This window comes from Triticum aestivum, chromosome 1D, assembly GCF_018294505.1.
Source record: "Triticum aestivum cultivar Chinese Spring chromosome 1D, IWGSC CS RefSeq v2.1, whole genome shotgun sequence".
NCBI lineage: Eukaryota > Viridiplantae > Streptophyta > Magnoliopsida > Poales > Poaceae > Triticum > Triticum aestivum.
Genome location: NC_057796.1, coordinates 81,280,607 through 81,352,695, shown reverse-complemented (window position 1 = coordinate 81,352,695; position 72,089 = coordinate 81,280,607). Strand labels below are relative to the sequence as shown.

Below are 72,089 nucleotides of genomic sequence, written 5' to 3'. Positions count from 1 at the left end.
TTGGCTTGTATATTGCAATGATGGGCTTCCTCAAATGCCCTAGGTCTTCGTGAGCAAGCAAGTTGGATGCACACCCACTTAGTTTCTTTTGTTGAGCTTTCATACATTTATACCTCTAGTGCATCTGTTGCATGACAATCCCTACTCCTTGCATTGACATCAATTGATGGGCATCTCCCTAGCCCGTTGATTAGCTGCGTCAATGTGAGACTTTCTCCTTTTTTGTCTTCTCCACACAACCCCCATCATCATATTCTATTCCACCCATAGTGCTATATCCATGGCTCACGCTCATGTATTGCGTGAAAGTTGAAAAAGTTTGAGATTACTAAAGTATGAAGCAATTGCTTGGCTTGTCATCGGGGTTGTGCAAGATGAGAGCATCTTGTGTGACGAAAATGAAGAATGACCAAACTATATGATTTTGTAAGGATGAGCTTTCTTTGGCTATGTTATTTTGAGAAGACATAATTGCTTTGTTAGTATGCTTGAAGTATTATTATTTTTATGTCAATATTAAACTTTTATCTTGAATCTTTCGGATCTGAACATTCATGCCACAATAAAGAGAAATACATTGAAGAATATGCTAAGTAGCATTCCACATCAAAAATTCTGTTTTTATCATTTACGTACTCGAGGACGAGCAGGAATTAAGCTTGGGGATGCTTGATACGTCTCCAACGTATCTATAATTTTTGATTGCTCCATGCTATTATATATTCTGTTTTGGATGTTTAATGGGCTTATTTATACACTTTTATATTATTTTTGGGACTAACCTATTAACCCAAGGCCCAGTGCAAATTGCTGTTTTTTGCCTATTTTAGTGTTTCGCAGAAAAGGAATATCAAACGGAGTCCAAACGGAATGAAACCTTCGGGGGCATGATTTTTGGAACAAACGTGATCCAAGGACTTGGAGTGGACGTCAATCAACGAGGAGGCCACGAGGCAAGGGGCGCGCCTACCCCCCCCCCCCCCTGGGCGCGCCCTCCACCGTCGTGGGCCCCTCGTGGCTCCACCGACCTACTTCTTCCTCCTATATATACCTACGTACCCCGAAACCATCGAGGAGCACCCTGCTACCACTTGAGCACTTCGTTGGTTTTCCCTTGAAGAGGAAAGGGTGATGCAGTAAAGTAGCGTAAGTATTTCCCTCAGTTTTTGAGAACCATGGTATCAATCCAGTAGGAGACCACGCTCGAGTCCCACGCACCTACACAAACAAATAAGAACCTCGCAACCAACATGATAAAGGGGTTGTCAATCCCTTCACGGTCACTTACGAGAGTGAGATCTGATAGATATGATAAGATAATATTTTTGGTATTTTTATGATAAAGAGTAAAAGTAAAGAAAGCAAAATAAACGGCACCAGAAATAGCTTGTTGACGGGAGATTAATATGATGGAAAATAGATCCGGGGGCCATAGGTTTCACTAGTGGCTTCTCTCAAGAGCATAAGTATTACGGTGGGTGAACGAATTACTGTCCAGCAATTGATAAAATTGAGCATAGTTATGAGAATATCTAGGTATGATCATGTATATAGGCATCACGTCCGTGACAAGTAGACCGCAACGATTCTGCATCTACAACTATTACTCCACACATCGACCGCTATCCAGCATGCATCTAGAGTATTAAGTTCATAAGAACAGAGTAATGCTTTAAGCAAGATGACATGAGGTAGAGGGATAAACTCATGCAATATGATATAAACCCCATCTTTTTATCCTCGATGGCAACAATACAATACGTGCCTTGCTGCCCCTGCTGTCACTGGGAAAGGACACCGCAAGATTGAACCCAAAGCCAAGCGCTTCCCCCATTGCAAGAAAGATCAATCTAGTAGGCCAAACCAAACTGATAATTCGAAGAGACTTGCAAAGATAACCAATCATACATAAAATAATTCAGAGGAGATTCAAATATTGTTCATAGATAAACTTGATCATAAACCCACAATTCACCGGTCTCGACAAACACAGCGCAAAAGAAGAGTTACATCAAATAGATCTCCAAGAAGATCGAGGAGAACTTTGTATTGAGATCCAAAGAGAGAGAAGAAGCCATCTAGCTAATAACTATGGACCCAAAGGTCTGAGGTAAACTACTCACACATCATCGAAGAGGCTATGGTGTTGATGTAGAAGCCCTCCGTGATCAATGCCCCCTCCGGCGGAGTGCCGAAAAAGGTCCCAAGATGGGATCTCACAGGTATAGAAGGTTGCGGGCGGAATTAGGGTTTTGGCTCCGTATATGATGTTTCCAGGGTATATGGGTATATATAGGAGGAAGAAGTATGTCGGTGGAGCAACGTGGGCCCCATGAGGGTGGAGGGCGCGCTTGGGGGAGGTGGGCGTGCCCCCCTACCTCGTGCTCTCCTCGTTGATTGCTTTACGTAGACTCCAAGTCCTCTGGATCACGTTTGTTCCGAAAATCACGTTCCTGAAGGTTTCATTCCGTTTGGACTCCGTTTGATATCCTTTTCCTTTGAAACACTGAAATAGGCAAAAAACAACAATTTGGGCTGGGCCTCCGGTTAATAGGTTAGTCCCAAAATAATATAAATGTGTATAATAAAGCCCTTAAACATCCAAAACAGAATATAATATAGCATGGAACAATCAAAAATTATAGATACGTTGGAGACGTATCAAGCATCCCCAAGCTTAATTCATGCTCGTCCTCGAGTAGGTAAATGATAAAAACAGATTTTTTGATGTGAAATGCTACTTAGCATAATTTTCAATGTAACCCTCTTAATTGTGGTATGAATATTCAGATCCGAAAGATTCAAGATAAAAGTTTAATATTGACATAAAAGTAATAATACTTCAAGCATACTAACTAAGCAATTATGTCTTCTCAAAATAACATGGCCAAAGAAAGTTCATCCCTACAAAAGCATATAGTTTGGTCATGCTCCATTTTCGTCACACAAGAATGCTCTCATCATGCACAACCCGATGACAAGCCAAGCAATTGTTTCATACTTTAGTAATCTCAAACTTTTTTCAACTTTCACGCAATACATGAGCATGAGCCATGGATATAGCACTATGGGTGGAATAGAATATAATGATGGGGGTTAAGTGGAGAAGACAAAAAATGAGAAAGTCTCACATCAATGCGGCTAATCAACGGGCTATGGAGATGCCCATCAATTGATGTTAATGTGAGGAGTAGGGATTGCCATGCAACGGATGCACTAGAGCTATAAATGTATGAAAGCTCAACAAAAGAAACAAAGTGGGTGTGCGTCCAACTTGCTTGCTCACGAAGACCTAGGGCATTTGAGGAAGTCCATTGTTGGAATAAACAAGCCAAGTTCTATAACGAAAAATTCCCACTAGTATATGAAAGTGACAAAACAAGAGACTATCTATCATAAGGATCATGGTGCTACTTTGAAGCACAAGTATGGAAAAAGATAGTAGCATTGCCCCTTTTTATTTTCTTTTTTTGGGCCTTTCTTTTTTTTCTTTTGGCCTTTCTCTTCTCTTTTTTTTGGGACAATGCTCTATGAATGATGATCATCACACTTCTATTTATTTACAACTCAATGATTACAACTCGATACTAGAACAAAGTATGACTCTATATGAATGCCTCCGGCGGTGTACCGGGAAGGGCAATGAATCAAGAGTGACATGTATGAAATAATATGCATGGTGGCTTTGCCAAAAATACGATGTCAACTACATGATCATGCAAGGCAATATGACAATGATGAACGTGTCATGATAAACGAAACGGTGGAAAGTTGCATGGCAATATATCTCGGAATGGCTATGGAAATGCCATAATAGGTAGGTATGGTGGCTGTTTTGAGGAAGATATAAGGAGGGTTATGTGTGATAGAGCGTATCGTATCACGGGGTTTGGATGCACCGGCGAAGTATGCACCAACTCTCAAGGTGAGAAAGGGCAATGCACGGTACCGAAGAGGCTAGCAATGATGGAAGGGTAAGAGTGCGTATAATCCATGGACTCAACATTAGTCATAAAGAACTCACATACTTATTGCAAAAATCTACAAGTCATCAAAAACCAAGCATTACGCGCATGCTCCTAGGGGGATAGATTGGTAGGAAAAGACCATCGCTCGTCCCCGACCGCCACTCATAAGGAGGACAATCAAAGAACACCTCATGTTTCAAATTTGTTACACAATGTTTACCATACGTGCATGCTATGGGACTTGAAAACTTCAACACAAGTATTTCTCAAATTCACAACTACTCAACTAGCACAACTTTAATATCACTACCTCCATATCTCAAAACAATCATCAAGCATCAAACTTCTCTTAGTATTCAACACACTCATAAGAAAGTTTTTACTAATCTTGAATACCTAGCATATTAGGACTAATTTCCCAATTTAAGCAAATTACCATGCTGTTTTGTAGGACTCTCAAAATAATATAAGTGAAGCATGAGAGAACAATAGTTTCTATAAAACAAATCCACCACCATGCTCTAAAAGATATAAGTGAAGCACTAGAGCAAAACTATATAGCTCAAAAGATATAAGTGAAGCACATAGAGTATCCTAATAAATTCCCAATCATGTGTGTCTCTCTCAAAAGGTGTGTACAGCAAAGATGATTGTGGTAAACTAAAAACAAAGACTCAAATCATACAAGACGCTCCAAGCAAAACACATATCATGTGGTGAATAAAAATATAGCTCCAAGTAAAGTTACCGATGGACGAAGACGAAAGAGGGGATGCCTTCCGGGGCATCCCCAAGCTTTGGCTTTTTTGTGTCCTTAGATTATCTTGGGGTGACATGGGCATCCCCAAGCTTAGGCTATTGCCACTCCTTGTTCCATAATCCATCAAATCTTTACCCAAAACTTGAAAACTTCACAACACAAAACTCAACAGAAAATCTCGTGAGCTCCGTTAGCGAAAGAAAACAAAACACCACTTGAAGGTACTGTATTGAACTCATTATTTATTTATATTGGTGTTAAACTTACTGTATTCCAACTTCTCTATGGTTTATAAACTATTTTACTAGTCATAGATTCATCAAAATAAGCAAACAACACATAAAAAACAGAATCTGTCAAAAACAGAACAGTTTGTAGTAATCTGTAACTAACGCAAACTTCTGGAACTCTAAAAATTCTGCCAAAATAGGAAGATCTAAATAATTTGTTTATTGATCTTCTGCAATCGGAATCAGTATTATATCACGTTCTGATAATTTTTAACAATTGTTTTCGTGAACAGAAATTTTCTGGAATTTTCAGCAAGATCAAATAACTATCATCCAAGAAGATCCTATAGGTTTAACTTGGCACAAACACTAACTAAAACACAAAAACAAATCTAACCAGAGGCTAGATCAAAGATTTATTCCTAAACAGAAGCAAAAAGCAAAAAACTAAAATAAAATTGGGTTGCCTCCCAACAAGCGCTATCGTTTAACGCCCTTATTTAGGCATAAAAGCAAAGATAGATCTAGGTATTGCCATAATAATATGATAGATTACGAAAACTCATTTCATATTCTCTACGTTCAGCAGCAAGTTTTCTTTGAGGCAAGCAAAAGTAATCAAAAGGGCTAAATTTAATGGGCCAGAAGTCCCCAAGATCAATTTTGGGAGGTATAGGTTCCTCCTTCGGCCCTTCATATTGCACAACCAATTCATCATTATAAGCATTCTTTTGACAGAACTTCGGGAGCCTATACTCAAGAGAATATCCTAGCTCATTATTTCGAATAGCAAAATCATTATTAAGTTCGGAAATTCTATCAACTAGAACATTGGTAGGAACCTTTTTTCTAAGGTTTTCATTAAAAGCAACATAGTCTAAAGATTGAAAACGCATTATTTCCTCTTGATCAAAGAGGATAGCCTCTATGGGAGGACGGCCAGCGTCCACCCTATAGTGTGCAAAGATTTCTTTGGCCTCTTTTATTATAAATCTGAATTCATGTGCCAAAAAGATAGTAGCGGCGCGCTTTACAGAAGAAGGCTCAATATTAGAAAATTCTAGGGAAATCCTTTGTATGCAAGGATGCATGTGCATAAATTGCCTTTCAAGTTCAACTATAAGCATGGCAATAGGGTCCTCAAGACTACTAGTTCTATGGAGAATAGAACTACCCATAGAAGGCAAAGCACCAACGCAAGTAAAGAAATCTTGAATAACCCCTTTTCCAATAATATTACCACTACCGATTCGGATTTTTTTTGTATGTAAGATAGGGGGTTCTTCAGCAGGAGCATCAGAATTTTTCAAGTTATTATTATTGTCCATATCGACAATAATTTCCCCAATTTCAGACATAACAGCAGAAAAATGCGAGGAGCAAGTGAAAGAGGGAGGCGAACAGAAAAGAGGGCGAATAAAACGGCAAGGGTGAAGTGGGGGAGAGGAAAACAAGAGGCAAATGGCAAATAATGTAATGCGAGGGATAAGAGTTTGTGATGGGTACTTGGTATGTCTTGACTTGTGCGTAGACTCCCCGGCAACGGTGACAGAAATCCTTCTTGCTACCTCTTGAGCACTGCGTTGGTTTTCCCTTGAAGAGGAAAGGGTGATGCAGTAAAGTAGCATAAGTATTTCCCTCAGTTTTTGAGAACCAAGGTATCAATCCAGTAGGAGACCATGCTCGAGTCCCACGCACCTACACAAACAAATAAGAACCTCGCAACCAACGCGATAAAGGGGTTGTCAATCCCTTCACGGTCACTTACGAGAGTGAGATCTGATAGATATGATAAGATAATATTTTTGGTATTTTTATGATAAAGGGTAAAAGTAAAGAAAGCAAAATAAACGGCACCATAAATAGCTTGTTGATGGGAGATTAATATGATGGAAAATAGACCCGGGGGCCATAGGTTTCACTAGTGGCTTCTCTCAAGAGCATAAGTATTACGGTGGGTGAACGAATTACTATCGAGCAATTGATAGAATTGAGCATAGTTATGAGAATATCTAGGTATGATCATGTATATAGGCATCACGTCCGTGACAAGTAGGCCGAAACGATTCTGCATCTACTACTATTACTCCACACATCGACCGCTATCCAGCATGCATCTAGAGTATTAAGTTCATAAGAACAGAGTAATGCTTTAAGCAAGATGACATGAGGTAGAGGGATAAACTCATGAAATATGATATAAACCCCATCTTTTTATCCTCGATGGCAACAATACAATACATGCCTTGCTGCCCCTGCTGTCACTGGGAAAGGACACCGCAAGATTGAACCCAAAGCTAAGCACTTCTCCCATTGCAAAAAAGATCAATCTAGTAGGCCAAACCAAACTGATAATTCGAAGAGACTTGCAAAGATAACCAATCATACATAAAAAAATTCAGAGGAGATTCAAATATTGTTCATAGAGAAACTTGATCATAAACCCACAATTCATCGGTCTCGACAAACACGCCGTCAAAGAAGAGTTACATCAAATAGATCTCCAAGAAGATCGAGGAGAACTTTGTATTGAGATCCAAAGAGAGAGAAGAAGCCATCTAGCTAATAACTATGGACCCGAAGGTCTGAGGTAAACTACTCACACATCATCGGAGAGGCTATGGTCTTGATGTAGAATCCCTCCGTAATCAATGCCCCCTCCGGCGGAGCGCCGGAAAAGTCCCCAAGATGGGATCTCACGGGTACAGAAGGTTGCGGCGGTGGAATTAGGGTTTTGGCTCCGTATATAATGTTTCCAGGGTATAGGGGTATATATAGGAGGAAGAAGTACGTCGGTGGAGCAACATGGGCCCCACGAGGGTGGAGGGCGCGCCTGGGGGAGGTGGGCGCGCCCCCTACCTCGTGCTCTCCTCGTTGATTGCTTTACGTAGACTCCAAGTCCTCTGGATCACGTTTGTTCCGAAAATCATGTTCCTGACGGTTTCATTTCGTTTGGACTCCGTTTGATATCCTTTTCCTTCGAAACACTGAAATAAGCAAAAAAACAGCAATTTGGGCTGGGCCTCCGGTTAATAGGTTAGTCCCAAAAATAATATAAAAGTGTATAATAAAGCCCATTAAAACATCCAAAACAGAATATAATATAGCATGGAACAATAAAAAATTATAGATACGTTGGAGACGTATCACACCACGAAAACCTAATTCCACCGCCGCAACCTTCTGTACCCGTCAGATCCCATCTTGGGGCCTTTTCCGGCGCTCTGCCGGAGGGGGCATCGATCACGGAGGGCTTCTACATCAACACCATAGCCTCTCCGATGATGTGTGAGTAGTTTACCATAGACCTTCGGGTCCATAGTTATTAGCTAGATGGCTTCTTCTTCTCTCTCTTTGGATCTCAATACAAAGTTCTCCTCGATCTTCTTGGAGATCTATTTGATGTAACTCTTTTTGCGGTGTGTTTGTTGAGATCCGATGAATTGTGGGTTTATGATCAAGATTATCTATGATCAATATTTGAATCTTCTCTGAATTCTTTTATGTATGATTGGTTATCTTTGCAAGTCTCTTCGAATTATAAGTTTGGTTTGGCCTACTAGATTGATCTTTCTTGCAATGGGAGAAGTGCTTAGCTTTGGGTTCAATCATGCAGTGCTCGTCCCAGTGACAGTAGGGGAAACGACACGTATTGTATTGTTGCCGTCGAGGATAAAAAGATGGGGTTTATATCACATTGCATGAGTTTATCCCTCTACATCATGTCATCTTACCTAATGCATTACTCTGTTCTTATAAACTTAATACTCTAGATGCATGCTGGATAGCGGTCGATGTGTGGAGTAATAGTAGTAGATGCAGGCAGGAGTCGGTCTACTTGTCGCGGACGTGATGCCTATATACATGATCATGCCTAGATATTCTCATAACTATGCTCAATTATATCAATTGCTCGACAGTAATTTGTTCACCCACCGTAATACTTATGCTATCTTGAGAGAAGCCACTAGTGAAACCTATGGCCCCTGGGTCTATTTTCCATCATATTAATCTTCCGTCAACTAGCTATTTCTTTCACCGTTTGTTTTGCAATCTTTACTTTTAATCTTTATCATAAAAATACCAAAAATATTATCTTATCATCTCTATCAGATCTCACTTTTGCAAGCGGCCGTGAAGGGATTGACAACCCTTTATCGCGTTGGTTGCAAGGTTCTTATTTGTTTGTGTAGGTACGAGGGACTTGCGTGTGGCCTCCTACTGGATTGATACCTTGGTTCTCAAAAACTGAGGGAAATACTTACGCTACTTTGCTGCATCACCCTTTCCTTTTCAAGGGAAAACCAACGCAGTGCTCAAGAGGTAGCAGGCACCGAGCGAAATTTTTTTGCCATCACGGAAATATCTATCTCCCCGCCCCTCCCTCCTACCAAAAGCCACATTTCCACTGTTCCTCCTTGCTTTCCAAGTTCAAACCTTCACTGCTGCTTACTGGTAGCTCAGCCTCCTCGCCGGCGACCCTTCTTCTTGCAGCGCCGCCTCCTCGCCGGCTACCCTTCTTCTTGCAGTGCCGCCTCCTCGCCGCCGACCCTTCTTCTTGCAGTGCCGCCTCCTCGCCGGCGACCCTTCTTCTTGCTGCGCGGCCTCCTCGCCGCCAACCCTTCTTCTTGTTGCGCGGCCTCATCGATATGGTCAGGTAATCCACACCCCACCCACACCATCCTCCTCCTTTCCCGTCCCACATGCCCCGACTGACGGAGCGACACCTTCCACCGAAATCACTGCCCCCTCCTCCAATTAAGTGCCGCCCACAGCCATTTTACACGCAGTATAACGTGGAGCTGAGTAGCACGCAGCCGCACACGCGAACGAGGTCACTATGGCTGACATGCGTTTCGACCGCCAGATCTTGGAGGAGCACCTCGTCTTTGAGGCCACCGTCGACACCGCCGCGCGGTTGTCTACTTTAAAATACAGTTCGTGATGTTTTCTCGAGGCCACCGCCAGTGCCTTCTAGTGATTTGTCCTCTGTAATGTTAATATGCAATCTGATGTTTAGTTAACAGTTTGGTCCTCTGAAATGTAATGTTCAGTTAACACTTTGGTCCAACAATTGCTACATTTCGTAGTATTGTTCTCAAGCATTCTTTGTTTTGTTAACTGTCTTATCTTCTAGTACATGTTTCTATTCTGCAATGTCGTGCTCAGTTAACTATTTTGGTTCATTTGGTCTGCTGTCCATTTAACTGTTTGGTTCAGTTCTGCAATTTGATTTTCATTTGTTGTGGGTACAATTTTGTATTGTTATGCATGTGACACCAATCAAATTTGGCTGTACTCAATACATATTCTACTGATAGTATGGCAACTCTCAGTTAACCTGATCAAGATCTTCCTTATGTGTGTTGCAGGAAAACAATGGGAGACACTGCGATTTACTATCGAGGTTTGGTCAAGCAGGGTCCTTTGGCTAATAGCACATTATTGTGCAGTTGCAGGAATCATTTTAATATTTAGGTTTCTTACAATTTGGTCTTGCACATGTAGGTCCTGCTGTCAGAGGCTTAGACCCACTGTTCGACCCATTTTGCATATGGGGAAATGAGATGTCCATGAATATCAGTCAAGTCAAGAAACTCAGAGAGATTGTTAGGATGAAGAAACTTGCGACGAATAACAGCAAGATCTTTGTTTGCACAATGAAGAAGACATCAATCAACTATAGGATGGTACCAACTCTTTTACCTTGTTTTTACCCCTTACGCCATTTCAAAATTTACAACAGCGATTTATGCATAGCTTTGTTTTCAGTACTTTTCAAAGTACTTCACCGATGATTACCTCTCAAACCACCTGCATGGTCAAGAGGCGAGGAAGGTATTCATTCAACACCCACGGTACAATATTGAAGTCTTGCTAAAGAGGACGAAGGTTGGGCGGGCAATTATCCATAGCCACTGGCCTAAAGTTGCAAGGACATTCAATATCACTGAAGGCTCAATATTTGCCTTCCGCTTCTGCAGTTTCCCAGATGAGATTCATTTGTCTATTTACCGTGTATGATGCTACTTTCCAAAGGTTTTTGATGCTGCATATGAAGCTTGGTGCTGTTGTGTAATAGCGTAACTGAGTGCCGAAGCTATCTGATGTAATTCGATTATGAAATCCTGGTTGCTTTTATACGGATATGAAATATCTGGCGTGTTTTATAAGAAATATCAGTTTGATTAGTACATGGATTATCAATAATAGGCTAATTACCCTGCTTATTGGGGTTTTCTATTGCAAACGGTTACTCAGACAACACCGTGGGCGATGAACTCAAACAACCCGCACGGTTTCTAGAAAGTAGGCGTGTTCGATCAACTAACAATCACACACGGCTTCCGGCAGCGAACTGTTTGCGTTAGGCCACCTTGCACACACGTTTCCACATAAAGAACTGTGTGGGATGTACATACCTATGGAAATGATTTTCTGGGATTCACCATGTGGGATGTACATACCTACATAAATGATTTCTGGGATTCACCGTGTGGGATGAACATACCTACGGAAATGATTTCTGGGATTCACCGTGTGGGATGTACATACCTACGAAAATGATTTCTGGGATTCACCGTGTGGGTTGTACGTAACATCCCAAATTTCCAATTTGGAATGTTATACATTAGATCATCATGCATAACATATTTTATTGCATTTTGTTTTACGATCCTAGAAATTCTACGCAACTCAAGGACCCACAGAGAGAGTTGGGGATTTCGTTATTTTCATATTTGGGTTTTCTCAAATTTTGAAAATAGGATCATTTGTTTTAATTATTTTTCTCTCCAAAAACTGTTTCATATTTAAAATATATGAGAGGGGATAATATGACTTCTCCAAAAATAATGAAATATTGGAGGAAAAATATTAAAAACAAATATTTGATTTTATTTGGATTTTATTTGATTTAGGAAAAATACGCGTTTTCCAAAATTGCATTTTAGGCACAAATAAATGTTCATCTTGTCCGGCTTATTTTTAGAGGACGGGGAAAATTTATTTCGGGATTTTTGGAGTCCGTTTAGTATTTCTTTTCTTCCTTTTTCTGCATGTCCGAATTATTTAAAAAAAAGGAAACCGACCTTGGGCCGTACCCGAGCGGGACTCCGCCCGGGGGCTTTATAAGCCGGGCCACCACCTGCCCCGAGCCCACACCGCCGCCTGAGCCCACCCCGCCGCCAAACCCTAGCCGCCGCCACCGCCGCCCCGCGCCCCCGCCGCCGGAGCCGCCGCCGCCCGTAGTCGCCGTCGCCGGAGCTCCGCCGCCCCTCGCCGGACCTCGCCGCCGCCGGAGGTAGCCACCCGCGCCGCCGCCGGTTTTCTTCGGAAAACCGTGGGTTTTTTCTAGGAAACCACGGTTTTTTTATAGATCGGTTTAGTTTTTTCCCGGTTTATTTTATTTTGCGGACGTTCGTCCGTACGTTCGTTTTAACGAACGGTTTTCGTCGTTTAACCGCAGACAGCGAAAGTTCGTTCGTTAGCCTGTTTGTCAGTTTTTCTTTTTCTCGGATTTTCCGCGATTATTTTCGATCGTGATTTCCCATCTGGTTTTCGTTTTAGTATAACTTTTCGCTCGTTTATCGGAATCAGGCGATTCAACCGCCTAGAGTTTCGTCTCGAAACCCTCTTTCTGTTTAACCAACTTAAACAAGTTTTTGCTACTATAAAATTTGACTTAGGTCCAGATTAGTAAATGAAGCTTGTTTCTTTCGCCGTTTGAGTTTCGTTGCTTCGTTTGATTTGATTCTTTTTGCAAACCGGAGTTCTTAAGTTGAACTTTCTGGTTGGATCTCTTATTTCGAGTTTTACCCGTGCACCCTTTCTTGATTGCTTATGTATGTATTGTTTGTTTGCGATAGAGTACCCGGAGTGCGAAGCGTGCTACTATGAGTCTCTTGGTTTCACGGATCATCAGCAAGGCAAGTAACACTTTGATCATACCTCTTTACCACCCAGTTTTATTGCATTAGATCGACCCTCAAACTATTGCATGGTTAGGAACTGTTTAATATGTGGGTTTTGGGAAGTAGATTAGGTAGTACCTATTGCCCTGTTTATTATCAAACCTTTGGGAGTTACTTCTACGTTGCTTATATTGCTATGCTATGCTCGTAGACGTGGATTGGGTGAGTGTATTCCATGACAGATGTGAGATTGTTAATTAATGGTTCAACTTAAGGTGGTTACTTTAATTCACATCTGGGTGGATTGAGGCACCTGGGGAACCCAGTGTTGCTTGTATTTTTGGATATCCCGCAGTACCCGTGTGATCATCCTATGGACCGCCACCCAGGCTCAAAGGGATCATGAGATTATTCATACTAGAAACTTCCGTGTGCAGCCACAAGCTATTATGGGCTCTAGCATAGTTGAGTATGTTGCATGACCTCTTTCAGTGGTGGGCTAGCAGATGTAGGGGAAAGTAGGTGTAACTGTTCACCCGGAGTAAAGAGTTATTGTTTCTGAAAGACTGTGTCTCGGTCATCCGTTTCTCAAACACCATGTAGTGCGAGAAATCAAACGGAGGAGATCGAGTCTTGTGGGGAAAAGTGCACAAACCTCTGCAGAGTGTACAATCTAATCATGGTTAGCCGTGTCCCCGGTTATGGACATCTTGAGTATCTAGTTCTTGGATTATCATGTGAATCTCATCATCATGTTACTTAATTTAATTTGATTGGGTTAATCATGTTCTTAATTGGGATTGAGTTGGAGGTACCTTCTCAATGTTTAACAACCACCATGATAGTTAAATAAAATTTATTCCTTTGTTGTAGGGAAAAATTGGCTTTTCGCAAAACTGTAACCATAGAGCTTTCCATCAGCCAAATATGCATGTAGTGATAGCATTATTCTGTTCTTTACACTCTATGTGTTACTTTGCTAGCATATTCCATGTGCTGACCCGTTTTCAGGCTGCAACGTTCATGTTGCAGACTTTTCAGACGACGAGTAAGGTGTCATAGGTCGTGGTCTTATACTCAGTGATGCCGTTGGAGTTGATGGACTCGCTTTATCTTCCAAGACTTCCGTTGTTATCATTTTTAGATGGCCTTAAGCCTTATTTATTGTAATAAGTTCTCTCTTGAGACTATTCGATGTAATAAGTGTGTGATTGCTACTCTGTTATAAATCCTTCAAGTACTGTGCGTGTCAGCATTACCGATCCAGGGATGACACTGATGCATAGAGACTAGACTGTTTGAGGTCTGGTCGCTACAAAGATGGTATCAGAGCATACATTGACTGTAGGACACGACCACTAAGCTAAAGCCCTAGATCACTACTCTCTTCTCATTTCTGACTCCTCTCCTTTCTTCCACTCTTTTAGGATGGCGGATGCAAGGAACAAGTTCGTGCAACCGGATGAGGATACACCTTTTGGACGACACTTGAAGGAAGTTACTAGGTACCTGAACATCGGAATACCAAGCTTCACCGGGACCTACAACGCCACACTACCAGAAGAGGAGCGCTGGATGATTCAAGTTCAAGCACCAGGAAGGACGTTCATGCCAGTCACTGAGCCCATAGAGTTTTCCTTTGATGCACCAACCTGGAGTCTAGGAAAGAGCATGGTAGCCCACATCACCATGAGACGCATTGGAGAAGTGTACCGCAATGATCTCAAGGATACTATCTATCAGATTTGTGGGCGCTGAGACGAGCAATGGGAGATGATCAGCACCAGGAAGGATAGATCTATTGCAGCTTTCATTCAGGAGTTAAACTAGCACATTCGTCGCCAGGAGAACCAGATGTGCACAGACATGATAGATCTGAAGAAAGCAAAGACTAGGATCATGGAACTGGAGGAAGAACTCAAGGCTACACGCGAGGATTATATGGAGGAAATCGTCGCACTAGTGGAGAAGAATGGCGACCTGACAAAGAAGCTAGGAGTTTTCATGGGAGACCCAGCCCCAGGAGGAGAAGATGGCGATTCTACTTGCCCGGAGAACTACATCATCATCGACAACACCGACTCGGACCCCAGTGATGATGATTTGGAGGATGAAGCCGGAACAGATATCATGGAGTCTTCGACCGACCAATTTTTCTAGTAGACCACCAAATCAGTAGTAGTATTCCACCATGTATATAGTATAGTCCAAGCACTTTGTAACGATAGTTAGATCGATTGTATGCCTTGTTTATTGATTGGAGTGATATGATTGTGTTTGTCTCATGTGCATATGGGTAGTGTTTTCCCTCTAGACCTCATTCTATCCTATTTTCTCATCTTTTCTAAACCCATCAGATGCCTCCGAGACGCGACACCGTATTTGTTTTCCCACCGGAGATCACTCAGTTGATTCAGCAGTAGAATGCCTTGATGCAAGTGCTAGTTCAGAACCAAGGCAACAACAACAACAACAACAACAACAACAACAACAACAACAACAACAACAACAACAACAACAACCCACCACCACCACCACCTGTTGATCACTTAGCCCGTTTTCTTAGGCTGAATCCGCCGGTGTTCTCCAGTAGCACCGAGCCGATTGTTGCAGATGATTGGCTCCACAAGGTTGGAAGGGAGCTGACCACTGCAGGATGCACAGATGCGGAGAGAGTGCGTTTTGCCGCACATCAGCATGATGGACCCGCAGCATCATGGTGGGATAATTACACAGCCACTCACCCCATTGACACCGTCACATGGGACCAGTTTCAGCAAGCTTTCCGTACTGCCCATGTTTCAGCAGGAGCTATGGCCATGAAGAAACGTGAGTTTCGCAACTTACGCCAAGGAGGACGTACCGTTGGCCAATACGTGGAGGATGCCCCAGATGACGTTGCTACGGATGCAGCTAAGCAGGAGAAGTTTCTGGAAGGACTGAATGATGAGCTGAGCATGCAGTTGATGGTGGCAATTTTTAACAACTACCAGGAGTTGGTAGACAGAGCTCTCATGATTGAAGGGAAGCAGCAGCAGATTGAGAGCCGTAAGAGGAAGTATGGAGAAGGAAAGTACAGTACAGGAGCTCATCAGAAGCCTCGTTTTACCCCGAACTCGGGAGGACACCTTCAGCATAACCACGGAGGTCACAATCACAATGGAGGGAGCTCGCACAATCATAGTGGCCCCAAGAATGGCAATGGGAACGGAGGAAGCAACGGACAGAACCGTTCCAACCCATCAACCCCAGCCAAGAGGGATCTGAGCCACATTACTTGTTTCAAGCGCCAGAAGACTGGACATTATGCAACTGAATGTCCGGAAGCTAAGAATGGAAATGGCAATGGAAGCTCGGGGAAGAAGTCGAACCCATTCAACAGGGGACAGGTGAACCACGTTAACGTGGAGGAGGTTGAAGCACAGCCTGATGCAGTAATAGGTAAGTTTTTGGTTAAGTCATTTACTGCAATCGTTCTTTTTGATACTGGTGCATCACATTCATACATATCAAGGGGATTTGTGGATAAGTATAAGTTACCCACCAAAGTTCTTAGAACACCTATGTTAGTAACCTCGCCAGGAGCAGAGTATATGGAAGCCAAGGATGTTTTCAGATGCCATTGGCCATAGGTAGGCATGTTTTCCCCTCAGACCTAGTAGTTTTGGAGTCGCAAGGTTTGGATGTGATTTTGGGAATGGATTGGCTATCGACGTATGGAGGAAACATCGATTGCGCCAGTAAGACGATCTTGCTTACTACCCTAGAAGGAAGAATGATTAAGTATGTATCCCGGCATGTGCCGAAGAGGACTCAAGTGAATTCCTTATCACGAGTTGTACAGGAGGAAGTGCCAGTGGTGAAGGATTTCCCTGACGTATTTCCAGAGGAGTTGCCAGGCATGCCACCGGATAGAGACATTGAGTTTTTGATTGAGCTTTTGCCAGGCACGGGGCCGATATCTAAGAGACCGTACAGGATGCCCGCTAAGGATTTGGAAGAAATTAAGAAGCAGATTAAGGAGTTACTGGATAAAGGATATATTCGCCCAAGTTCGTCACCTTGGGGATCACGAGTACTTCTAGTGGAGAAGAAAGATGGGTCGTTGAGGATGGTTGTTGATTATCGTGGATTGAATGAAGTAACAATCAAGAACAAGTACCCACTGCCGATGATCAATGATCTGTTTGACAGACTACAAGGAGCTAAAGTATTTTCCAAGATTGATTTGTGATCAGGATACCACCAGTTGAAGATTCGAGAGCAGGATATACCCAAGACAGCTTTTACCACAAGGTATGGGCTATATGAGTACACCGTTATGTCATTTGGCCAGACTAATGCACCTGCCTATTTCATGAACATGATGAACAAAGTGTTTATGGAGTTTTTGGACAAGTTCGTCGTAGTGTTCATTGATGATATTCTGGTCTATTCGAAGAATGAAGAAGAGCATAAGGAGCATTTGCGTTTGGTACTTGGAAAGCTCAGAGAACATCAGTTATATGCCAAGTTCAGCAAGTGCGAGTTTTGGTTAAAGGAAGTTGGATTCCTTGGACATGTTATATCCGGAGAAGGAATAGCAGTAGATCCCACCAAGGTTAACACTGTGACTAATTGGGAAGCACCCACGTCAGTTGGAGAAATCTGGAGTTTTCTTGGACTCGCAGGATACTACCGGAGATTCATTGAGAATTTCTCGAAGATTGCAAATCCTATGACGGAGTTGTTGAAGAAAGACACCAAGTTCAATTGGACTGAGGAATGTGAGGCTAGTTTCTAGGAGTTGAAGAAACGTTTAGTTACAACGCCAGTGTTGATTCTGCCAGATCAACGCAAGGATTATGAAGTATATTGCGACGCTTCTCATCAAGGACTTGGAGCAGTGCTAATGCAGGAGGGAAGAGTTGTTTCATATGCCTCACGACAGCTTAAAACCCATGAGTTGAATTATGCTACACATGATTTTGAGTTAGCAGCCGTATTGCATGCATTGAAGACATGAAGGCATTTTCTCATCGGAAACCATTGTGAGGTGTACACGGATCACAAGAGTTTGAAGTACATTTTCACGCAGAAGGAGTTGAATCTCAGGCAAAAGAAATGGTTGGAGCTCATTAAGGATTATGATATGAGATTGCATTATCACCCAGGGAAGGCTAACGTAGTAGCTGATGCATTGAGCCGCAAGAGCCATGTCAACACACTCATGACCGGAGAGTTACCCAAGGAGTTAGCCGAAGATCTTCGTGAACTATGTTTGGAAATAGTTCCAAGAGGCTTTGTAGCAGCATTGGAGATTCAGTCTACTTTGATGGATAAGATCAGAGAAGCTCAGAAGACAGACAAGGAGATTGCTGAGATAAAGGAAAGGATGAGTAAAGGAAAAGCCAAGGGATTTCGTGAGGATGAGGACCGCGTTTATGTGCCCAATGATCCGGAGATCAGGAAGTTGATTCTGCAAGAGGCCCATGATTCGCCGTATTCGATTCACCCAGGAAATACCAAGATGTACCTGGATTTAAAGGACAGTTTCTGGTGGACCGGAATGAAGAAGGATATTGCGGAGTATGTAGTAGTTTGTGATGTATGTCAGAGAGTGAAGGCAGAGCATCAGAAGCCAGCAGGATTGCTACAACCATTGCTGATACCCGAATGGAAGTGGGATAAGCTAGGCATGGATTTTATCATGGGATTGCCCAGGACTCGTTCAGGCTATGACTCGATATGGGTTGTAGTCGATCGTTTGACGAAGGTAGCTCATTTCATCCCAGTAAAGACCACTTATACCAGTGCTAAGTTGGCAAAGATATACATGACCAGAATCGTATGTCTGCATGGAGTTCCGAGGACCATTGTATCAGATAGAGGAACCCAGTTTACCTCAAAGTTCTGGCATCAGTTGCACGAGACCTTGGGTACCAGACTAGAGTTCAGTACAGCTTTTCACCCGCAAACAGATGGACAGACCGAGAGAGTCAATCAGATTTTGGAGGACATGCTGAGAGCTTGTGCGCTAGATTATGGATCTAGTTGGGACGACAATTTGCCGTATGCAGAGTTCTCTTACAACAACAGTTATCAATCCAGTTTGAAGATGGCCCCTTTCAAAGCTCTGTACGGAAGGAGGTGCAGGACACCGTTGTTGTGGGATGAAGTTGGAGACCGCCAGTTGTTTGGACCAGATTTGATTAAAGAGTCTGAACAGAAGGTGAAGTTGATTCGCGATAAGCTCAAGGTAGCCCAGTCCAGGCAGAAGAGCTATGCGGATTCTAAACGCAAGGAGACAGTTTATGAAGTCGGAGACAGAGTGTATCTTCGAGTATCACCACTTCGAGGAGTTAAGCGTTTTGGAGTTAAGGGAAAGTTAGCACCATGTTTCGTAGGACCATACAAAGTTTTGGAGCGTATGGGAGAAGTTGCTTACAAGTTGAAATTGCCCGAAGGATTGTCGGGAGTTCACGATGTGTTCCACGTATCCCAGCTGAAGAAGTGCCACGCGGAGATGGCTGAGATACCACTGAGAGATACAATGCCACTAGAAGCGATTCAGCTGGATAGTGATTTGACCTATGAGGAGAAACCAGTCAAGATTCTCGAATATGCCAGCCGAGTCACCCGCAGCAAGGTTATCAAGTTTTGCAAAGTTCAGTAGAGCCACCATACCGAGGAGGAAGCCACCTGGGAGCGAGAGGAAGATCTACAGAAGGACCACTCTCACCTATTTTCTAGCCAACCCGAATCTTGAGGGCGAGATTCATCTTAAGGGGGGTAGGTTTGTAACATCCCAAATTTCCAATTTGGAATGTTATACATTAGATCATCATGCATAACATATTTTATTGCATTTTGTTTTGCGATCCTAGAAATTCTACGCAACTCAAGGACCCACGGAGAGAGTTGGGGATTTCGTTATTTTCATATTTGGGTTTTCTCAAATTTTAAAAATAGGATCATTTGTTTTAATTATTTTTCTCTCTGAAAAATGTTTCATATTTAAAATATATGAGAGGGGATAATATGACTTCTCCAAAAATAATGAAATATTGGAGGAAAATATTAAAAACAAATATTTGATTTTATTTAGATTTTATTTGATTTTATTTGAATTAGGAAAAATACACGTTTTTCAAAATTGCATTTTAGACCCAAATAAATGTTCATCTTGTCCGGCTTATTTTTTTAGGACGGGGAAAATTTATTTCGGGATTTTTGGAGTCCGTTTAGTATTTCTTTTCTTTCTTTTTCTGCACGTCTGAATTATTTTAAAAAAAGGAAACCGACCTTGGGCCGTACCCGAGCGGGACTCCGCCCGGGGGGGCTTTATAAGCTAGGCCACCCCCTGCCCCGAGCCCACACCGCCGCCCGAGCCCACCCAGCCGCCAAACCCTAGCCGCCGCCGCCGCCGCCCGTAGCCGCCGTCGCCGGAGCTCCGCCGCCCCTCGCCGGACCTCGCCGCCGCCGGAGGTAGCCACCGCGCCGCCGCCGGTTTTTTCTAGGAAATCGCGGTTTGTTTTTTTATAGATCGGTTTAGTTTTTTTCCGGTTTATTTTATTTTGTGGACGTTCGTCCGTACGTTCGTTTTAACGAACGGTTTTCGTCGTTTAACCGCAGACAGCGAACGTTCGTTCGTTAGCCTGTTCGTCAGTTTTTCTTTTTCTCGGATTTTCCGCGATTATTTTCGATCACGATTTCTGATCTGGTTTTCGTTTTAGTATAACTTTTCGCTCGTTTATCGGAATCAGGCGATTCAAGCGCCTAGAGTTTCGTCTCGAAACCCTCTTTTTGTTTAACCAACTTAAACAAGTTTTTGCTACTGTAAAATTTGACTTAGCTCTAGATTAGTAAACTAAGCTTGTTTCTTTCGCCGTTTGAGTTTTGTTGCTTCGCTCGATTTGATTCATTTTGCAAACCGGAGTTCTTAAGTTGAACTTTCTGGTTGGATATCTTATTTCGAGTTTTACGTGTGCACCCTTGCTTGATTGCTTATGTATGTATTGTTTGTTTGCGATAGAGTACCCGGAGTGCGAAGCGTGCTACTACGAGTCTCTAGGTTTCACGGATCATCAGCAAGGCAAGTAACACTTTGATCATACCTCTTTGCCACCCAGTTTTATTGCATTAGATCAACCTCAAACTATTGCATGGTTAGGAACTGTTTAATATGTGGGTTTTGGGAAGTAGATTAGGTAGTACCTATTGCCCTGTTTATTATCAAACCTTTGGGAGTTACTTCTACGTTGCTTATATTGCTATGTTATGCTCGTAGAGGTGGATTGGGTGAGTGTATTCCATGATAGATGTGAGATTGTTAATTAATGGTTCAACTTAAGGTGGTTACTTTAGTTCACATCTGGGTGGATTGAGGCACCTGGGGAACCAAGTGTTGCCTGTATTTTTGGATATCCCGGAGTACCCGTGTGATCATCCTATGGACTGCCACCCAGGCTCAAAGGGATCATGAGATTATTCATACTAGAAACTTCCATGTCCAGCCACAAGCTATTATGGGCTCTAGCATAGTTGAGTATGTTGCATGACCTCTTTCAGTGGTGGGCTCGCAGATGTACGGGAAAGTAGGTGTAACTGTCCACCCGGAGTAAAGAGTTATTGTTTCTGAAAGACTGTGTCTCGGTCATCCGTTTCTCAAACACCATGTAGTGCGAGAAATCAAACGGAGGAGATCGAGTCTTGTGGGGAAAAGTGCACAAACCTCTGCAGAGTGTACAATCTAATCATGGTTAGCCGTATCCCCGGTTATGGACATCTTGAGTATCTTGTTCTTGGATTATCATGTGAATCTCATCATCATGTTACTTAATTTAATTTGATTGGGTTAATCATGTTCTTAATTGGGATTGAGTTGGAGGTACCTTCTCAATGTTTAACAACCACCATGATAGTTAAATAAAATTTATTCCTTTGTTGTAGGGAAAAATTGGCTTTTCGCAAAACTGTAACCATAGAGCTTTCCACCAGCCAAATATGCATGTAGTGATAGCATTATTCTGTTCTTTACACTCTATGTGTTACTTTGCCAGCATATTCCATGTGCTGACCCGTTTTCGGGCTGCAAAGTTCATGTTGCAGACTTTTCAGACGACGAGTAAGGTGTCATAGGTCGTGGTCTTATACTCAGTGATGCCGTTGGAGTTGATGGACTCGCTTTATCTTCCAAGCCTTCCGCTGTTATCGTTTTTAGATGGCCTTAAGACATATTTATTGTAATAAGTTCTCACTTGAGACTATTCGATGTAATAACTGTGTGATTGCTACTCTGTTATAAATCCTTCAAGTACTGTGTGTGTCAACATTACCGATCCAGGGATGACACTGATGCACAGAGACTAGACTGTTTGAGGTCTGGTCGCTACAATGTACATACCTACGGAAATTATTTCTGGGATTCACCGTGTGGGATGTACATACCTACGGAAATGATTTCTGGGATTCACCGTGTGGGATGTACATATCTACGGAAATGATTGGGTTTCCATGCCTCGCCCGATCGCACACGGCCCCAGCCTGGGTCCCACGAGGGCCTATCCCCGACGATTTCTGGGTCGTGTGGGAAGGACCCCCCTATCGCCCACACTCACTTGGTGACGGTTCCAAATGCCGTCGCGGAAAGGGGTTTTAAACTGTTTGTTTAGGACCGACGCGCACCAGTGCCAATCTCGCGTAAGCGTACGCGTAATGTCGGTCTGAGCCACTTCATCCAACAATACCACCGAATCAAAATATGACATGCTGGTAAGCAGTATGACTATTATCGCCCACAACTCTTTGTGTTCTACTCGTGCATATAACATCTACGCATAGACCTGGCTCGGATGCCACTGTTGGGGAACGCAGTATTTCAAATTTTTAACCTATGATCACGCAAGATCTATCTATGTGATGCATAGCAACGAGCGGGAGAGTGTGTCCACGTACCCTCGTAGACCGAAAGCGGAAGCGTTTGAAGGTAATATGCCCTAGAGGCAATAATAAAGTTATTATTTATTTCCTCATATCATGATAAATGTTTATTATTCATGCTAGAATTGTATCAACCGGAAACATGATACATGTGTGAATACATAGACAAACAGAGTGTCACTAGTATGCCTCTACTTGACTAGCTCGTTGATCAAAGATGGTTATGTTTCCTAGCCATTGACATGAGTTGTCATTTGATTAACGGGATCACATCATTAGGAGAATGATGTAATTGACTTGACCTAGTCCGTTAGCTTAGCACACGATCGTTTAGTATGTTGCTAATGCTTTCTTCATGACTTATACATGTTCCTATGACTATGAGATTATGCAACTCCCGTTTACCGGAGGAACACTTTGTGTGCCACCAAACGTCACAACGTAATTGGGTGATTATAAAGGTGCTCTACAGGTGTCTCCGAAGGTACTTGTTGGGTTGGCGTATTTCGAGATTAGGATTTGTCACTCCGATTGTCGGAGAGGTATCTCTGGGCCCACTTGGTAATGCACATCACTTAAAGCCTTGCAAGCATAGCAACTAATGAGTTAGTTGCGGGATGATGTATTACGGAACGAGTAAAGAGACTTGCCGGTAACGAGATTGAACTAGGTATTGAGATACCGACGATCGAATCTCGGACAAGTAACATACCGATGACAAAGGGAACAAAGTATGTTGTTATGCGGTTTGACCGATAAAGATCTTCGTAGAATATGTGGGAGCCAATATGAGCATCCAGGTTCCGCTATTGGTTATTGACCGGAGATGTGTCTCGGTCATGTCTACATAGTTCTCGAACCCGTAGGGTCCGCACGCTTAAAATTAGATGACGGTTATATTATGAGTTTATGTATTTTGATGTACCGAAGGAGTTCGGAGTCCCGGATGAGATCAGGGACTTGACGAGGAGTCTCGAAATGGTCGAGACATAAAGATCGATATATTGGACGACTATATTCGGACATCGGAAAGGTTCCGAATGATTCGGATATTTTTTGAAGTACCGGAGAGTTACGGGAATTCGTATTGGGCCTTAATGGGCCATACGGGAAAGGAGAGAAAGGCCCCAAAGGGTGGCCGCACCCCTCCCCATGGACTAGTCCGAATTGGACTAGGGAGGGGGGGCGCCCCCTTCCTTCCTTCTCCTTCTCCCTTCCCTTCTCCTACTCCAACAAGGAAAGGAGGAGTCCTACTCCCGGTGGGAGTAGGACTCCCCCCTTGGTGCGCCCTCCTCCTAGGCCGGCCGCCTCCCCCTTGCTCCTTTATATACGAGGGCAGGGGGCACCCCAAAGACACAACAATTGATCGATTGATCTCTTAGCCGTGTGCGGTGCCCCCCTCCACCATAATCCACCTCGATAATATCGTAGCGGTGCTTAGGCGAAGCCCTGCGTCGGTAGAACATCATCATCGTCACCACGCTGTCGTGCTGACGGAACTCTCCCTCAAAGCTCGGCTGGATCGGAGTTCGAGGGACGTCATCGAGCTGAACGTGTGCTGAACTCGGAGGTGCTGTACGTTCGGTACTTGGATCGGTCGGATCGTGAAGACGTACGACTACATCAACCGCATTGTGCTAATGCTTCCGCTTTCGGTCTACGAGGGTACGTGGACAATACTCTCCCCTCTCGTTGCTATGCATCACCATGATCTTGTGTGTGCGTAGAATTTTTTTGAAATTACTACGTTCCCCAACAGTGGCATCCGAGCCTGGTTTTATGCGTAGATGTCATATGCACGAGTAGAACACAAGTGAGTTGTGGGCGATATAAGTCATACTGCTTACCAGCATGTCATACTTTGGTTCGGCGATATTGTTGGATGAAGCGGCCCGGACCTACATTACGCGTACGCTTACGCGAGACTGGTTCTACCGACGTGCTTTGCACATAGGTGGCTGGCGGGTGTCAGTTTCTCCAACTTTAGTTGAACCAAGTGTGGCTACGCCCGGTCCTTGCGAAGGTTAAAACATCACCAACTTGAAAAACTATTGTTGTGGTTTTGATGCGTAGGTAAGAACGGTTCTTGCTAAGCCCGTAGCAGCCACGTAAAACTTGCAACAACAAAGTAGAGGACGTCTAACTTGTTTTTGCAGGGCATGTTGTGATGTGATATGGTCAAAGCATGATGCTAAATTTATTGTATGAGATGATCATGTTTTGTAACCGAGTTATCGGCAACTGGTAGGAGCCATATGGTTGTCGCTTTATTGTATGCAATGCAATCGCCCTGTAATGCTTTACTTTATCACTAAGCAGTAGCGATAGTCGTAGAAGCATAAGATTGGCGAGACGGCAACGATGCTACTGTGGAGATCAAGGTGTCGCGTCGGTGACGATGGTGATCATGATGGTGCTTCGGAGATGGAGATCACAAGCATAAGATGATGATGGGCATATCATATCACTTATATTGATTGCATGTGATGTTTATCTTTTATGCATCTTATCTTGCTTTGATTAACGGTAGCATTATAAGATGATCCCTCACTAAATTATCAAAGTATAAGTGTTCTCCTTGAGTATGCACCGTTGCAAAAGTTCTTCGTGCTGAGACACCACGTGATGATCGGGTGTGATAGGCTCTACGTTCAAATACAACGGGTGCAAAACAGTTGCACACACGGAATACTCAGGTTAAGCTTGACGAGCCTAGCATATAACAGATATGGCCTCAGAACACGGAGACCGAAAGGTCGACCGTGAATCATATAGTAGATATGATCAACATAGTGATGTTCACCGTTGAAACTACTCCATCCCACGTGATGATCGGACATGGTTTAGTTGATATGGATCACGTGATCACTTAGATGATTAGAGGGATGTCTATCTAAGTGGGAGTTCTTAAGTAATATGATTAATTGAACTTGAATTTATTATGAACTTAGTACCTGATAGTATCTTGCTTGTCTATGTTGATTGTAGATAGATGGCCCGTGCTGTTGTTCCGTTGAATTTTAATGCGTTCCTTGAGAAAGCAAAGTTGAAAGATGATGGTAGCAATTACACGGACTGGGTCCGTAACTTGAGGATTATCCTCATTGCTGCACAGAAGAATTACGTCCTGGAAGCACCGCTGGGTGCCAGGCCTGCTGCTGATGCAACTGACGACGTTAAGAACGTCTGGCAGAGCAAAGCTGATGACTACTCGATAGTTCAATGTGCCATGCTTTACGGCTTAGAACCGGGACTTCAACGACGTTTTGAACGTCATGGAACATATGAGATGTTCCAGGAGTTGAAGTTAATATTTCAAAAGAATGCCCGGATTGAGAGATATGAAGTCTCCAATAAGTTCTACAGCTGCAAGATGGAGGAGAATAGTTCTGTCAGTGAGCATATACTCAAAATGTCTGGGTATAATAATCACATGATTCAACTGGGAGTTAATCTTCTGGATGATAGCGTCATTGACAGAATTCTCCAATCACTGCCACCGAGCTACAAGAGCTTCGTGACGAACTATAACATGCAAGGGATGGGTAAGAGAATTCCCGAGCTCTTCGCAATGCTAAAGGCTGCGGAGGTAGAAATCAAAAAGGAGCATCAAGTGTTGATGGTCAATAAGACCACCAGTTTCAAGAAAAAGGGCAAAGGGAAGAAGAAGGGGAACTTCAAGAAGAACAGCAAGCAAGTTGCTGCTCAGGAGAAGAAACCCAAGTCTGGACCTAAGCCTGAGACTGAGTGCTTCTACTGCAAGCAGACTGGTCACTGGAAGCGGAACTGCCCCAAGTATTTGGCGGATGAGAAGGATGGCAAGGTGAACAAAGGTATATGTGATATACATGTTATTGATGTGTACCTTACTAATGCTCGCAGTAGCACCTGGGTATTTGATACTGGTTCTGTTGCTAATATTTGCAACTCGAAACAGGGGCTACGGATTAAGCGAAGATTGGCTAAGGACGAGGTGACGATGCGCGTAGGAAATGGTTCCAAAGTCGATGTGATCGCGGTCGGCACGCTACCTCTACATCTACCTTCGGGATTAGTTTTAGACCTAAATAATTGTTATCTGGTGCCAGCGTTAAGCATGAACATTATATCTGGATCTTGTTTGATGCGAGACGGTTATTCATTTAAATCAGAGAATAATGGTTGTTCTATTTATATGAGTAATATCTTTTATGGTCATGCACCCTTGAAGAGTGGTCTATTTTTGTTGAATCTCGATAGTAGTGATACACATATTCATAATATTGAAGTCAAAAGATGCAGAGTTGATAATGATAGTGCAACTTATTTGTGGCACTGCCATTTAGGTCATATCGGTGTAAAGCGCATGAAGAAACTCCATACTGATGGACTTTTGGAACCACTTGATTATGAATCACTTGGTACTTGCGAACCGTGCCTCATGGGCAAGATGACTAAAACGCCGTTCTCCAGAACTATGGAGAGAGCAACAGATTTGTTGGAAATCATACATACTGATGTATGTGGTCCGATGAATATTGAGGCTCGTGGCGGATATCATTATTTTCTCACCTTCACAGATGATTTGAGCAGATATGGGTATATCTACTTAATGAAACATAAGTCTGAAACATTTGAAAAGTTCAAAGAATTTCAGAGTGAAGTTGAAAATCATCGTAACAAGAAAATAAAGTTTCTACGATCTGATCGTGGAGGAGAATATTTGAGTTATGAGTTTGGTCTTCATTTGAAACAATGCGGAATAGTTTCGCAACTCACGCCACCTGGAACACCACAGCGTAATGGTGTGTCCGAACGTCGTATTCGTACTCTACTAGATATGGTGCGATCTATGATGTCTCTTACTGATTTGCCGCTATCGTTTTGGGGTTATGCTTTAGAGACGGACGCATTCACGTTAAATAGGGCACCATCAAAATCCATTGAGACGACGCCTTATGAACTGTGGTTTGGCAAGAAACAAAGTTGTCGTTTCCTAAAGTTTGGGGCTGCGATGCTTATGTGAAAAAGCTTCAACCTGATAAGCTTGAACCCAAATCGGAGAAATGTGTCTTCATAGGATACCCAAAAGACACTGTTGGGTATACCTTCTATCACAGATCCGAAGGCAAGACTTTTGTTGCCAAATTTGGAATCTTTCTAGAGAAGGAGTTTCTCTCGAAAGAAGTGAGTGGGAGGAAAGTAGAACCAGATGAGATAACTGTACCTGCTCCCTTATTGGAAAGTAGTTCATCACAGAAACCGGTTTCTGTGACACCTACACCAATTAGTGAGGAAGTTAATGATGATGATCATGAAACTTCAGATCAAGTTGTTACTGAACCTCCTAGGTCAACCAGAGTAAGATCCGCACCAGAGTGGTACGGTAATCCTGTTCTGGAAGTTATGTTACTGGACAATGATGAACCTATGAACTATGAAGAAGCGATGGTGAGCCCAGATTCCGCGAAATGGCTTGAGGCCATGAAATCTGAGATGGGATCCATGTATGAGAGCAAAGTGTGGACTTTAGTTGACTTGCCCGATGATCGGCAAGCAATTGAGAATAAATGGATCTTCAAGAAGAAGACTGACGCCGACGGTAAAGTTACTGTCTATAAAGCTCGACTTGTTGCAAAAGGTTTTCGACAAGTTCAAGGGATTGACTACGATGAGACCTTCTCACCCGTAGCGATGCTTAAGTCTGTCCGAATCATGTTAGCAATTGCCGCATTTTATGATTATGAAATTTGGCAAATGGATGTAAAAACTGCATTCCTGAATGGATTTCTGGAAGAAGAGTTGTATATGATGCAACCGGAAGATTTTGTTGATCCAAAGGGCGCTAACAAAGTGTGCAAGCTCCAGCGATCCATTTATGGACTGGTGCAAGCCTCTCGGAGTTGGAATAAACGCTTTGATAGTGTGATCAAAGCATTTGGTTTTGTACAGACTTTTGGAGAAGCCTGTATTTACAAGAAAGTGAGTGGGAGCTCTGTAGCATTTCTGATATTATATGTGGATGACATATTGCTGATTGGAAATGATATAGAATTTCTGGATAGCATAAAGGGATACTTGAATAAGAGTTTTTCAATGAAAGACCTCGGTGAAGCTGCGTATATATTGGGCATCAAGATCTATAGAGATAGATCAAGACGCTTAATTGGACTTTCACAAAGCACATACCTTGACAAAGTTTTGAAGAAGTTCAAAATGGATCAAGCAAAGAAAGGGTTCTTGCCTGTGTTACAAGGTGTGAAGTTGAGTAAGACTCAATGCCCGACCACTGCAGAAGATAGAGAGAAGATGAAAGATGTTCCCTATGCTTCAGCCATAGGCTCTATCATGTATGCAATGCTGTGTACCAGACCTGATGTGTGCCTTGCTATAAGTCTAGCAGGGAGGTACCAAAGTAATCCAGGAGTGGATCACTGGACATCGGTCAAGAACATCCTGAAATACCTGAAAAGGACTAAGGATATGTTTCTCGTTCATGGAGGTGACAAAGAGCTCATTGTAAATGGTTACGTTGATGCAAGCTTTGACACTGATCCGGACGATTCTAAATCGCAAACCGGATACGTGTTTACATTGAACGGTGGAGCTGTCAGTTGGTGCAGTTCTAAACAAAGCGCCGTGGCGGGATCTACGTGTGAGGCGGAATACATAGTTGCTTCGGAAGCAGCAAATGAAGGTGTCTGGATGAAGGAGTTCATATCTGATCTAGGTGTCATACCTAGTGCATCGGGTCCAATGAAAATCTTTTGTGACAATACTGGTGCAATTGCCTTGGCGAAGGAATCCAGATTTCACAAGAGAACCAAGCACATCAAGAGACGCTTCAATTCCATCCGGGATTTAGTCCAGGTGGGAGACATAGAAATTTGCAAGATACATACGGATCTGAATGTTGCAGGCCCGTTGACTAAGCCTCTTCCTCGAGCAAAACATGATCATCACCAAGGCTCCATGGGTGTTAGAATCATTACTGTGTAATCAAGATTATTGACTCTAGTGCAAGTGGGAGACTGAAGGAAATATGCCCTAGAGGCAATAATAAAGTTATTATTTATTTCCTTATATCATGATAAATGTTTATTATTCATGCTAGAATTGTATTAACCGAAAACATGATACATGTGTGAATACATAGACAAACAGAGTGTCACTAGTATGCCTCTACTTGACTAGCTCGTTGATCAAAGATGGTTATGTTTCCTAGCCATTGACATGAGTTGTCATTTGATTAACGGGATCACATCATTAGGAGAATGATGTGATTGACTTGACCCATTCCGTTAGCTTAGCACACGATCGTTTAGTATGTTGCTAATGCTTTCTTCATGACTTATACATGTTCCTATGACTATGAGATTATGCAACTCCCGTTTACCGGAGGAACACTTTGTGTGCCACCAAACGTCACAACGTAACTGGGTGATTATAAAGGTGCTCTACAGGTGTCTCCGAAGGTACTTGTTGGGTTGGCGTATTTCGAGATTAGGATTTGTCACTCTGATTGTCGGAGAGGTATCTCTGGGCCCACTCGGTAATGCACATCACTTAAAGCCTTGCAAGCATAGCAACTAATGAGCTAGTTGCGGGATGATGTATTACGGAACGAGTAAAGATAGTTGTCGGTAACGAGATTGAACTAGGTATTGAGATACCGACGATCGAATCACGGGCAAGTAACATACCGATGACAAAGGGAACAAAGTATGTTGTTATGCAGTTTGACCGATAAAGATCTTCGTAGAATATGTGGGAGCCAATATGAGCATCCAGGTTCCGCTATTCGTTATTGACCGAAGACGTGTCTCGGTCATGTCTACATAGTTCTCGAACCCGTAGGGTCCGCACGCTTAAAGTTAGATGACGATATGTATTATGAGTTTTGTGATTTGATGTACCAAAGGTTGTTCAGAGTCCCGGATGTGATCACGGACATGACGAGGAGTCTCGAAATGGTCGAGACATAAAGATTGATATATTGGACGCCTATATTTGGACGTCGGAAGAGTTCCGGGTGAAATCGAGATTTTACCGGAGTGCCGGAGGGGTTACCGGAACCCCCCGGGGCTTAATGGGCCTTGTTGGGCCCTAGTGGAGAGAGAGAGGGGTCGGCCAGGGCAGGCCACGCGCCCCCTCCCCCTCTGGTCCGAATTAGACTAGGAGGGGGGCAGCGCCCCCCTTTCCTTCTCCTTCTCCCCTTCCTTTCCCCCTCCTAGTAGGAGTAGGAAAGAGGGGAGTCCTACTCCTACTAGGAGGAGGACTCCTCCTCCTGGCGCACCCTACAGGGCCGGCCGGTCTCCCCCCTTGCTCCTTTATATACGGGGGCAGGGGCACCCTAGAACACACAAGTTGATCATTGATCTCTCCCAGCCGTGTGCGCTGCCCCCCTCCACCATAATCCACCTCGGTCATATCGTAGCGGTGCTTAGGCGAAGCCCTGCGACGGTAGCTTCATCAACATCGTCACCACTCCTAAGGCCCATAATTTCCCCCGGGGGGTTCCGGTAACCTCCCGGTACTCCGGAAAAATGCCCGAATCACTCGGAACCATTCTGATGTCCGAATGCAATCTTCCAATATATCAATCTTCATGTCTCGACCATTTCGAGACTCCTCGTCATGTCCGTGATCACATCCGGGACTCCGAACAACCTTTGGTACATCAAATCACAAAACTCATAATACATATCGTCATCGAACGTTAAGCGTGCGGACCCTACGGGTTCGAGAACTATGTAGACATGACTGAGACTCATCTCTGGTCAATAACCAATAGCGGAACCTGGATGCTCATATTGGTTCCTACATATTCTACGAAGATCTTTATCGGTCAAACTGCATAACAACATACGTTGTTCCCTTTGTCATCGGTATGTTAGTATCATCATACCTAGTTCAATCTCGTTACCGGCAAGTCTCTTTACTCGTTTCATAATGCACCATCCCGCAACTAACTCATTAGTCACATTGCTTGCAAGGCTTATAGTGATGTGCATTACCGAGAGGGCCCAGAGATACCTCTCCGACAATCGGAGTGACAAATCCTAATCTCGGTCTATGCCAACTCAACAAACACCATCAGAAACACCTGTAGAGTATCTTTATAATCACCCAGTTACGTTGTGACGTTTGATAGCACACTAAGTGTTCCTCCGTATTTGGGAGTTGTATAATCTCATAGTCATAGGAACATGTATAAGTCATGAACAAAGCAATAGCAACAAACTAAACGATCATAGTGCTAAGCTAACGGATGGGTCTTGTCCATCACATCATTCTCTAATGATGTGATCCCGTTCATCAAATGAGAACCCATGTTTATGGCTAGGAAACTTAACCATCTTTGATTAACGAGCTAGTCAAGTAGAGGCATACTAGGGACACTCTGTTTGTCTATGTATTCGCACATGTACTAAGTTTCTGGTTAATACAATTCTAGCATGAATAATAAACATTTATCATGATATAAGGAAATATAAATAACAACTTTATTATTGCCTCTAGGGCATATTTCCTTCAGCTGGACGATCTACTACCCTATTTTGAACACGTTTAAGCTTCATAGGAATAAAATATCTCCTTTCAATCAAGAACTTAATCTCAGCAACCAAGTGGTCGTTTTAAAACGAATGAGACAGACCCTTCACAGATAGAGTCGTCAAAGCCTCTGAAGAATCCGACTGGACAATAACTAGCCGTTGGTGTGCTGCAACGCCAGAGCCATACCTTGCATCAGCGCATGAATTTCTGCTTTCAAGACATCGTTGCAGTTGAACAGAATCAGTAAGCTGCAAATATCGCACTTCCATCCCATCTGCGAAGAGTCATGCTCGCTGCCGTTGTAACGTCCTCAATCGAGAAGGGGCCATTCACTGAGAGGGTTGAATAGTCTACGACGGAGGCAGCCATGCACTGATAGCTTTTGTCCTTACCATCACAGTACAATCGTCCACCAGAGAAAACTTTCCTTTGATAATATCTTCAGTAGAATAACTTCCTTGTCTTCCGTCGCAGCTATGATTTTTTTTATAAAGTTGACATATGAATTTTCTTAAAAATATGTTAGGGAGCTTTGGACATGATTACTGTGCCAAATCTCGCATTTCTTCTAGCAAACCAATATATGGTTGGATGGTTATAAGGATAGTGGTAACCATAACCCATCATGGTTCAAGTCCTAAACTTAACACCGGTGCTCGTATTTTTTAGACTTATTTCAGGTTTTTCGGCGATGTGCGTTTCATGGGAGGAGACGTTCCCGTCGACTACGAAGGCGTCTGTGGTGACTTCGTCAATCTCAAGATAATGTGTCAGCTCAGTCTCTCAAGGTGCTCATAAGGATAGGGTATGCATATGTGCGTTAGATGAATGCGCATATGTATGAGCGTCTACGTCTATACTGTGTTATTAATAACATGTCTACAACACATCGTTTGTTTGTCTTCCGTTGCTGCTATGAGTTTATTTATAAAGTCGGCATATGATTTTCTTAAAAATATGTCACAGAGCCGGTGACATGATTATTGTGCCAAATCTAGCACTTTTTCAGCGAATTAATCTGTGCTTGCTGATTAAGAGGACATTGGTAACACAACCTATCATGGTTCAAGTCCTAAATTTGACATCGGAGTTTGCATTTTTTTTAAAAATTAGCGATGTGCATTTTGCGGGAGGAGACGTTTCCATCGACTATGAAGATGTCTGTGGCGACTTCGTTAATCTTAAGACAATGCGCTGATTAAGTCTCTCGAGATCATAGAAGCAGGGTATGTGAAATTTTCGTCAGAAAAGACCACTTACGTTTTCATATTGACAAAAAGGACTGCCTACTCACCGTATTGATAAAAAAGACCAGCTACTTTGTGGCAGCAGGGCTGGCAGCCGACACATGGCACCTGCCGCCACATCTGTAGGCGGCAGGCCCTGCCGCCACAGCCCACGGCGGCACTACACACACCACACAATATGCAATCTGACAACGCAAACTGTGGCCACACGCTACACTATTCATAAAAATTCACCTACAAAACAGATTCCTTGCTAGTACTCCCTCCACGACTAGTAATTTGGAATGGAGGGCGTAAGTGCTAAGGGAGCTGCTAAGCGTCTGACATGTTTCTGTTTCTCTCTCTCAAGACAGCTGCAATAGTCAGGGCATGCACGGTTCCTTCTCTGTTGATTACTGCCAAACAGTACCCAAGCAGTAGTGAATAGTATTGCCGTCACATGCTGTGGCGGCAGTTGCCACGTCGCCCACTCCATTCCGTTTTAGCGCCTGATTCCGGTTATGTTCGGGCTGCCGCCGTGGGTTGTGGCGGCGGGCCCTGCCGGCTCTGGCTGTGGCGGCAGGTGCCACGTGTTGGCTGCCGGATCTGCCGCCACGGTGTAGCTAGTCTTTTTTGTCAATACGATGAGGAGGTGGTCCATTCTGTCAATACGAATATGTATGCGGTCTTTTCTGACCAAAATTCGGGTATGGGTGCTTGTGTATACAAGGGTGAGGGTGCGTATGTATGAGGGTCTGCGTTATTTAAAAAAAATTCTTCTTCTACGACAAAACGATGAGTTGGATGGAGCCTTACAGATGGGTCCCTCTAGTGGATAACGAGATGCATCGATCCTTACCGCGCGAGCGCCATCGGACGGAAGACAGCAGTGGGAACGCGCGCAGGGTAGATTTTCCCAAGAAAATTATCTCGATACAGCCAGCGGCGCATCTCGCCGCCGACGAAGTCCCCAGTCCACCTCGCCACCACCTCCCACCCGCCTCGTGCCCTATCGTGCTGCTACACTACATTTCCTCTGGTTTGTTCCTCTTCCTTCTCTCTTTCCTGTCGTCGCGGGAACGGGATTGGGATCCGTCTGAGCCGCGTAGTCCGATTCCAAGTCCAAATATTTTTTCCGTAGTCCCCACTCCAAAATTTCCGTCGTTCTTGGATTCGGACTCATCTCCTACTCGAATTAGAGCTGAGCTGGGGCCTCGGTAGGTGGGTTGAGCTTCCTATTATATATACAAGTGCTGCCTGCCCCTGCTCCTGCTAGGTTGAACTAAAGCTGTGCGGTTGATAGCTGCGGAAGCGATTCATCGTTCAGAAGATCCGATTTTGCAATTTCTCCAATGGGGACGTGTAGCTTAGTGAGGATGATGAGCTTATTGCAGCTAGACTTGAGAATTTTGCGTACGCTACTGGCTCTTTCCCCCCCTCCCAGTTCACATTGGAAATTCAGAAAACACCCGCCATTGATGCTGATGGAGACCGAGACCGTGGTGGAAATATTGCCGGAGCCGCCGCTGATGGAGACCGAGACTGTGCTTGAAACACTGCTGGAGCTGCCGCTGGATGTATTGATGGATATCTTTTCCCTCCTGGAGCTTCCTGACCTCATTCGTGCGAGCTCTGTGTGCTCCTTCTGGCGCTCTGCTTATAGTACTCTACATAACCAGCTTGGGCAATATAAGCGGCCCCAGACACCTTGCCTCCTCTACGCCTCCGAAGCCGATGGTGAGAACGTAGCTTCTCTCTACAGTCTTGCAGAAAAGAGGGTCTACAAGCTAACTCTTCCGGATCCACCTATCCGTAGTAGGCATCTCATTGGGTCCTCCCATGGCTGGTTAGTTACTGCTGATGAGAAGTCCGAGCTTCACCTTCTCAATCCGATCACTGGTCAACAGATTGCCCTCCCCTTGGCGATCACCATCGAGCAAATAGAGCCGATCTTAGATAGTGCCGGTGCAGTTAATAAGATTAAGATGTGGGATCTAGCGCCGAACGATGATCCGAATGAGTTTTCTGACTGCCTCTACATCAGGGCATTTGTGTTTCCTGATCCACCCACGGGAAGCTACATTGTGGTTATCATCCACAGTCCAGAGCAATATCTTTCGTTTTCAAGGGTAGGTGATTATAAATGGACCTCGCTGCCGGGCGAGAACTATGAACAATGCATCCACATGGATGGTCTATTGTATGCATTCACAGAAAACGGAGGAGTTTATACTTTTGATCTGACCGGTTCTACCTTCACAAGGAATATTATTGCAGACGAGTTGCAGAATTACAAGACGGATGGGTACACGTACTTTGTTCAGGCTCCATGGGGTGATCTGTTGCAAGTTTGCAGAGCATTAGATTTCACACCCGAAGTGTTCATAAAGACTAAGAAAGTACTATTTTATAAAGTTGATGTGGCAGCAAAAGAACTTGTGGAAATGAATGGCTTGCATGATCATGTGCTGTTTCTTGGGCGTAGTCAGTCGCAATGCCTTAGTACCGAGGAATATCCACAACTGAAGCCAAATCGTGTTTATTTCACGGACGACATGACATATATTTCGAAGTATAAGAATAATGACCGGGATATAGGTATTCTCAACTTGGAAAATGACAATAGGGAAGATGTACCTAAGCTTTGGTGCAATTGGCCAAATCCCATATGGATGACACCCAACCTCACAAGGATTAACATGGCTTTGGACAAATAGTGAGTTTATTACAATTTTGTAGTTAGCTTCTCGGATGCTATTAGAAACTGTCCAATAGAGCTTTTTGGACCAAATTTCCAAATTTTATGGGCAAATGCTATGAAAACGGAGGCATGTTCCGTTTATATGTTTTTCATACCTGGTTTGCTATATTTTAAATGGCTTTTATTTTCTGAATTGTCCAATATCTTTTGTCTCAGTGTGCATATGTTTACGATACTAAGCTTCTCCATTTAGGACAGGTCTAACATGGAACCACAGTTTTATATTTTCTTTCACAGAACCACATGTATTTATGTGGATCGTTTATTCATTTTATCTAACCCAAACCTACCATTTCACCACTCGTAACACAAAAAGTAACATGTAGACCATATCAGCTCATACGTCGCCTATGTGTCATCTCACCGCCAGTGATTCATGAATCACGACGTCGTCTTGCGTGACTCTCTGTGCTAAGTATGGACCATGTAAGCTCATACACGGCGCAGAGATACCACACAAGCCCAAGTGTATGTGTTGTCTCCACACCGGTGGTCCACGGTGTTGGCGCCTCGTCGGGTGGCTCTGCTATGTATGGACTGATATGTGGGCGCCACATCAGTTTTTTTTTTAATTAGGAGTGGCCAAAGAGTAGGTTTCGATTAGATTAGATGATCAAAACATGTAGTTATGTCCAAAAAATTCCAAAAATTGGTTTTTCCGTGTTAGACCTGCCCTAATTGTGTTCTGGTTTTCTGTAATTTGTCATATTGTTTAAATAACCTTTTAGTCTTTTGTGAAATTAGTGTGCAACTGGTATTCGATGGTTTATACAGATCCGTTATTTATATGACCTGGCAACAAATCCAATTTGAAAAGGGTTTATCCTTGGTGTTCAAGCCTGCACTCCCTTTTTTCTTAAACAATCTGGAGAGGTTAGTAAGATATTATGAAAACTGAAAGAGCAATGCATAGCCACAATCTGGAGAGGTTAATAAGATATTATGAAAACTGAATGAGCAATGCATAGCCAATCCACACGTGTCGCATGTGCAAACCCCACAAACTTTGGAAGTTTCAAGAAGAAAAAGGAAGTTTGGCATTTGGGCATGTTATAAATGATTTTTTTCCAAGACTTGCAAATGTGCTTCCAAGTTCATTTGAGAATTAGCTCAAGGTACATACATGGGAGGAACAAGTATGCAAGGATATTATCATAGCTAGATTGACGAGTGATAACTATGGTATGCTCTAAGTTGATTATTCAGCTATACTGCAATTCTAACAGAATATGATTAATGAGCATCAGTGATTCTGTCGACAGACATGCTTGTTTTTTGCACTCAATCTGTTTTTGAGGTCTGTTTCTTCGGTAGCTCAAAAGCATTGACCTCCAACCTTCTGCTAACTTTGTTTTCCTGAAGATGAGTTCTCTATCCGCAAAAGTTTGCGAGCAATTGGCAAGCTAAAACACATTTCTAGTGTTGTAAGTATTTAAATTTTGCTTCTAGAGTTGTTCATTCGCTGAAAGCTGTTTCTACATACGATTGGTGTTAGCATACCACTTGCCCGTGTGATACTTATGTCTTATGCCCTTTACATTCAGAATATAAACAGGAGTAGTGAGTCCTACATATGGCCCTAAGATGAGTATCTAAGCCAATATTTGGACCTAACTCCTAATCTAGATAATCCTGATCTCTGTATACTTGATCCCTATCTTCCTCGTCTCTAAATACAATCATAGCATAATCATCCCCTCCTTCAAATAGAAATACATGGGGATTTCTATTTTGAGGAGATGATGTTTTCACCTTGTATAATTTACATAGATTTCCCGATTCTCCAATAGCTTTGAGTTCTTTTTTCTTCCCCACTGAATATTATTGCTTTATCAGCTGACTGTTGGCTGTGCTAATGCAGATAATGGTGTCCAGCCTGAATGGGATGTCTGTTAGATATTCGCTTGCTGACAATACCATGGAGTCCCCTACGAGGTCAGAGGGTCCCTCTTGCGTCGGGTTTGTGTGATCTGATTCCGTGTACATTTCCTGTGCACACTCCATCCATGGTAGTTTCATGTATACATCTCTGATCGCTTGTCAAAAATCGGAAATCGAATAGGGATATGATGTATAAACTCTTTTGATCCTGTACTATCCAGTAGGATTAGTGTTGATTAGTTCCTCATTTATTTTGGTTATACTATGCACTTTTGCCTAAAAGGTGCCTATTGTTCCATCTTATCCACAAAGTTCTCAATTAAACTGTTTTTTTTTGGAAAAGGAGGCTTTCCCCCGGCCTCTGCATCTAAGCGATGCATGCAGCCATCTTATTAAAGTTCTCAATAAAACTGTAAACACCCTAATTTTCTCGTTAATCTTTTGAGAAACACAGCCAATTTTCTTGGATTTTTAGATAGCTGCAGATGGTATTGGTGTCAGACTGTCAGTAACGTGTGGCTTCTGTTTATATTTCAGCAATTACTGGAGCCCCCAAAAAAAAGATTCGGGGATGGTTGCTTCAGTGTGATTGCTATTAAATTTTAAATAGTGGGGATGCCATTTCCATCCATTCATCTCTTCCTCTAGCTTGTTTCAGGTTGGATGAAGACGAAGAACAAGGTGGCCTCTTTGTTTGACTGATATATTTGGCCTCTTTTGCCAATACAAGAAGGTGAAGCAAGTCTGTAGATCATTGCAACTACTATCAGAAATGGGCGAGCGCTTGCGGCAGGGCAAGGACACCTCGAGGACATACTGAAAAGCCCTGGCACTACTTCAAGTTGTGCAAATCACTTCAGCCATGTGATGTATTTATCTGCTGGTTGTAAATTTGTAATAGAATGCAGAGTAGTGTTCCTTTCAAAAAAGAAAGAGAGGGAGAGATACAGCCCTCTATTGCCCCCTTTCTTGTAACATGAACAATTTTCTCATAAATGGCAGATCGATCAGACTGCTCCACATCACACTGGAGTAATTTCGTTTTTTTCAGTGTACAGAAAAATTGACAGACAGATATGAAAGAAAATAAAGAGCATTATCAAATATACTCTTACATGTCCGAGTTTACACTTGTCTAACTGTTGCAGAAGCACATTTACATGATCTGTCTAGCACTACAGGCAGTGCATTTAAGTACGATTTTCTTGGCTTTGCTCGAAAAATGACAGATCACGACAGGAAATGCATCTACAGCCGATGAGCGTATAGCTGGTGGTGCCCCATGTCCTGGGCAGAGATATGCATGCTTTGCTGTGCATACAGGTACACTGTTTTGTTATTCTTGCTGTTGGGGTTATGTTTCCCTACCGCAGTGTACCATGTTAGCATTTTGAAATTTGGAAGCGGGTTGGGGAGGTCTGATTTTGCCACAGAGATGTCTCTTTGTGGTTTCTAAGTTTCACAGCAGTGTTAAGTTTCACAGCTGAACACTGTCTATTGCAACTCTGTTACTGTTGATCTTATATTATTCTTACTTATGGGTGTCGTTGCACAATTCCCTGTGTAGGTAAAAGACATAAATTTAACAATTGGTATGGATATAGTGCGGGGTGAAACTGTAATACAAGATGTGGAAGGCCTGCATTGTGATTCATAGATCATTGCTTGAATTCCCAAAACGAATCTTTACTTAAATTCTCTGGTTAGATTTCCTCAGTCATAGCAAAAGTTACTATTTGGTTCTTCTCTTTAGCTGGAGTGCCATTGTGATAGTCATTTTTCATCTACTGTGTCTCAGGTGGATGTTCTGAAAGCAGCATTTCTTCCAATCGAAAATATGAAGTTATATCTGATTGTGCGTCGTCGAAACTTTGCTGGGGCACCACATATTGTGCCTTCTCTGGATGGTCCTCGAGATGGAACGTCAACATCTGAATCTCATGTTTCTGCATCTTCTACTTCTTCTGAAAGTATTCAGGATCTGTCCAAGATACAGAAACATGGACATCGAACAAATTTCATGTTTCAGTAAATCTGGTTGAGCTTTCTCTGCATTCAGGAGCAACAAGGGATTCCCCTCTGGCTAACGGTGCAGGTACTATTTCAAGAGGAATATTCTTTGGAACTCCATTGACCCTTACACATGTTTAGCACTTCTTTTCCATGTCCAATTCCTTGCTTTAAGTTGTCTCATAACCATATTGAGTCCTGCCTTGAACCAACTTGTATCATACAGTACCACCTGCTACAGTATTGCTAAAACATCAGTGCCAATTTGGTCGTCTAGTGCAACCTGGACAAGTAGTTCACTATTAGTAGTGACTAGAAGCAAACGGCCGCGTTGCTGCGCCGTCTAGAACCAGTGTTGAGCTTAACTGTGCAAGGAAATTTTGATATTGAACATGCACAGAACCCTCTTATATAAAAAATACTGTCCTTTTGGTTAGAAGATCCCTGTGAAGAAGGAAAAGGGGATCCCTGTTTCATTTAACTATAGGGGGATTAGACAGAAAAAATAGAACATCTCATATGAAATGGATACAATGACAACAATAGTTCCTTTTTTTTCTTTTTTCTTTTGAAACTATGGCTGCCCCTTTGATCAAAAGGAACAAAAGCTAAACTGTAAAAGCATGTTCCTAAATTTTCCCGAGCCGCCTGTGTTATCCTGACCGTCACCGACGAGTGGAGCCTGAAAACTGGGCGTTTCGACCGAACCATCCCCGTGGCTACGTGCCGGTTCACAGACCCGATGGACCCTACTGACCGAGCCCAACCACAGACGGACCAGCCTTTCCTCCTCCGCCCACCAACCCTGCTCCGCCCGGCCGCCCTCTCCGCCGGCGACATCTCCCGCGCTCGCCAGGCGCTGTGGGCGGGGGACTGGCGCATGAGCCAGCGCCGGTCCCTCTCACCATGAGAGGAGCAGACCGCCAACAAGGGCGCCGCCGTGACGGGGGGCTCCAGGCCCGCCGCCTTTTCCTCCTGCCGGTCGCCGCTACCCACTACCTCCCGCAGCTTCCCTCCGTGTCCGCCTCCTTCCATCGCTCCACGCCCTCACCAACACCACGGGAGCTGCCTGCAGCATCCTCGACCCTCTCCACGACCTGATCGTACCAGGTTATCTCTCCAGGTTGCTGCAGTTGCTACAGTACTAGCTAGGTGTCGAACGGGCGGTTGTGTTGTGTTGTCCGGCGAGATAGGAGCTGTCTCTGCTGCATTTTCCTCTGAATCTGCCTGTGTTTCCAGCGTAGTGTCGGTGCAGATGTCAGCTGTAGCCTCTACATTGGTATAGAATGGTCTAGGCACTGTTAATCTTTGTGGATAACTGTGGATGCTGTGAAATGGTGTAGCCTCTAGGTTGGTACAGAATGGTGCACACACATTTAGCCGCTGAAACATATCCCTTCGATCACAAATCTGCTTTGAGATATTGGAGTTATTCTTCAGCAGAAGAAAAATCATATGTTTTCCTGGTGTGATTACTGGTAATGGTCATATTCTTAGGATATTTTGCGATTTTTGCCAAGAGAGATATGCATGCTTTGCTGTGCATACAGGAACACTGTTTTGTTATTCTTGCTGTTGGGGTTATGTTTCCCTACCACAGTGTACCATCTTAGCATTTTGAAATTTGGAAGCGGGTTGGGGTGGTCTGATTTTGCCAACAGAGATGCCTCTTTGTGCTTTCTAAGTTTCTATTCTAGCAACTGTGAAATAAAGTGATATGACTCCACAGACTTCTGATTTAGCCCCTTGGACCAGAATTGACTAAATGGTCCTGAATTTAACATTTTAACTGAATTTGCTTGTGCACCTTGCCTTTTCGTGGTTAAAACCAGAAATGCTGCCATGTCAGCTATATTTTTCAGAAGCACTCCAGTTAAGATACTGTAACCAGGATAACACTGTATTTGGCAGATTATTTACTCCATAAACTGAAGTTATGACAGAATCTTAGTGTAGATTTAACACAATCAAACTTATTGCAGAATTATAGGAGTACATGAAAACTGAACTTATGGCACAGTCTCATTTTCCTATGCTATCCATATGGTCTCAAGCAGCTTAGTTGGGCCTTAATTAATAAATGGGCATGGAAGTGCAAATACATTGCCCTGTCTGAAAGATAATGACAGTCATGGAATTTATATTTCTCTTACTGAAAGATAATGACAGTCATGGAATTTATATTTATACATGGTCCTGACTAAATACATGGAATTTATATTTATACATGGTCCTGACTAAATACATGGAATTTATATTCAGTCATTCTCTGAGTATATAAACTGAAATATTCAGTCATTCTCTAAATTTCTATATTTCTCGGAAAATATTCAGACAAGATTGTGAATTTCGTGAACATGATTGATTTATAGTGAACACTATTGATCATGTAGACAATACTGAAGTAATCTGAATATTCTGAAGTTGCTGGCACTGTAATACTCCAAGTTTCTCTGAATTTCTATATTTCTCTGAAAATTCTCTGAGTACTTAGAAGTAAGAAGTCATCTAAGTTATTACTGGTATTGATGCAATGTGCTTGTATTGAACCATCTATCCAAGTTTATTACTAACTATATATGTGCTTCTCTGCACCTATGCTTGCCAGTATATCTATTTGCTTTATGGACATGACTCTTGTGTTTGTTTACTTGTTACTATGACAATTGCGACGGGAGCGGCCGGAATTATCTGTGGCGCCGGCGCCAAAGTGGGCGAAGTGTCTGCTCCTGCGAGCGGCGGCGGTGGTCGCCCCTGTGGCAGCGGCTTAGGTGGGAGGCGGCGTTGGGCCTGACGGTGGATGCGCTGGTCGCCTCCGTGGGCAGCGGTGGTCAAGCTGCACAGGTGGGAGGCGGTGCTGGGCCTGACGGTGGATGCGCTGGTCGCCCCCGTGGGCGGCAGTGGGCGAGGTGGGGCGGCGGTGGTCTAGCTGCGCAGGTGGGGGGCGGTGGTTGCCTCCGTGGCGACAATGCAGGTGGGCAGCGCTGGCTCCAACGGTGGCTGGCTACTCGTGGACGACGGGGGAGGAGGAAGGAAGGATACAGGCTGACTTTGCAACAGGTTTAAATGCATAAGTTTTTTTTTTGCAAAAATCAAAATTAACTAAGCCGGTGACATTCTTTTTGGGACGGAGGGAGTATTTGCTTCTTCTTTTTCAACTGAGTGCCATTGAGATGGTCATTTTTCATCGGCGATGTCTTGGGTGGATGTTCTTAAAGGAGCACTATCCAATCGGGAATGCGATGTTATATTTGAAATTTTGAATGTGGGTCGTCAAACTTTGCTGAGGCACTAGCGCCTGCTCTGGATGGTCCTCCAGATGGAACTTTAATGTCTTAATCTCATGTTTCTGGCTTTCTGCATCTTGTATTTCTTCTGAAAGTATTCATGACCTGTCCCATGAGCCTCATGCAGAAACATGGATAGCAAATACACTTCCTATTCAATAAATCTGGTCGAGGTATCAACAAGGGATTCGCCTCTGGCTAGCATGCAGGTACTCTTTAGAGGAATATGCTTTGAAACTGCATTGACTCCTATACATGTTTAGCACTTCATTTCCATGTGCAGTCTCTTGATTTGACTTGTCTCATAACCATATTAAGTCCTGGCTTGAACAAACTTGTAGTATAATACAGTACCACCTGTTACAGTATTGCTGAACTGCAGTGCCCGTTTGGTCGTCTAGTACAACCTGGACAAGTAGTTCATTAATAGTAGTAATGTGTTACCTCGCCTGCACAAAAATGAGTAACCAGTGTTGGCTGCCTAATTAGCATGTTTATTCAAGACAACCAAGTTACATACTGAGAGTTGAATAAGAGTTCTAAGGTCTAACTAAAACAAGTTGTAATCAACTTTTAATGTTATGGAGGAAAGGATCAATGGCTGATAGTGCCCAACACTGACGAGAAAGTTGTTAGTTGTTCATTGCAATTTTCACAAATTGGAACCAGTCCCCACTAGTAGTGAGCAATCAGCAGAGATGCACAGAGGCTGGTTCTAATCCAGTTTTCAAGGGAGAGAATATCCCTTTTAGAGCCTTCTTGCACAGTTCCGCACTGTAGCAAATAAGGATCACACTTTATACGGTAAACCTGTATGAGTTTCCTTGTATTATTGGGTGTACGGACTTAAAGTATCGGACTTTTTATGAAACTTTTCTTTTCTTTATATTATTGGATGTACGGACTTTTTATGAAACTTTTCTTAGCTCCTGTATCATAATTGCCTAAATGATAAATGCTTTGGAAGGAGCAGATTGCTGCATTCATGACAAGTTGAAAGCCTAGTACATACCATTTGTTTGAAACCTTTCTTCTGGAAATTCGTTTGAAGCCCAACTGTAGATGTTGTTATTAACAAGTTATACTGAGCTAGAAGCATTCATATAGCGAGGTGTAGTTCATTATACTACACAAATGGTGCAGTAATATCATCAAGTACGGAGAACAAATCAGATGCGCGACAAAAGAACATTTACATATTGCATGGAGGTCATATAGTCTTCCTTTTAGGCAACGGGTGGCTTACCAAAATGTTGATGATCAATGATGATACATCATCCCTCATTGTCCACCCTGAGCAGCCCCTCTAGCTATTTTGCCAAGACCTTCCTCTTCCATGAGCACTGAAAGAAGTAAAGCCCCTCTAGAAGAGAGATCCATTCCCTAGCACCAAGAAAAATTGCATCTCGGGAAAGAGATACAATAAATCATCATTAAGACTATTGAGAAACGAAATAAAAATCAGGTAGGGCCTTATATGAATTACGTACACACAGGACTCGAGATTGTCAATGAATCCAATAAAGTAGATTACTTGCATAGCCTAAGAACTGTGAGCACATGAACTGACTATGCAAACCGGTAGCTGGACATATGGTTTGTTTTCCTTCTTGGACCAAAAGTTAGTATAGTCATGCAAGGTGTATATTGTACTAGATTGTATGTACACGGTGAAGGATGGGCTTGCCTTGTGCAACAAGATCGCTGGAAACATAAATGTACTAGATTTTGTTTCTTTCAACAAAAGTTCATGTCTTCAGCATTCAAATAGACTGTTATAAGACACAATTAATATCTGGCTACAGATTGAGCAATTTGCACTGTTACACTGCAGAAGGTTGATCTTCCTGTGGATACCTCTCATCTGGGAGTAAAGCACACAATGTAGCTCCTTTACTTTGCAGGTATGAACTTGATCATTTACATTGTGCATTTGCTGTCATCTGCAAACAGAATTTACATGGTGCACCCAGTATCCTTGTTTATCTTAAAATAGTATTCTGAGTTTGTAACCGTTGATTTTTAGATCCTGAAAGGAACTGTTGAGCAATCAGTTTTGGCATATGTACAGTTAGAAGCTGTGGACATACTCTTTCTGTACAATGGTATGGTTACAGGATAGAGGATACTTAATTCCTTTGGTGGTTATGTGTAATGGATCTTGCCAATTGATTTATTTTTAATTTTTTGTTATGTCAGTAGCATAGTATCACAACACTTGTGTACCACGCCATATAATTGATGAGTCATCTTACAAGAAGTTTAATAGTGAGCTGTAAGCAAACATTTCATTTGAGATAATGAGAGTAGCCAACCAAGGTCATACTAGGTGCCATCGTTTTGTTTGTTTAGCCGATGGTGTGGCATTCAACTACCTCAGCTAATTGATAGTCAAGTGCACTGTGCTATTTTTGTTGTTGATGGTTCCTAGCTTGACATTTCCGACAAGGTTATATATACAGCTAGAGGAACCACCCGATGGTTGGGTTGGTGAGGGTGCGGTGTGTGCACACTTGGAGCCCGGATTCGATCCCCGGTCGCAAAAAGTATAGATGGGAGTCCGCTGTGGCCAGCCCATTTGCCTTGTAAATTTTGCTTGGCTCTGTTCCCCGCTCCCAGTATAGATGGGAGTCAGTTTACAGTTACATGAAATTCACGTTCGCCAAAAAAAAAAGAAACAGTTATATGAAATTCCGGGCACGCGATATTGCGCTCTCATCCCCTACGAGAAGGTTCCTTGCTGGTTGTTCTTCTGCAGTTACTCAGCTAAGCTAGGGATGTGACAACTTCTAGTTTAATACGTACGCACCCGTGTAAAAAGAATTAATCTTTGATGTTTATCTTGTTCTTTTCGAATCTTGTAAACGATTTGTCAAGCAAGCCTTTCTTGTACAGTATTTCTGAACGTTCTTCATTGCTTATTCCAGGACACAAAACGGCCTGAAGCTACAAATTTGCATCGCTGAGCCTCAGGCTAAAGTTGAGAAGCACTGAAGGATGAATGGTGGCACGTGATCGCTGCGTTTAACATAGCACTGCTGTTTGGCACCTCCTTAAAAATGTGAACTCAGGTTCAAATATAAATCTTTGATTTGCTTTATGAATTTACCCGTTCAGTTACACTTGCCGGAACATATATACCATATACCCAATTATGTACTATGGCAAACTTATTCATCGGACGTCATGCCCTATTTTTTTTCTATAATATGCCAGTGCTACCTGAGTGGTTGTATAGGTTAGGCCAACTCCACCGCGCGACCCTATCCTGTCCGTTCCCGTCCGTTTGGGGTAAAAGGGACAAACCGGGTGGCCCAGCGCGCGGGAGCAAACAGACTTTTGTCCGTTTTGTGTCCGCTTTCGACTCATCCCCGGCCCAAGTTTGCGCCGCTTTTGGGGTGAAACGGACACCACGCGGACGCGCCGGCCGTCTGCGCGTGTCCTCCCCTGGCCCGCCCGTCGGTGGCACAGGGCGGGCCTTTTTCTATCCGCCCCCTCCCTCCCTCCGGCCGCACCCCACTCCACTCTTTCCCTCGCCGCCGCCGCTGCCATTGCAGCTGTGCAGCTCGGACGCGCGCTCGCCCAGCCCCTTCCCCTCGGCGCCGCCGAGCTACCCAACCACGGCCACCTGGTTTGCACACCCGCCGGCCGGATTTGGGGCGGATCCGGTCGGTCTTGAGCTCGCCCGGCTGTGGGAGGCTGGGCCGCGCCATGGACTGGCCGGGCACCTCGCCGGAAGGCCCTGGCAGGGCCGCAAGGCCACATGCAGGCATTGGCTCCTCCTCTAGCCGCTCGGATCTGCACCGTCGGTGGTCCGCCGGCAGATACATGAATGGAGGCCGGCCGGGCTCGGTGCTTGCCCAAAAGCTCGTCGGCGCACCGTTGCCACTCATTAAGTGGGACCACTGCCCAAGGATGGTCGTGCGCCGCGTGTCTACAACGCCGGAACATCCTGGATGGGTGTTCATCAAGTGCTTAAACGATGGGGTATGTGCTCTTTTTAGCTTCGGTTTGTGCTCTTGGAGTAGACTAGTTGTGCTAACTTCAAATTTTATTGTGTAGAATGGATGCAAGTTTTGGTATTGGGAAGAAGAGTACATCGATATTGATAGAGCGAAATTTAGTACATGTTCGTGCACTTTTAGCTAGCAGAGGCTGTAGATGAGACAAGTGCACTTGTTGCTAAGGCTAGACACGAGACTAGGTATGAGGAAGCAACATCGACTTCTGGCTTGAAGAAGAAAGGAGGGTGCAACATCGAGCCTCCTCCACAGATCAACAATGAGTGCATCGAGAAGGTCCTAACCCAACTCAAGGGAGCAGTTATGAAAGTTGGGTATCTTCTAAAATGTATTCTTGTGGTTGTTATTTTCTTTGGCCTTGCTTTACTAGTCAAAATGTGACGATGTATTGTCATGTACCAAAAATGAATGATAAAAAAAAGTTCAAGGACTTGCAAAGAAAAATGCACGTGGACAGGATGCGGCCGGGATGCGTCCGCGCGCTGGGTGCACGGCCACCGCATCCCAGGACACGCCCGGACACGATCCCAAATCCCTACCCAAACGGACAGAATCCGGACAAAACGGACGTCCGTTTGGGGTCGCGCGATGGAGTTGGCCTTACATGCTGCCTCACTTTCTCTGTGTCCCGTTGGCCCACATGTCCTTTTGATGTTGGTCCCCACCTCCTACCGCCGTCGGGCTAGGCGGTGAAGGAGGCACGGACCCATGGACTCGCCGTGGAGTGAGGGTGACTCCCTTTCGCCTTGCTACGAAGGGAGACAAAGGGAAAGGAGAGGCTTCTCTTAAATTGGATGTAAATTAAAAAGTACTCACTCTAAAAAACTGGCAATGTCTGGACCATACAATACTTTTTTTAAGGACACGGTACAATCGCAGGTGCTCATATATACTCATCCGTACTGTTAAAAAAAACATATACTCACTCCTATGAATGCACACATGTGCCTTGTAGTTGCTGGGAACACCTTCTCCCGCTAAACGAACATCGCCGAAAATTTGGAAATAAATCTAGCAAAATGCAGACACCAGTGTCAAGTCTAGGACTTGAACTCTGGTGGGTTGGTTCTACCACACGAAACCAAACCATCTTCGCACCATACAATACTATTGTCTGGTAATTATACTCAATTATTGTTGCAACTATTCACTAGTAACATGACAACCATGGTGAAATCCTTGCAATTAGCGAGGATGAAAAAAAAGTCACTGAAAACATGACAACATGGGATCTTGTTTTAATCTCTCGTCCAGACGTACTCACCAGTAAACAGAGACTGTTAATCGGATTAACAATTTGTGAGATGAATATTTCTGAAATGCTGAATTTAGTAATGAATATGATGATGTCAGCTTGAGATCCTACATGGATGCATGTGCTCTACCTATGGGCGTAGAAGGCCATTGAAATGGTCATACCACAGTAGACTGCCTAACACACGTGGGCTAAGTAGTTTCCTGAAAGAGAAAAAGAAACATATTGAGAAAGTTAGCGTCAAAGCTGATCAAGCCACGCCATGGAGGGATGCATTGTGCAATCCTTATTCAACGCTTATTGCGACAAGTTTTTTTAAGGGAAAACCAAGCTTTATTCATCAAAAACCACAGAGTGTGGGATACATCATTGGTCGTGGGATTGGTCAAACCATACGTGGCGTCCCGGACCAAGAGTGAGAGAGTGCTTGGCTAATCTATGAGCCTCTACATTGACCCTACGACTTTCAAAAATAAAATTACAATTGAAATGTGCTGCTTGGAGTTTGATTTCCTTAATGATCGCTCCATATCTTCCTGCCGATCCGTTCTTTATGTCCCCAACTACTTGCTTGCAGTCCGAAGAGACTACCATGTTCTCAACATGCATATCTGCCGCAAGTGCTAGTGCTTCCCTCACCGCAATGGCTTCAAGAGTAGCTGGGTCCTGTACCCCTACTATTACCAGCGACGAACTGCCGATAAACTTGCCATTGCAGTCCCTGCAAATAGCAGAAACAGCTCCGCCTCTGCCCTGGCGCGTTGCTGCATCAACATGTATTTTATGGGAGCCCGTCGGTGGTGCCCTGGGCCGCTGAGCTAGTCCCTGCACTGGAGCTTCGGCTTGCCTCGTCGCTTCCTTTTCAGAGATCATTCCAAGTTCCTTAATAAACCTGGTGACAAAGGAGTATGTCGCATGAGGACTTTGAAATATGCCTTCGTGGATTGCCTTCCGTCGAGCTGCCCAGATCGCCCATAGTGTAACAGAGAGTTTCACAAACATGTCATGTGGAAACATCTCCATAAGTGTGAACAACCAATTCTTTGTGCTGGGCTCAGTGGTTGATATCAATTGTTGTGCCATCTCATCATCGACCAGGGCCCAGGTGCAATGTGACATAGTACAGTTCACAAGTGAGTGTCTCCAGGAATCTGGCGCTCCACAAATACCACATGCCGGTGAGTGTCATATGCCTATGAGCCCTTACATCGTTCGTGGGTATCAAGTGTTTGGACAGACGCCACAAGAACATTCTAACCTTTCCTGGTAGCTTGGTATTCCACAGATTTTCCATGAATTCTCCTCTGTAGCCGTCCTGGATGGGCCGGCATTGCCTTCTAGCCACGCCTCCCTCCTTTGCCTTATAGTGAAAGGTTGTCACCACTTCGCAGAGGAGAAGCTCACTAGCGATTGCATTGGGCCGATTCGGGTTTTAGAATGTTCTGGAAGGTTTATGAACCGGGTTTTATCTTTTAGTTAACCTTTTACAAGGTCTATGAACCAGTTTTTTTCAGTTGTTTATTTATTGGGTTTTCAGTTTTCTTTCGGTTTTTCATTGTTCATTTTTTGTTTTGTTAATTCACAAATTTCGAAAAATTGTATAATATGTTTAAAAATTGCTTTCTTTTCAAAAAAGATACAATTCCAAAAAATTTAATTTTTTCTAAGAATTCAAGAAATGATACAAATATTCAACTTTTGTTCACAATAAAAAATTATTCATGTTTCAAAAAACTTTGGATATTCAATAATTGTTCAAAATTTCATAAGAAAGTTCTAAAATTGTTCCCACAATTTTTTAATTGTTATATTTTAAAAAATGCTTGAAAAAACTAAATTGTTTTCTATTTCCAAAGCATTTTTAGTTTTTTGGAAACATGCTCAATTTTTTAGAAAAAATCACAATTGAAAATAAATTAATTAATTAAAAAATTGTTCACACTTTTTGAAAAACGGTTCGGATTTTTGAACGTCTGGTATAGTGTCTAGTTGCTATAGTGGATGTTTACTACAGTACTTAGTTCGACCACTAGAAATTATGACTATAGGGTATCTCCTATGCTGACCCGTAAACCGGGCATCGCATCCGTCCGCTGACAGGGGGTATCAATCCGCGGGCACGGATGCGGGAGGTGGCCATCCAACGCTATCCGCATACATTTCAAACCGAATTTCAACTAACTGGATGAAATTCATGAAACATGGCGGAATTCATCTAAGTTTGGCTAGAAAATAGCACAAATCATCCATACAAGACATGCAAATAACTCTACGATAACAATAGTTCAAACTGAACTCGAAATAGTTCAAATTCAATGAAAATAACCGGATGTTCAATAGGTTTTTCATGAATGCATCATGTCATCCCACACATACTGCCTCTTAAGTTTCATCCAACAATGTATGTGCGTAAATGGTCTGCCCTCTACCCTGTGGTACATCACGACGGCGCGTACACAATGTATAGAGCAACATTGAGTGGATGAATCAATCATTCAACAAGTTGAGCAAGAAGAAGCAAAACTTACGATCTACACGGTTGCCACGTGCAAATGGCCACATTGCCTCCAGCCAATCAACCACGCCACAAAACTTCGCGATGGAGTTTTGGATGGTGTAACATTAATACGCTACCGACTTCACATTACGTTCATGGATGATGTGCATGTCGTAGAGTGCAATGTGCTTTCGTGTGTGAAATGAACCATGCACACGCTACTAGAAGAGCTCCCTTCTGCTCTTGCCTACCAAATCCGTGAATATGGCCAACCACGCATCACACAACAACTCATAATCCATGCATCCTTCGTACTAAAGAAAGACATGAACTTCAAAAATAAGCTCAATGGCATTTGACGAACACCTGCCAGGCGTGGTGTCCGCCAAGGACGACGTCGACGGGGGCGGAGGGTACATGGCTGCAGAAGGATCCTGGGTGGACAACGCCGTAGTACAAGGCGCGTGGGTGCGTGGGCAGTGGTTGCGGACGTCCGACAATGCATGGGTGGCGGGCGGAGAGGTACAACGACGACATCAAAGGAAGAGGGCGTGGATGCAAAGCAAACGGGAGCAGGGGCGTGAGTGGAAGTGAATGGGACCAGGAAGGGGATTTCAGTGGGCCGGCGGTGTCGGAGTCCTACATTATTGTTGTTTGGACTCCTGCAACCCCCTCCCCCACTTTGCTTCTAATTTGCGGGAAAAAGCGCGTCCGGACCAGTCTATGGACCAATACAAACCCGCGTTCGATGTCACAACATGTCCGGACCGCACAGTCCAAATGGATGCAGACGGTTTGAGGCTCCTCTTTGAAGATGCCCTTACCTAGAGCTCTCAAGCCTCCGCTAGGGACAGAAAAGCAATGATTGATACACCCTAGGGAATGATGAATTTTTAGACAAAAAATGAAAAAAAATGTTCTTTCCTTGTGGGAGTGCCACCTATGTGTGAATCAAGCCAGGAAAAATCATGAGGAGATGCCCCACTGTGCCCACCTATATAGCCTCCCGCGCCATTTTGGTCGATGGCCTGCCCATTTTTCCTTCCTTGTGGGGAAAGGGCGTGGAGGAGGCAAAATTTTCCGCAAGCTAGGTTTCCTTCTCTCTTATCCGAAGCCCTCCGCCACAAGGGTAGAGAAAACCCCCCTTTCTCCCGAATCTTTCTCCTCCCAATTCAGCCGCTCAAACCATCGCCGTTCGGACCGTCTGCTCTCGCCTCCCATGGTCGGTGGCACTGTCGCGCACGTCTTGTCGCCCAACCCTACCCTAAACTGCCTGCTACGGCATCCATCTACCCTTTCAAAGAAAAAATGATTCCTCCTATCGGGATTCTGACAACTAGGACCCACCAGGTTGAAGCCTACGCATGATGTTATCTGTCTAGTCCCAATCATACACATATATACATATCAGTCTCCAACAGTAAGCCGTGGTCGAGGAAGAAGCGGTACGTATCGTATTAATCATATTGTTTAATTATTATGCATATGAGACCTTGTCGAGCACGCAAAAGTGTACACTTGTGTAAATACACAACAACAGAAAGAGCACGCATACGAGTACTAACAGACTCAAACTGATCGAGAGACTATGCATATATCAATACAACCACAACTTGTAGTATCTGTAGTCTCTCCTTTGTATGTTTAGGCCGAGATGGCCGTCGAGTGGCAGTGGTGGCCGCGGGCGACCGAAATTGGCCGGTGCGAAGGCGGGGTGAGGTGGCGCGGGCGCGCGGCAACGGTTGGGTTTTTAGTCAGCTGCTAATGGTGACCCAAATATACATCTCTTGTGGCATTTTTTTCCTTGTGTCTAGTATTTCCAGACGAAGGGAGTAATAGTTTTCCTTTCCGGGCGCTGCTAGGCGTAAGCCGACTGATTTCAAGAGAAAATCAGTCGGCTCGTCAGCCGTTCGATTCAGGCCCCCACAGCTGTTGGATTGGTCTTTCTTACGCAACGCATGTGGCAGCTTCGTCCTCTTCCTGTGACGAAAATTCCCCACACTCTCGATCCTCTTCCACGCACACGGGAGCCTTGGCTACGGCGGCGAGCTCCGGCAAGACATCCCAACCAGGCTCGCAGTGCCATGTTCAACCTTGTAGCAATGCTGCTACCGCCGGCACCAGAACCACCGCTGCGGGCGGCCGGGGAGCCGGCCCCTTGCAACACCCTCGGTGCCTCCCCCTGCAGCACCGCCACCGGCGAAACTCCATTGTAGCACTGGTGGCCCTCCGACGAAGCTCCATTGAAGCACTCGACGGCTTCGACGGAGCTTCATTGCAACACCGACGACCGACCGGCGAAGCTCCATTGGCAGCGACGGGTGCTGCGACGCAGCGCATGGTGAAGACGACGGAAGTTGGGAATCTATGCAGCGCTGGCCATGGCGGATGCAGCGGTGCAACGTTTGGCAGCGATGGGTGCTGCGACGCAGCACGGCGTCCATGGCGGAAACTCCAAGACAGCGCGCGACGACGGCGGAAGCTGCGATGCAGCACCGGCGGCCATGGAGGATGCTCCGAAGAAACGTTGCCGGAGACAGGTGGTGCGACGCAGCGCGAGATGACGCCGGCGGCCATGACGAGAGCTGCAATGCAGCGCCGGCGGCCATGGCGAAAGCTGCGATGCAGCGCCGGCGGCCATGGCGAAAGGCTGCGATGCAGCACGGGATGTGCGCGGTGTGGCGCCGTAGCCTACGGCGGGTGCTGCGATGCAGCTCGACGGCGACGGGAGCTGCGATGCAAGGCGACGGCAGATTGCAGCGGCAACAGGTGACGAAGGGAATGAGATGCGTGTGTGGTCGAGATGTTTCGACCAGAGGAAGCAGGAAGAGGATAAGAGCAACGTGGGTCCCATAAAAGACATGTGGGAGACGCAGGAGGCGGCTTGAAAGAGACGTGGGATCAGTCGGTTTAAAAGGAGTGTTTTCCTTTCGTATGTCACGGACTACGTTTTATGGCCTGCTGCGGGAGACGTTCTCATGCGAGTAAGAAAACTATCCCGTCCCGGTTCAAAAATGTTGTTCTTATTCCGTTGCCGCACGTGTCTGCATGTTCGTTACCGCCCGTGTCTGCGTGTTCGGATCACAGATAGGCCCATGAAAGAAAGTCTTTGTTTCCTGTAACAGGGACAGAGAAAACCAACATGACGCAGCTGGTGGACTTTGCATGCATGCCGTCCAAATTCCAAAGTGCCAGTGCCAACTCTTCTCCTATGTCAATTTCGTCCAACCGCGTAGCAACAACTTTGCTTTACCACGTAGCAGCAATAACATTTTAATGCTCGAAATCAAGTCAATGTTTTACTGTACGACGTGAGGTTTGTAGGCGGCATTATTGTCAAGCCCGGATTTTCTTTTCCTTTTGCGATCAAGTCCGGATTATTCAGCCTTCTGATGGTTCTAGCTCCCATTCGATCTCCAGGACTGGATCAAGTAAAATCAGTTAGCTAGGAGTTTTCGTGTCATAAACGATGTCCCAGATGTCATACATGAATGTGTATTTGCATTTGAATGGATTAAATATTTTTTGTCAACTGTCAGACAGACGCCGTGCGTAGCCCGGGCCTTGCATGCGAATCACTTATCTGAAATTTACGGGTACTGACAATGATCGGGAGAAGTAGTGTGGCTTCTTTTTCTCCCGTTGAATTTACGCAACAGCGGAGGCACGGCACAGACATTCATCTTCACTTTTCTGATTATTTTCTCACAAACTGAGACACTCCAACAAGAAGGGAGCCGTTTATACGCACAAGCCGGAGCGAGAACAAACTAACAGAAGTAGAAAAGAAAAGAATAACAGACCAAAGACTGTAGGAGGGCTTGAAGAAAAGAACTGGTCAGTACTTCAACCGTGTTTGTTTTAGTCTGGATATAAAATTTGTCTAATGTCAAGCTTTGTAAAGTTTGATCGACTTCATAAGAAAAATATAACATTTACAATAGGTAATCAATAGCATTAGATGTATCATAAACTGAATTTGATACTATATAACTCTAGTATTGTCTATGTTTATTTATTTTTTACATAAATTTTGTCAAATTTTACATAGCTTAACTTCAAACAAATTCTATATATGCAAAGTAAAAAGAAGTAAATAACCGGACGAAGCACAGGCCAAAAAAAGGCCGGTCGGTAGGCTGTTTTGCCTAGAGGCCGAAGGCAACTTGGAGCTGCAGAAGCGTGACCACTCTCAAGAACTTCAGCATATATGGTGAAAAATAATTGTTCAGGGTATAAATCATGACGTCGCCAGTACATTTCTATCTCAATATGTATGTTACAGAAAAAACAGTAATACTACGTCAACGAAAAGTTACAGAGGGTTTACGGGGTAATTATTACTTGGCATGTTATGATTGGATTAAGGGGGCGAGGGGCCCACCCACCTGAAAGTCGGGGGGGGGGGGGGGGGGGGGGGGGGGATGTTAAGGAAAGACCCTGTAAACCCCCCGTATGATTCCGTTGATGTAGCATTTTCGCAGAAAAAAACAAGAGCAGCTCTAACTTTTTTTTTTTTTGAGAATGCAGCTCTAACTTGACCTGCAACTAATGACTAAGAGTCCTTTGACTACCGACCGTTTTAGACTTTTAGTTACAACCCATTGTTTCCATCCTTTTCTTTTTCTTTTGAGAAACCATCGTTTGACTTATTCGCGCTACTTTGAGAGCATGTCAACGATCGAGTTGTATCGTGAAGTAAATCCAGGAGTACTTTCTGCATGTTTTTTCCTATGCACATATCATATCTTCAGACGATGCTGCCTTTTATAATGCAAGAACGGACGGTCGTGACGATCACTAGGATTAACTAATATTTTTTTTTGAGGAATGATTAACTAATAATAGTTGACCAGGTTAATGTCAAAATTAACCAGCAAGCAGGAAAAATTCCGTCGTATAAACATGAAGAGTTCTTTTCCATAACGCCCAAGTTCAGCTGCATGCAGACCAGTTCGTTGTAAATTTAACGAATTCCGACTTTTGCCCACTGAAAACAAATGTACAACGTTGTTTGAAATATTGTTAAAAATGATGACGAATTCCGACTTTTGCCCACTGGTTTTGTTTCAAACAATATTCGTGTACAATGTTGTTTGAAGTCCACGAATATTTTTAAAAGTTGCCATCATTTTATAAAATTTAAGGTTTTTCCAATTTGAAATATTTGTTAGAATCCAAGATTTATTTTTTCAAAATTAGTGAACAAAAGATGATAATCAGTTTCTTCTGAGCTCGCAGTGGAGCGAACGGAAAAAAAAACTAAGCAAGCGAGTGGAGCAAGGAGCCAAAGCTGAGTGAGGGAGAGCTTCATGGGCTGCCCCATGTGAGCATTATAGCAGCAATTTCATAATTTTAGCATGGGAAATGAGCTCCTACCGGGATTCACACAACTACCACCGGCTAAACACTCAGGCCAACATGTATGCACACCACGATCACGCATTGAGCAGGTCAATTGTACACTTGGAACAACTACAATCTCTATCAACAACTACAATCTCTAAGTACAACTCAACACGATATATAAATAAATAAAAAACACCATTAGAAAATAATTAGAACTCAAGCCAACACAGATAATATAAAAACAAAACAACTAACTAAAATAACATGCTAGGGAAAAAGGAATTAATCTCACATGTAAAGAATCGCCGCGCTTAATCCCAGATGTGAAGAATCGGCACGATGAACCTCATGTTAGCCTTAGCCTGAGTGAATTGCAGAAAACCACCACATTTCAGCCCAGGTTTGCAGAAAACACTCTTCTACGTTTTTGCTGCAGAAAACACTGATTTTTTTCTAATCTTTTGCAAAAAGTACCAAACCTCCTGTTGGGGCAGCTTAAGCTCTATTATGACAGGTGGGACCCTGTCTCGTCGACGTGGCGTCACGGCCGGGAGCTGACGCCGTGTAACGGCGTGACGGCCGGTCCGCCGATAGAAACCGACTCGATCCAGCTCTCTCCTCTGCCTCGCCCTCTCCTCTCGTCATTCTGTTCTCCTCTCCTCGCTCTGTTCTTCTCCCCCGACGCCACCACACCACCGACCGCCGTTCTGATGCTCCGCCATGGCCATGGTGTCATGGAGCGACGAGACCAGTGAGGATTCAGTCATGAACATCTCCTCCTCTTGCGATGGCATCATCAAGGTCATTTTGCTAGAGCTAGGGTTAGGGTTAGGGTTGGGAATTTTGTGAATGAGCTCGATCTGAACCTAGGTTTCTCTTTGCTTGCTCCCGCAGCTTCCAGCTACGATGCACGATCCGAATTTCAATGGCACTGATGCAGATGTGAATGTTTTGTGCGAACACGGCGAGCCGGCCGAGCGCTTTGTTGCATTTGAAGGGATGCACACCGGCAGGAGGTTTCTTGGATGTGCTAAGGTATGATCCTCTGTAAAGGAAGGTGTTCATTGCTTAATGTTTTGTTTATGTAGTTGTTAAGCTTTGTTTAGTTTGGTCTTTGCTTAGCTAGTTCTGACATGCCTTGTCATCAGATGGTACACATTGTTTATTGTGGTTAGTGATTACTGCTTTGTCTATCAAGTTGTTAAGCTTGGTTAAGTGCTTAGTCTTTGTTTAACTTGTTCTATCCAGTGAGTGGATGGTAGTCATTGTTTATTATGGTCAGTGCTTAATTACTTGTTTAACGGTGGTCATTGTTTATTTGTTTGATGTGTGATATGTTTGCTGCACATATTAGAACCCTGAACATGTTTGCATATGGAGTATGGCACTTAACAGTGGTCTTCATCCTACTCACTTAGATGATTGTTTATTGTTTTATTGTATATTTTACAGGAAGGCATAAACTGTGAGTAGTTCAATGGATTGATTTTGAATGGCCAGACTCAATGGAGAAGGCATTGGCCAAGTTATGGGATATGTATGAGGAGATTAAGTCAGCTAGGACCAATGACAATCTAGAGAGTTCCTTTGCAATTCACAACCTGACAGAAGAGAAGAAGAAACTACAGGAGAATTATGACAATTTGTATGCTGATGTCAATGCTCTTTTGGATGCCCAGCACCAGAGGGGTCTGGAGTTGAACAATCAAAAGGAGCAGAAGGAATGTCTTGATGTGAAGATTGCAGAGCTAGAAACTGTAGTGGGCAACTTGAAGGCAGAGCTCGCAAAGAAAGAGGAGGAGAAGAAGAAAGTACAGGAGAACTATGACAGTTTGTATGCTGATGTGAATGCTCTCTTGGATGCCCAGTAGCAAAAGGGTGTGGAGTTAAAGAATCAGAAGGAGCAGAAGGAATATGTTGATGTGAAGATTGCTGAGCTAGAAACTGTAGTGGGCAACTTGAAGGTAGAGTTGTCAAAGAAAGAGGAGGAGAAGAAGAAGCTGCTGCAAAAGTATGATACTCTAAAGAACCTGACAGGTGCTCAAGCCAATGTGATTAGGAACTTGAAGTTCAATCATTTGAAGGAGAAGGAAAGGCCGACAGAAGAGAGGCTTAAATTGCAGCATCACATTTCTGAGCTTCAAAAGTCTGAGGAGAAGATAAAGCAGAAGCTTCAGGGGGTGAAGGCCATCTTAGATGAGTAGGGGTGTCTTCTAGTATGATAATCATCTATCTGTATGTAGATGATAATCTTCTATGCAATACTTTAGTATGAACTTGTTCCTCAACTACTTTAACTATGTATTTTGTGATCCATGGTATTGGATCCAGCAGTGTTGTAATGTAGATGATAATCATCTATCTAGTACTTCAGTTTTAATTTGTGAACCCAGTAATTTAAGTATGTATGTTGTGATCCATTGTGTTGGATCCAACCTTGATGAACCTCTATGAATGTGAGTCAAATTTGATGTTATATGGCTTATGTGCTTAGTACAATTTGGTTTTTATATGGTGTAGATGATTATCATCTATTCAGTATTTGAGTTTGAATATGTTAACCAGGTAATTTAACTTAGTATTTTGTTATCAATGGTGTTGGATCCAATTTGACCCTCATTTCATCGATGAATCGACAAAATGGCCTTAGGGGTATCTTGACCCTCATTTCATTGATGAATCGACAAAATGGGCCTAGGGGTACCTTGACCCTCATTTCATCGATGAATCGACAAAATGGCCCTACGGGTATCTTGACCCTCATTTCATCGATTCATCGACAAAATGGCCCTAGGGGTACCTTGACCCTCATTTCATCGATTCATTGACAAAATGGCCCTAGGGGTACCTTGACCCTCATTTCATCGATGAATCGACAAAATGGCCCTAAGGGTACCTTGACCCTCATTTGATCGATGAACCGACAAAATGGCCCTAGGGGTACCTTGAACCTCATTTCATCGATTCATCGACAAAATGGGCCTAGGGGTACCTTGACCCTCATTTCATCGATGAATCGACAAAATGGCCCTAGGGGTATCTTGAGCGTCATCAAAAAGTGTATAATTATCATAACAGCAAGACCATCATCAACAAGTGTATAATTATCATAACAACAAGACCATCATATGGATCATCAAATTGAACAGGATAAGAGCAAGACCATCATATGGATCATCAAATTGAACATGATAGCAGCAAGAACAACATCATAGTGCATAATTCTCATAAGAGCAAGACCATAAATAGCAGTTATTACATCAAACCAGCATTAGTTGTTCCCAAAATAGATCATAGCAATTAACAGTTTTGCCTGATCACATCATTAACAAGTTTTGCCAAAGCACATTAGTTCCCTGAAGCATAAAAGTAATCCTTCAGCCTTGATGGTTTCTTCCTATGTCTTGGTGGCATGAAGGCTGTCCTTCTTGCTGCAGCTGAGCTACTTGGCCTTCTAGCTGGAGCTGCTGAGCTGCTGAGCTGCTTGGCCTGCTTGCTGGAGCTGCTGAGCTGCTTGGCCTGCTTGCTAGAGCTGCTGAGCTGCTTGGCCTGCTTGTTGGAGCTGCTGAGCTGCTTGCCCCTGGTGGTGCCCTGCTTGCTTGTGTAGTAGATGCCCTCCTTGCTGGAGCTGCAACAGATGAAGCTGCAGTAGTAGATGTGGTACCCTCCTCTGTCCTGTTTGATTGCATTTGAAATGGTAGCAAGTTAATACATTCAAGTGTTACAAAACAGAAATAGATGGCACCAAGTATGGCAACAGAGACTAACCTCATGCCTGTTCTTTCTCATTGCTAGACCTGGCTTTAGGGTTTTGTGGCAAGATGTGTATCTGTGACCCACAAGATTGCAATTGCTGCATGTAATTGATGCCATCCTAGATGTATCTTTAGGTGCTGGTGGCTCAAACTGGCTCCTTCTCCTTTTTGTTTGCTTCTTCCCTGGTTTATCCTTGAAAACTGTGAAGGAAATATGCCCTAGAGGCAATAATATAGTTATTATTTATTTCCTTATTTCATGATAAATGTTTATTATTCATGCTAGAATTGTATTAACCGGAAACTTAGTACATGTGTGAATACATAGACAAAACATAAGTGTCCCTAGTATGCCTCTACTTGACTAGCTCGTTTATCAAAGATGGTTATGTTTCCTGACCATAGACATGTGTTGTCATTTGATGAAAGGGATCACATCATTAGGAGAATGATGTGATGGACAAGACCCATTCGTTAGCTTAGCATTATGATCGTTACAGTTTCACTGCTACTGCTTTCTTCATGACTTATACATGTTCTCAGACTATGAGATTATGTAACTCCCGAATACCGGAGGAACACTTTGTTGGGGATCGTAGCAGAAATTAAAATTTTCTACGCATCACCAAGATCAATCTATGGAGTTTACTAGCAACGAGAGGGCAGGAGTGCATCTACATACCCTTGTAGATCGCGAGCGGAAGCGTTCAAGAGAACGGGGTTGATGGATTCGTACTCGTCGTGATCCAAATCACCGATGATCCAAGCGCCGAACGGACGACACCTCCGCGTTCAACACACGTACGGAGGGGTGACGTATCCCACGCCTTGATCCAGCAAGGAGGAGGGAGAGGTTGAGGAAGAAGGCTCCAACAGCAGCACGACGGCGTGGTGGTGGTGGAGTGACAGTTCTCCGGCAGGGCTTCGCCAAGCACACGCGGAGGAGGAGAGGTGTTGGGGAGGGGAGGGGCTACGCCTTGGATGTGGTGCTGCAGCCCTCCCCTGACCCCTCTATTTATAGGGAGAAGGGGGAAGGGGGCCGGCCCCTCTAGATGAGATCTAGAGGGGGGCGGCGGCCAAGGGGGAGGGAGCTTGCCCCCCAAGCAAGGGGGGCGCCCCCCTTTAGGGTTCCCCCCAAACCCTAGGCGCATGGGCCCTAGGGGGGTTGGCGCCCAGCCCACTAAGGGCTGGTTCCCTTCCACCTACAGCCCATAAGGCCCTCCGGGGCAGGTGGACCCTCCCGGTGGACCCCCGGAACCCCTCCGGTGGTCCCGGTACAATACCGGTATACCCCCGAATATTTCCGGTGACCGTATGGTGACTTCCCATATATAAATCTTTACCTCCGGACCATTCCGGAACTCCTCGTGACGTCCGGGATCTCATCCGGGACTCCGAACAACATTCGGTAATCACATACAAACCTTCCTTATAACCCTAGCGTCATCGAACCTTAAGTGTGTAGACCCTACGGGTTCGGGAATCATGCAGACATGACCGAGACACCTCTCTAGCCAATAACCAACAGCGGGATCTGGATACCCATGTTGGCTCCCACATGTTCCACGATGATCTCATCGGATGAACCACGATGTCGAGGATTCAAGCAATCCCGTATACAATTCCCTTTGTCAATCGGTACTTTACTTGCCCGAGATTCGATCGTCGGTATCCCAATACCTCGTTCAATCTCGTTACCGGCAAGTCACTTTACTCGTTCCGTAATGCATGATCCCGTGACTAACTACTTAGTCACATTGAGCTCATTATGATGATGCAATACCGAGTGGGCCCAGAGATACCTCTCCGTCATACGGAGTGACAAATCCCAGTCTCGATCCGAGCCAACCCAACAGACACTTTCGGAGATACCTGTAGTGCACCTTTATAGCCACCCAGTTACGTTGTGACGTTTGGTACACCCAAAGCATTCCTACGGTATCCGGGAGTTGCACGATCTCATGGTCTAAGGAAATGATACTTGACATTAGAAAAGCTTTAGCAAACGAACTACACGATCTAGTGCTATGCTTAGGATTGGGTCTTGTCCATCACATCATTCTCCTAATGATGTGATCCCGTTATCAATGACATCCAATGTCCATGGTCAGGAAACCGTAACCATCTATTGATCAACGAGCTAGTCAACTAGAGGCTCACTAGGGACATGTTATGGTCTATGTATTCACACATGTATTACGATTTCCGGATAACACAATTAAAGCATGAACAATAGACAATTATCATGAACAAGGAAATATAATAATAACCATTTTATTATTGCCTCTAGGGCATATTTCCAACAGTCTCCCACTTGCACTAGAGTCAATAATCTAGTTACATTGTGATGAATCGTACACCCATAGAGTTCTGGTGTTGATCATGTTTCGCTCGTGGAAGAGGTTTAGTCAACGGATCTGCGACATTCAAATCCGTATGCACTTTACAAATATCTATGTCTCCATTTTGAACATTTTCACGAATGGAGTTGAAGCGACGCTTGATGTGCCTGGTCTTCTTGTGAAACCTGGGCTCCTTGGCAAGGGCAATAGCTCCAGTGTTGTCACAGAAGAGAGTCATCGGCCCCGATGCATTGGGAATAACTCCTAGGTCGGCAATGAACTCCTTCATCCAGATTGCTTCATGTGCTGCCTCCGAGGCTGCCATGTACTCTGCTTCACATGTAGATCCCGCCACGACGCTTTGCTTGCAACTGCACCAGCTGACTGCCCCACCATTCAAAATGTACACGTATCCGGTTTGTGACTTAGAGTCATCCAGATCTGTGTCGAAGCTAGCATCGACGTAACCCTTTACGACGAGCTCTTCGTCACCTCCATAAACGAGAAACATATCCTTAGTCCTTTTCAGGTACTTCAGGATGTTCTTGACCGCTGTCCAGTGTTCCATGCCGGGATTACTTTGGTACCTTCCTACCAAACTTACGGCAAGGTTTACATCAGGTCTGGTACACAGCATGGCATACATAATAGACCCTATGGCCGAGGCATAGGGGACGACACTCATCTTTTCTCTATCTTCTGCCGTGTTCGGGCATTGAGCCGTGCTCAATCTCACACCTTGCAATACAGGCAAGAACCCCTTCTTGGACTGATCCATATTGAACTTCTTCAATATCTTGTCAAGGTATGTGCTTTGTGAAAGACCTATGAGGCGTCTCGATCTATCTCTATAGATCTTGATGCCTAATATGTAAGCAGCTTCTCCAAGGTCCTTCATTGAAAAACACTTATTCAAGTAGGCCTTTATACTTTCCAAGAATTCTATATCATTTCCCATCAATAGTATGTCATCCACATATAATATGAGAAATGCTACAGAGCTCCCACTCACTTTCTTGTAAACACAGGCTTCTCCATAAGTCTGTGTAAACCCAAACGCTTTGATCATCTCATCAAAGCGAATGTTCCAACTCCGAGATGCCTGCACCAGCCCATAGATTGAGCGCTGGAGCTTGCATACTTTGTCAGCATTCTTAGGATCGACAAAACCTTCCGGCTGCATCATATACAATTCTTCCTTAAGGAAGCCGTTAAGGAATGCCGTTTTGACGTCCATTTGCCATATTTCATAATCGTAGAATGCGGCAATTGCTAACATGATTCGGACGGACTTCAGCTTCGCTACGGGTGAGAAGGTCTCATCGTAGTCAACTCCTTGAACTTGTCGATAACCCTTAGCGACAAGTCGAGCTTTATAGATGGTAACATTTCCATCCGCGTCCGTCTTCTTCTTAAAGATCCATTTATTTTCTATCGCTCGCCGATCATCGGGCAAGTCTGTCAAAGTCCATACTTTGTTTTCATACATGGATCCTATCTCGGATTGCATGGCTTCAAGCCATTTGTTGGAATCTGGACCCGCCATTGCTTCTTCATAGTTCGAAGGTTCACCGTTGTCCAACAACATGATTTCCAGGACAGGGTTGCCGTACCACTCTGGTGCGGAACGTGTCCTTGTGGACCTACGAAGTTCAGTGGTAACTTGATCATGATCGTCATCATTAACTTCCTCTCTAGTCGGTGCAGGCACCACAGAAACATTTTCTTGTGCTGCGCTACTTTCTGGTTCGAGAGGGGTCATCTCATCAAGTTCCACTTTCCTCCCACTTACTTCTTTCGAGAGAAACTCTTTCTCCAGAAAGGACCCGTTCTTGGCAACGAAGATCTTGCCTTCGGATCTGAGGTAGAAGGTATACCCAATGGTTTCCTTAGGGTATCCTATGAAGACGCATTTTTCCGACTTGGGTTCGAGCTTTTCAGGTTGAAGTTTCTTGACATAAGCATCGCATCCCCAAACTTTAAGAAACGACAGCTTAGGTTTCTTTCCAAACCATAATTCATACGGTGTCGTCTCAACGGATTTCGACGGAGCCCTATTTAAAGTGAATGCGGCAGTCTCTAAAGCATAACCCCAGAATGATAGCGGTAGATCGGTAAGAGACATCATAGATCGCACCATATCCAATAGAGTGCGATTACGACGTTCGGACACACCATTACGCTGAGGTGTTCCAGGCGGCGTGAGTTGTGAAACAATTCCACATTTCCTTAAGTGTGTGCCAAATTCGTGACTCAAATATTCCCCTCCACGATCTGATCGTAAGAACTTTATTTTCCTGTCACGTTGATTCTCAACCTCACTCTGAAATTCCTTGAACTTTTCAAAGGTCTCAGACTTGTGTTTCATTAAGTAGACATACCCATATCTACTCAAGTCATCAGTGAGGGTGAGAACATAACGATAGCCACCGCGAGCCTCAACGCTCATTGGACCGCACACATCAGTATGTATGATTTCCAATAAGTTGGTTGCTCGCTCCATTGTTCCGGAGAACGGAGTCTTGGTCATTTTGCCCATGAGGCATGGTTCGCACGTGTCAAATGATTCATAATCAAGAGACTCCAAAAGTCCATCTGCATGGAGTTTCTTCATGCGTTTGACACCAATGTGACCAAGGCGGCAGTGCCACAAGTATGTGGGACTATCATTATCAACCTTACATTTCTTGGCATTCACACTATGAATATGTGTAACATCACGTTCGAGATTCATTAAGAATAAACCATTGACCAGCGGGGCATGACCATAAAACATATCTCTCATATAAATAGAACAACCATTATTCTCGGATTTAAATGAGTAGCCATCTCGCATTAAACGAGATCCAGATACAATGTTCATGCTCAAAGCTGGCACTAAATAACAATTATTGAGGTTTAAAACTAATCCCGTAGGTAAATGTAGAGGTAGCGTGCCGACGGGCATCGTCACCTCGTCCTTTGCCAGTCTCCGCTTATTCCGCAGCTCCTGCTTTGAGTTACAAATATGAGCAACCGCACCGGTATCAAATACCCAGGAGCTACTACGAGCGCTGGTTAGGTACACATCAATAACATGTATATCACATATACCTTTGGTATTGCCGGCCTTCTTATCCGCTAAGTACTTGGGGCAGTTCCGCTTCCAGTGACCGTTTCCCTTGCAATAAAAGCACTCAGTCTCAGGCTTGGGTCCATTCTTTGTCTTCTTCCCGGCAGCTTGCTTACCGGGCGCGGCAACTCCCTTGCCGTCTTTCTTGAAGTTCTTCTTACCCTTGCCTTTCTTGAACTTAGTGGTTTATTCACCATCAACACTTGATGTTCCTTTTTGATCTCCACCTCCGCTGATTTCAGCATTGAATATACCTCAGGAATGGTCTTTTCCATCCCCTGCATATTGAAGTTCATCACAAAGCTCTTGTAGCTAGGTGGGAGCGACTGAAGGATTCTGTCAACGACCGCGTCATCCGGGAGATTAACTCCCAGCTGAGACAAGCGGTTGTGCAACCCAGACATTTTGAGTATGTGTTCGCTGACGGAACTATTCTCCTCCATCTTACAACTGTAGAACTTGTCGGAGACTTCATATCTCTCGACCCGGGCATGAGCTTGGAAAACCATTTTCAGCTCTTGGAACATCTCATATGCTCCGTGCTGCTCGAAACGCTTTTGGAGCCCCGGTTCTAAGCTGTAAAGCATGCCGCACTGAACCAGGGAGTAATCATCAACACGTGTTTGCCAGGCGTTCATAACGTCTTGGTTTGCTGGGACGGGTGCTTCACCTAGCGGTGCTTCAAGGACATATGCTTTCTTGGCAGCTATGAGGATGATCCTCAAGTTCCGGACCCAGTCCGTATAGTTGCTACCATCGTCTTTCAGCTTGGTTTTCTCTAGGAACGCGTTGAAGTTGAGGTTGACATTAGCGTGGGCCATTTGATCTACAAGACATATTGTAAAGATTTTAGACTAAGTTCATGATAATTAAGTTCATCTAATCAAATTATTAATGAACTCCCACTCAGACAGACATCCCTCTAGTCATCTAAGTGATACATGATCCGAGTCAACTAGGCCGTGTCCGATCATCACGTGAGACGGACTAGTCATCATCGGTGAACATCTTCATGTTGATCGTATCTGCTATACGACTCATGCTCGACCTTTCGGTCTCTTGTGTTCCGAGGCCATGTCTGTACATGCTAGGCTCGTCAAGTCAACCTAAGTGTATTGCGTGTGTAAATCTGGCTTACACCCGTTGTATGCGAACGTTAGAACCTATCACACCCGATCATCACGTGGTGCTTCGGAACAACGAACCTTCGCAACGGTGCACAGTTAGGGGGAACACTTTCTTGAAATTTTAGCGAGGGATCATCTTATTTATGCTACCGTCGTTCTAAGCAAATAAGATATAAAACATGATAAACATCACATGCAATCAAATAGTGACATGATATGGCCAATATCATTTTGCTCCTTTTGATCTCCATCTTCGGGGCGCCATGTTCATCATCGTCACCGGCATGACACCATGATCTCCATCATCATGATCTCCATCATCGTGTCTTCATGAAGTTGTCTCGCCAACTATTACTTCTACTACTATGGCTAACGGTTAGCAATAAAGTAAAGTAATTACATGACGTTCCAGTTGACACGCAGGTCATAAATAAATTAAGACAACTCCTATGGCTCCTGCCGGTTGTCATACTCATCGACATGCAAGTCGTGATTCCTATTACAAGAACATGATCAATCTCATACATCACATATATCATTCATCACATCCTTCTGGCCATATCACATCACATGACACTTGCTGCAAAAACAAGTTAGACGTCCTCTAATTGTTGTTGCAAACTTTTACGTGGCTGCTATAGGTTTCTAGCAAGAACGATTCTTACCTACGCCCAAACCACAACGTGATATGCCAATTTCTATTTACCCTTCATAAGGACCCTTTTCATCGAATCCGACCCGACTAAAGTGGGAGAGACAGACACCCGCTAGCCACCTTATGCAACTAGTGCATGTCAGTCGGTGGAACCTGTCTCGCGTAAGCGTACGTGTAAGGTCGGTCCGGGCCGCTTCATCCCACGATGCCGCCGAATCAAGATAAGACTAGTAACGGCAAGTAAATTGACAAAATCGACGCCCACAACAACTTCTGTTCTACTCGTGCATAGAAACTACGCATAGACCTAGCTCATGATGCCACTGTTGGGGATCGTAGCAGAAATTAAAATTGTCTACGCATCACCAAGATCAATCTATGGAGTTTACTAGCAACGAGAGGGGAGGAGTGCATCTACATACCCTTGTAGATCGCGAGCGGAAGCGTTCAAGAGAACGGGGTTGATGGAGTCGTACTCGTCGTGATCCAAATCACCGGTGATCCAAGCGCCGAACGGACGGCACCTCCGCGTTCAACACACGTACGGAGCGGTGACGTCTCCCACGCCTTGATCCAGCAAGGAGGAGGGAGAGGTTGAGGAAGAAGGCTCCAACAGCAGCACGACGGCGTGGTGGTGGTGGAGTGACAGTTCTCCGGCAGGGCTTCGCCAAGCACACACGGAGGAGGAGAGGTGTTGGGGAGGGGAGGGGCTGCGCCTTGGATGTGGTGCTGCAGCCCTCCCCTCACCCCTCTATTTATAGGGAGAAGGGGAAGGGGGCCGGCCCCTCTAGATGAGATCTAGAGGGGTGGGGGGCGGCGGCCAAGGGGGGAGGGAGCTTGCCCCCCAAGCAAGGGGGGCGCCCCCCTTTAGGGTTCCCCCCAAACCCTAGGCGCATGGGCCCTAGGGGGGTTGGCGCCCAGCCCACTAAGGGCTGGTTCCCTTCCACCTACAGCCCATAAGGCCCTCCGGGGCAGGTGGACCCTCCCGGTGGACCCCCGGAACCCCTCCGGTGGTCCCGGTACAATACCGGTATACCCCCGAATATTTCCGGTGACCGTATGGTGACTTCCCATATATAAATCTTTACCTCCGGACCATTCCGGAACTCCTTGTGACGTCCGGGATCTCATCCGGGACTCCGAACAACATTCAGTAATCACATACAAACCTTCCTTATAACCCTAGCGTCATCGAACCTTAAGTGTGTAGACCCTACGGGTTCGGGAATCATGCAGACATGACTGAGACACCTCTCTAGCCAATAACCAACAGCGGGATCTGGATACCCATGTTGGCTCCCACATGTTCCACGATGATCTCATCGGATGAACCACGATGTCGAGGATTCAAGCAATCCCGTATACAATTCCCTTTGTCAATCGGTACTTTACTTGCCCGAGATTCGATCGTCGGTATCCCAATACCTCGTTCAATCTCGTTACCGGCAAGTCACTTTACTCGTTCCGTAATGCATGATCCCGTGACTAACTACTTAGTCACATTGAGCTCATTATGATGATGCAATACCGAGTGGGCCCAGAGATACCTCTCCGTCATACGGAGTGACAAATCCCAGTCTCGATCCGAGCTAACCCAACAGACACTTTCGGAGATACCTGTAGTGCACCTTTATAGCCACCCAGTTACGTTGTGACGTTTGGTACACCCATAGCATTCCTACGGTATCCAGGAGTTGCACGATCTCATGGTCTAAGGAATGATACTTGACATTAGAAAAGCTTTAGCAAACGAACTACACGATCTAGTGCTATGCTTAGGATTGGGTCTTGTCCATCACATCATTCTCCTAATGATGTGATCCCGTTATCAATGACATCCAATGTCCATGGTCAGGAAACCGTAACCATCTATTGATCAACAAGCTAGTCAACTAGAGGCTCACTAGGGACATGTTATGGTCTATGTATTCACACATGTATTACGATTTCCGGATAACACAATTAAAGCATGAACAATAGACAATTATCATGAACAAGGAAATATAATAATAACCATTTTATTATTGCCTCTAGGGCATATTTTCAACACACTTTGTGTGCTATCAAATGTCACAATGTAAATGGGCGATTATAAAGATGCTCTACAGGTGTCTCCGAAGGTATTTGTTGGGTTAGCATAGATCGAGATTAGGATTTGTCACTCCGTGTTTCGGAGAGGTATCTCTGGGCCCTCTCGGTAATGCTCATCACTATAAGCCTTGCAAGCAATGTGACTAATGAGTTAGTTGCGGGATGAAGTATTACGGAACGAGTAAAGAGACTTGCCGGTAACGAGATTGAACTAGGTATGATGATACCGATGATCGAATCTCGGGCAAGTAATATACCGATGACAAAGGGAACAACGTATGTTGTTATGTGGTTTGACCGATAAAGATCTTCGTAGAATATGTAGGAGCCAATATGAGCATCCAGGTTCTGCTATTGGTTATTGACCGGAGATGTGTCTCAGTCATGTCTACATAGTTCTCGAACCCGTAGGGTCCGCACGCTTAACGTTCGATGACGATTTGTATTATGAGTTATGTGATTTGATGACCGAAGTTTGTTCGAAGTCCCGGATGAGATCACGGACATGACGAGGAGTCTCGAAATTGTCGAGAGGTAAAGATTCATATATTGGAAGGCTATATTCGGATATCGGAAAGCTTCCGAGTGATTCAGGTATTTTTCGGAGTACCGGGGAGTTACGGGAATTCACCGAGAGAAGTAATGGGCCTTATTGGGCTTTAGTGGAGAGAGGGGAGAAGGTCCAAGAGGTGGCGCGCGCCTCCCCCTGCCCAAACCGAATTGGACAAGGGGTGGGGCGCGGCCCCCCTTTCCTTCTCCCTCTCCCTCTCTTTCCTTCTCTCCTACTCCGAATAGGAAAGGGAATCCTACTAGGACTCCCTATGCTTGGTGCGCCCCCTAGGACGGCCGCCTCCTCCCTCCCTCCTTTATATACGGGGGAGGGGAGCACCCCAAATGCACCCCAAGATTTGTCTTAGCCGTGTGCAGTGCCCCCCTCCACAGTTACACACCTCGGTCATACCGTCATAGTGCTTAGGCGAAGCCCTGCGCAGGTAATTTCACCATCACCGTCGCCACGCCGTCGTGCTGGCGGAACTCTCACTCAGCCTCAACTAGATCAAGAGTACGAGGGACGTCATCGAGCTGAACGTGTGCTGAACACGGAGGTGCCGTACGTTCGGTGCTAAGATCGGTCGGATCGTGAAGACGTACGACTACATCAACCTCGTTGATATAACGCTTCCGCTTTCGGTCTACGAGGGTACGTGGACACACTCTCCCCGCTCGTTGCTATGCTTCTCCTAGATAGATCTTGCGTGATCGTAGGCAATTTTTTTGAAATACTACGTTCCCCAACAAACTGGGGGTTCTATGTCTCTAGTTTTGGTCTTAGGCCAGAGGTCAAGTCCAGGTACAGGAAATATGATGGGACTGTATGCTGCCAGATACATAGGCTTTTTGAAGAAGTCATGCACAAAATCTTCAGGCCTTAATTTGGCTTTGGTAATAGCAGAGACTGCATGATTGCATGGCACTGCAGTCATATCCCATTTTCTGCACCCACATGTCCTGTGCTGCAAGTTAACTGCATAGGTATTCTCATTGCTTGTCACTTGGTAAATATTTGGCCCAACCATCAATGCCTGACACTTCCTAGAGTGTTTCTTTGCTTCTTCAAGTAACTTAGCATATGTTGGGCATATTTCCCACTAGCTGTGTCTTACTCCTATTTGTATTGAACCTGACCATCAAGTTAGTCCTGATCCCATCTACCATGGTCTTTATTGGTTTACCCCTCACATCTAATATCATCTGGTTGAACACCTCACTAATATTGTTGACAACTAGGTCAGTTTTGCAATTGAAGTCCATGGCATATCTAGCCCAAGCATGTCTAGGAATTTTATTTAACCAAGCCCAGGCAGCCTTACACTCTACTTTAAGAGCATCCATTGCAGCAAGATGGCCATGTTCAGTACACTACTAGAAAAACGGCTATAGCTAATATGGACATTAATGGCGCACCATGTATGTGGTGGCACCACTGCTATATAGCAGTGGCGCACCAGGTATAGGTGCGCCATTATTGGCCATATTACTAATGGCGCACCTGGTGTGTGGTGCGCCATTACTAGTTTTGAAAAAAAATTGTTAGCAGTGGCGCACCAGGGGATAGTGCGCCATTACTAGTTTTAACTAGTAATGGCGCACCACACCCACGGTGCGCCACTGCTAACATTTTTTTTTCAAAACTAGTAATGGTGCACCACACACCAGGTGCGCCATTAGTAACCCTGGTTACCAATGGCGCATTCTTAGGAGGTGCGCCATTGGTAACCTGGGAGCAGCTAGATATTTTTGACAGCCACCTACCACACTCACTTTCCCCACTTCATTCTCTCCACCTCTACCAAGCTTGGTCTCGGCTGCCTCCTCCTCCCCACCTTATT

The 72,089-nt window shown here is 44.3% G+C and overlaps 1 protein-coding gene and 2 long non-coding RNA genes across 5 annotated transcripts; all 3 read left to right on the top strand.

Moving 5' to 3' along the window:
* Window positions 1-34,392: 34,392 nt before the first annotated feature.
* LOC123180442 (uncharacterized) lies at window positions 34,393-39,305 on the top strand. Its single transcript, XR_006491008.1, has 2 exons — window positions 34,393-34,594; window positions 38,178-39,305. It is a non-coding gene; the product is annotated as an uncharacterized lncRNA (long non-coding RNA).
* LOC123180441 (putative F-box protein At4g22180) lies at window positions 34,601-38,167 on the top strand. Its single transcript, XM_044592495.1, has one exon. The coding sequence runs from the start codon at window positions 34,908-34,910 to the stop codon at window positions 36,270-36,272; it is 1,365 nt and encodes a 454-aa protein (XP_044448430.1). The 5' UTR covers window positions 34,601-34,907; the 3' UTR covers window positions 36,273-38,167.
* A 1,607-nt stretch (window positions 39,306-40,912) lies between the features above and the next one.
* On the top strand, window positions 40,913-49,564 carry LOC123180440 (uncharacterized). Of its 3 annotated transcripts, none has more exons than XR_006491006.1 (4): window positions 40,913-43,703; window positions 45,329-45,398; window positions 45,521-45,599; window positions 46,422-46,681. It is a non-coding gene; the product is annotated as an uncharacterized lncRNA (long non-coding RNA). The 3 variants fall into 3 exon arrangements; XR_006491007.1 differs by lacking the exon at window positions 45,521-45,599 and adding an exon at window positions 49,349-49,564 and having other exon boundaries at window positions 40,914-43,703; window positions 46,422-46,565; XR_006491005.1 differs by lacking the exon at window positions 45,521-45,599 and having other exon boundaries at window positions 40,914-43,703.
* Window positions 49,565-72,089: the final 22,525 nt, after the last annotated feature.

Bases quoted from the DNA above. Each gene is read 5' to 3' on its own strand.
- LOC123180441 (XM_044592495.1), top strand. From the start codon at position 34,908: ATGGGGACGTGTAGCTTAGTGAGGATGATGAGCTTATTGCAGCTAGAC.